Source organism: Bombina bombina, chromosome 2 (assembly GCF_027579735.1).
Source record: "Bombina bombina isolate aBomBom1 chromosome 2, aBomBom1.pri, whole genome shotgun sequence".
Classification (NCBI taxonomy): Eukaryota; Metazoa; Chordata; class Amphibia; order Anura; family Bombinatoridae; genus Bombina; species Bombina bombina.
The window spans coordinates 1,351,534,816-1,351,606,904 of record NC_069500.1 but is presented as its reverse complement, the minus strand read 5'-3'; positions in this window follow the sequence as shown (position 1 = coordinate 1,351,606,904).

The following is a 72,089-nucleotide window of genomic DNA, read 5'->3' as shown; positions in this document are numbered from 1 at the left end:
CCACACAACCAACCCAACTCTAAAACCCACCCAATCCCCCTTAAAAAAACCTAACACTAACCCCCTGAAGATCAACTTACCAGGAGACGTCTTCACCCAACCGGGCCGAAGTTCTCCACGAAGCCGGGAGAAGTGTTCATCCAAGCCGGGCGAAGTAGTCCTCCAGACGGACAGAAGTCTTCATCCAGACGGCATCTTCTATCTTCATCCATCCGGCGCGGGTCCATCTTCAAGACTTCCGACGAGGAGCATCCTCTTCAAACGACGGCTAAACACAGAATGAAGGTTCCTTTAAATGACGTCATCCAAGATGGCGTCCCTTCAATTCCGATTGGCTGATAGAATTCTATCAGTCAATCGGAATTAAGGTAGAAAAAATCCTATTTAATTTAGGTAATTAATTTAATTGTAGTGTAGTGTTAGGTGTAATTGTAACTTAGGTTAGGTTTTATTTTACAAGTAAATTTGTCTTTATTTAAACTAGGTAGTTATTAAATAGTTAATAACTATTTAATAACTATTGTACCTAGTCAAAATAAATACAAAGTTGCCTGTAAAATAAAAATAAACCCTAAGATAGCTACAATGTAACTATTAGTTATATTGTAGCTAGCTTAGGGTTTATTTTATAGGTAAGTATTTAGTTTTAAATAGGAATTATTTAGTTAATTGTAATAATTTTATTTAGATTTATTTAAATTATATTTAAGTTAGGGGGGTTAGTGTTGGAATTCGGTTTAGGGGTTAATAACTTTATTATAGTGGTGGCGATGTTGTGGGTGGCAGATTAGGGGTTAATACATGTAGTTAGGTTGCGGCGACATTGGGGGCGGCAGATTAGGGGTTAATAAATATAATGTAGGTGTCAGCGATGTTGGGGGCAGCAGATTAGGGGTTCATAAGTATAATGTATGTGGCGGCGGTGTCCGGAGCGGCAAATAAGGGGTTAATAAATGTAGTTAGGTTGCAGAGACATTGGGGGCGGCAGATTAGGGGTTAATAATTATAATGTAGGTGTCGGCGATGTCAGGGGTGGCAGATTAGGGGTTAATAAGTGTAAGATTAGGGGTGTTTAGACTCGGGGTTCATGTTAGGGTGTTAGGTGTAAACATAACTTTTATTTCCCCATAGGAATCAATGGGGCTGTGTTAGGAGCTTTACACTGCTTTTTTGCAGGTTTTTTCATCCTGCTCTCCCCCATTGATCCCTATGGGGAAATCATGTACGAGCACGTTCAGCCAGCTCACCGCTAATGTAAGCAGCGCTGGTATTGAGGTGAGATGTGGAGCAAAATTTTGCTCTTCGCTCACTTTTTTTTGCGGTTAACGCCGTGTTTGTGAGCGGTGAGCATAAACTGTTCGTTAGCACCGCACAACGCAAAACTCGTAATCTAGGCGTAAGGTATGAGTGAGGTAGGAGAGGTTTTATAGGCTTTTGGGGTTTGGGAAACTTTGGCCTAGATTTAGAGTTGGGCGGTAGCCGTCAAAACCAGCGTTAGAGGCTCCTAACGCTGGTTTTGGGCTACCGCCAGTATTTAGAGTCAGTCATTAAAGGGTCTAACGCTCACTTTCCAGCTGCGACTTTTCCATACCGCAGATCCCCTTACGTCAATTGCGTATCCTATCTTTTCAATGGGATCTTTCTAACGCCGGTATTTAGAGTCGTGTCTGAAGTGAGCGTTAGAATTCTAACGACAAAACTCCAGCCGCAGAAAAAAGTCAGTAGTTAAGAGCTTTATGGGCTAACGCCGGTTTATAAAGCTCTTAACTACTGTGCTCTAAAGTACACTAACACCCATAAACTACCTATGTACCCCAAAACCGAGGTCCCCCCACATCGCCGCCGCTCGATAATTTTTTTTTAACTCATAATCTGCCGACCGCCACCTACGTTATACTTATGTACCCCTAAAGCTAAGTCTAACCCTAACACTAACACCCCCTAACTTAAATATAATTTAAATCTAATGAAATAAATTAACTCTTATTAAATAAATTATTCCTATTTAAAGCTAAATACTTACCTGTAAAATAAACCCTAATATAGCTACAATATAAATTATAATTATATTATAGCTATTTTAGCATTTATATTTATTTTACAGGTAACTTTGTATTTATTTTAACCAGGTACAATAGCTATTAAATAGTTAAGAACTATTTAATAGCTAAAAAAGTTAAAATAATTACAAAATTACCTGTAAAATAAATCCTAACCTAAGTTACAAATACACCTAAAACTACACTATCAATAAATTAATTAAATAAAATACCTACAATTACCTACAATTAAACCTAACACTACACTATCAATAAATAAATTAAATACAATTCCTACAAATAAATACAATGAAATAAACTAACTAAAGTACAAAAAATTAAAAAGAACTAAGTTACAAAAAATAAAAAAATATTTGCAAACATTAGAAAAATACTACAACAATTTTAAACTAATTACACCTACTCTAAGCCCCCTAATAAAATAACAAAGCCCCCCAAAATAAAAAAAATGCCCTACCCTATTCTAAATTAAAAAAGTTCAAAGCTCTTTTATCTTACCAGCCCTGAACAGGGCCCTTTGCGGGGCATGCCCCAAAGAATTCAGCTCTTTTGCCTGTAAAAAAAAACCATACAATACCCCCCCACCAACATTACAACCCACCACCCACATACCCCTAATCTAACCCAAACCCCCCTTAAATAAACCTAACACTAAGCCCCTGAAGATCTTCCTACCTTATCTTCACCCTGCCAGATTCACCGATCCGTCCTCGGAAGTCTTGATCCAAGCCTCGGAAGTGTTGATCCAAGCCCAAGCGGGGGGCTGAAGAGTGACGTCCATCCTCGGGCTGAAGTCTGGATCCAAGCGGCGACTGAAGAAATCCATCATCGGGCTGAAGTCGGAAGTCCATCATCGGGATGAAGAGTCTTCTATCAAGCAGCATCTTCAATCTTCTTTCTTCCGGAGCGGAGCCATCTTGTTCCCAGCCGACGCGGATCCATCCTCTTCTAACGACGCCTACTAGCCGAATGACGGTTCCTTTAAATGACGTCATCCAAGATGGCATCCGTCGAATTCCGATTGGCTGATAGGATTCTATCAGCCAATCGGAATTAAGGTAGGAAAATTCTGATTGGCTGATGGAATCAGCCAATCAGATTCAAGTTCAATCCGATTGGCTGATCCGATCAGCCAATCAGATTGAGCTCTCATTCTATTGGCTGTTCCGATCAGCCAATAGAACGCGAGCTCAATCTGATTGGCTGATTCCATCAGCCAATCAGAATTTTCCTACCTTAATTCCGATTGGCTGATAGAATCCTATTAGCCAATCAGAATTTGACGTACGCCATCTTGGATGACGTCATTTAAAGGAACCGTCATTCGGCTAGTAGGCGTCGTTAGAAGAGGATGGATCCGCGTCGGTTGGAAAGAAGATGGCTCCGCTCCGCTCCAGAAGAAAGAAGATTGAAGATGCGGCTTGATAGAAGACTTCATCCCGATGATGGACTTACGACTTCAGCCCAATGATGGAGTTCTTCACCCGCCGCTTGGATCCAGACTTCAGTCCGAGGATGGACGTCACTCTTCAGCCCCCCGCTTGGGCTTGGATCAACACTTCCGAGGCTTGGATCAAGACTTCCGAGGACGGATCGGTGAACCTGGCAGGGTAAAGAATAACTTTATTATAATAGCGGTGCGGTCCGCTCGGCATATTAGGGGTTAATAAGTGTAGGTAACTAGAAAAAGAGAGAACACAGAGGCGCCAAACATGGCCTAGTACAGCCAAAAAACAAAAAATGTATCCACACAAGTAACAATTGAATACTCACAAAGGAGACGCACCCATTGGTGCTATTGGGGCAGACTGGAGCCTCTCAGTGGTCCAGCTCACTGGTGCACATCAGGAGTCAATTGTAGTCCTTGGTTGTAGTAGTTAAAAGATTCCTGAGTGAACACAAAATATGCAAACCATAGCCCAGTAACGTTTTGACAAGTAATTGGTGAACTGAGCAATCTTACTTACAAGATCCAGAGCACCTGCAGGTGCATAAACAGCAGACTGGAACCAAACAGTCGCCCAGTAGACTGATACCTCCAGGTGAAAGCAGGATAACTCTCAGGTGCCAATATAAGTGTTAGCAGCATTCAAATGGTAATAAAGAACTCCATTGAAGAAAGCAAGTGTACATCTAAAAAATCTTTATTTAAAATGCGACGCGTTTCTCAGCTATATCTAGCTAAAAAATATTATAAAACACATTCAGAGTACACTTGCTTTATACCAAATCTATACCTACTCCTTAGCCAATCAGATTGCTCTAACCTTAATGACTATCAAGTGTTAGCACCTGTCTGCAACCAGGTTGGTATGGCAACCATCAGCCCAAAAATAGTTCAGTGCAATAACCAAACCTCAGCAGACCATAATATTGGCAAAATAATCATCTGTATACATATTAATGCAAAAGGTGTAATGCAATATGCCAGACAATCATTGTATATTGTTAATGATAAACATAAACATATCTCTGTTATGAATAAAACAAACATTTCCTATAAAATTGTACTAACAAAAAGTACATGAGCAAGTGAGAACAAATACATATAATAAAATTCATCCCCATACATATTCAATCTACATTAATCATACTATATATGTTTGTCTTAAACTTCTTAAAAGGCGATTTGAGCCTGTCCAAAAAAAAAATGAACCAGATACGATACTTTATAACAGTGTCAGGACGGGGTAAACCATAGTATCAAACTAGTGTCGAACTAATGTTGCTAACCCAAATGTTCATTAGTTACAATTCTTACTACCCAATGTCAAATTGCACGATAGCTTCTTATCCCAAGATCAGTGAAGGTAGAAATTGTTTGCCGAAGGTCTTATAAGACCATAGACCAGGTGCGTGTTTCACACTTACTCGGTATGACCCTTAGGAATACGATCCTTGTATATCAGTGTATTCCACACTGGTCCGGTAGCTTACCGATGTTTGGCCGAGTTTAATAATCATGTGCGGTATTGTCCCGACATTGGGTGTAAACTATTTGTGTGACGTAAATTATTAGACCAATGGTTGCATTGGCATATGTGGATGGGAAGGGCTAACCTAAAAACGTTAGTGAACTGTGTGTCATGCATAAGACAACGATCTTGTAAACAGAGGTGTTAGCCTAAATACACCGATAACCGTTAATGCCCAAAGTAATGCTCTTATCTGGTTGGCAAAGACCAAGCAATCCTATATATGTCCAGAACGCCTGCACTTATGAACTAAACGTTTAATCGCAACTCAAAGCATAAACTATATAAAAATGTATTGGGCAACTTAAAAACGGTCAACATAGACCAATACGTGTAATATTAAAAAAAAAAAATTATTAGTCTATTAATCATAATATACTCAGATAATTAAATATCATGTTATATTTGTCCATGATACAATGATTATATGAAAGTGGTAATCTAGAAAAGGGTGATGTGCAAGTTTGTGCCGTGGTAATCTATCACATAATTATTATAAGTGAGATGTGTATGATGTTGATGTGTAATCAACTGTGTATAATGTGAGAACAATACATTAGAGAGAAAGTGAATGTTATGCAGTGTGCGTATGTGTGAGCGATAGGCCCAATATAGTGGGCACTAGTGATAGATATAAACATGAAACAATGTGAGATAGCTCGCTTCTGTTCTGAAGCTGGAATTGTGGTGCCTATATCAGCTAACCTAAATGGTCCAAATGGATATTAATACCATATCTATGAAGTGGTGACAATCAATATATATTAAACGCTGAAAATAAGTTTGAGCAACAGTGAGGTAGCTCACTTCTAATAGTGAGACCATCTCACTGATATAGAGGCATACGATCTTGGAGTGATAGAAAATTAATATAGCATGAATCTGTTTACTAGATCCATACATGAGCACAATCATGGGGGCCAATAATACCTAAACTAACTAGCCAATCATTGGGAACAGATGATGTTGAACCCTATATGATATATAGTATGAGGGAGCAGATAACCTTTGCAGGCCACCCTATGGAAAGGGGGGGGGGGAAAGTTTGATGGAATAAAAGCCAGAACTCTTCCTATACCGAAAGAAGTTGGACAAAGGCAAGAGTAATCCTTAAAAATTCTAAATGACCATAACTTATTGTATATGCCCTAGAAGTAAATGAACTGATATTAGATCAAAAAGATGCCATATCTAAGTTTTCATTCAAGCCAAAAGGCTGTAATGTGACTAATTTTTTGATCCAAAAGGATTCTCTTCTCCTAAGAGTTGTAAAAGCATCCTTATTTGATCTAGAGATCATCTCTATAGGTGTTATCCTCATAGGATCTTTATCTGTCTTGTGAAAATTCAGACAGTGTCTTGAGACACTGTGAGATTTAGATTTTTTGATGTTATAGGAGTGTTCACCCCATCTTTTTTTGACCCTGCGGCAGGTGCGGCCCACATATTGCACCCCACATTTGCAACTAAGCAAATATATTACAAAAGATGTTTCACATGTCATATGGTTCTGAATCACAAATGATTCCCCTGTGGCAAAAGATGTAAATGAGGAAACTCTGTGTGATATAAAACAACACATACCACAACGTTTCCTAAAACATTTGGATACCATAGACTTCTGTTTGTTAGTGCCCAATAAAGTGCATGGAGGTAAATTATTGCTAGTGGATTTGTCCCTAACAATTTTACTCGGGGCTAGAGCTGTCTTCAAAGTTGGTGCCCTCCTGTATACTACTTTGGGTTTATCGCCCAAAAGTTGCTTAAGGGTTGGATCATTGGTAAGAATAGACCAGTGTTTATTGAGAATTTTATTTACTGCAAGATGGTTAGAATTATATCTGGTAATAAAGAGGGGAGGATTAGTATCCTTAAAAACAGTATGTTTTTTGGCCTTATTGATGAAATAACTCGACCTATCTTCTTTCCTAACTCTATCCATCTCCCTGAATATCAGGTCTGGTGGATAGCCTTTTTCAAGGAATCTCTCGCCAATAATTTGGGCCTGTGCATCATAATCATCAATCGATGAGCAATTTCTCCTAATTCGTCTAAATTGTCCATAAGGGACATTCGTTTTCCAACATTTGTAGTGATTGCTCTCAAAGTGGAGAAAACTGTTGCAATCAACTGTCTTGAAAAAGGTTTTAGATGATACTTGTCCATCTGGAGATCTGCCCAGGACCAAATCAAGGAATTCAATTTGTTCTTTTTGAATATTATATGTGAAGGATATCCCAAAATTATTACTGTTCAAGTGTGTGACAAAATTATGGATATTTTCCTCAGTGCCTTTAAAAATGAAAAGGAGATCATCAATATAACGGCCATAGAACACCAGGTTCGCTCCAAACTGTGAGTTGTAGATATACAGATGTTCAAAGCTACCCATAAAAAGGTTAGCAAAGCTTGGAGCGAACCTGGTGCCCATGGCCGTCCCCTTCACTTGAAGGTAATATTTGCTCTGGTAAAGAAAATAATTATGTTTCAATATGAAACTAATCAGTGTAATCAGAAAATCTACTTGTTCACCAGGCATATACTGGTCCTCTTCCAGATAGGATCGCACAGCTCTAATACCTAACTCATGTTGGATGTTGGAGTATAAAGCTCCAACATCACATGTGATCCACCAACATTGTTCATCAAAAATATGATCTTTTAGTTTCATCAGTAAATCAGACGAGTCCCTTATATAGGAGGGCAGGGATACAACACATTTCTGTAGAAACTGGTCAATGTATGCTGATAGGGAATCTGTAAGACTTCCTATTCCAGCAATGATGGGTCTCCCTTGCGGTTTAAGGGGGTCCTTATGGACCTTTGGCAGATGGTAATAGAAGGCCGTACATGGGTATTTGGGGAGACAAAAATCTCTTTCCAATTTATTAATAATGCCCATGTCAAAGCCTTTTTGTAGGATTCCCTGAAGTTGGTTATAGAACTTAGATGTGGGATCCCCACATAGAACCTCATAATACTCCTTATCATTAAGAATCCGGTCGGCTTCAGTCAGATAGTCCTGCATAGCCTGCAGGACTATCGCCCCACCCTTATCCGCCTGTCTAATCACAAGGTCAGATCTTTTCATAAGTCTGGTCAGAGCTTTCTGTTCATTATAATTAAGATTATTTTTATATCTTAATTTTTTCTGCTTTTTGGCCAGTTTCTCTAGATCTTCCAACACTAAGTTGGCATATATCTCTATGTGGTTGCCACTACTCTTAGGTGGAACAAAAGAGGATTTGGTCCTCAAATTGGTATGAATATACCCATCATATAAATCTTCTATAAGCATGCTGGGTTCATATACCAAGCAACCATCACTTAGATGGGCATCCATTAAGTCTGTAGTGATAGGTCTCAAAGTGTCATCTTTGAGCTTTTTTTCGGCAAAATATTTCTGTAATGAGAGTTTTCTTACATAGCTGTTGATGTCTACAAACATCTCATACATACTAAATTGATTGGACGGGCTGAAAGATAGACCCCTCCCCAGAACTCTAATCTCATCATCCGAAAGTGGGTAGGATGATAGATTAAAGATACCCTTCTTAAATTTTTCTATTTTTTCCTTTTTGCGGGTGATGGATTTGCCTCTAGATCCTCGTTTCCGAAGGGTCTTTTTTGCCTTTGGGGCAAACAAGGACCCCCCTGGCCTTGCCAAACTGGAGGATCCTGATGTTGGTGACCTAGCCCTAAAAAAGAAGAAGATACTTGTGGGGTATTGGTGTTCCCATTATCACCATTTTTATTCTCCATATTATGTAAGGCTTGATATCTGTTAGGATGTGCGAAGCTATGTTCTTGTGATCTTTGATCAGTGTCACTAGATCCCATCGTGTTACGATGTGATTGTTGCCTATAAGTATTGTGATGGCTGGGTCCTGGGCTATTAAAAGCTCCCTCAGTATGTTGTTGGTACATATTAGATGTAGATGGATGCATATTGGAGGTGGATGGATATTCCCTATTTCTGTGATAATGTTGGTTTGGATTATGTGCCCTTGGTTTAACAAAATTGTTATGTGATTGGTAACTCGGTGTAGATGTCTTGTGATATGACATATTAGAGTTATATGTGTTAGGAGTGGCATTGGTGTTAGTCCAAGGGGGATTCATGTCCCTATAAGGGGGACCAAGGGGTCTCCTAACTCCAATCTGTGTTCCTCCCCTATTGTTTTGATCTTCATTATAACTCTCTTAGTTGTGCAAATATTTGTTATGGCCATTATGTCTTGGAGTCCTATTGACACGATTATAAGTGTAAACTAGGCCCTTGGAGTAATCATCATCATCTCTCTCCATTTTCTTATTTTTATTGTTAATGATTTGCTGTTGATATTCATCGGCTTTATCATATGTATTCTTCATAAGATTTTCAAATTGGGGTGATGATTTGTGTGTGTCTATTTCTTTTTGAAGGTTATCAATTTCAAGGCCTACTTCATCTACCAACACCTGTCTGTGTTTAATCAAGATATCCATAAGGGTCATAGAGCAGGTGTTTAAAGCACTCTCCCACTCTTTAAGCACACCTTCATTGTTCTTAAAGGAGCAATTTTTAAACATTCTAAGTCCCCTAGGGATCTGGTTTTTGTTCTTATATTTTTTGAGTGTATCCAGATCCCACCAATGTCTATGTTCTGTTTTAAGCAACGCCTCTAGTTTATTAAACGAGGACTGTAGAGACAGTGGTGGGTTAGATCCTACAGGACCTGACTGTTCTATGCATGCCCTCGTGTTAGCTCTTTCAGAAGATGACAACATTTTGATAGAAAGTGACCAAATATTGCTAATATAAATTGTAATAACACCAATTGGATAAAAGATATATATGAATTAATAAAGGTAGTGTGAAAATAAAATTCAGAAAACTAGAATGGGTTACTGTGCATTCAAAATTAAATACTCTAATATTAAGGTGATGTATAATACTAAAAAAACTTTAACACCACTGTAGTGGAGTGCAGCTCCCCTATTGGTGACCTAATTAATGTATAATAGAAAAAGAGAGGGTGTAATACACGCCAATGTGTATTCCCACCCTTAGGGGGCGCCTCCTATAACCTATCAAACAAAAACACAAATATAAAACTGAACTAATACCTAGAAAATATATAATTATAATAGTGCACCAATAGAAAATGTCCAATATGGTAATGATATAGTCCCAATCAGTAGTGAGTCCAAAAAACAGTAGGCAGCTCTCAGTCTTAGGATGGTCTTCCTGATAGATGGGTAACTAGAAAAAGAGAGAACACAGAGGCGCCAAACATGGCCTAGTACAGCCAAAAAATGTATCCACACAAGTAACAATTGAATACTCACAAAGGAGACGCACCCATTGGTGCTATTGGGGCAGACTGGAGCCTCTCAGTGGTCCAGCTCACTGGTGCACATCAGGAGTCAATTGTAGTCCTTGGTTGTAGTAGTTAAAAGATTCCTGAGTGAACACAAAATATGCAAACCATAGCCCAGTAACGTTTTGACGAGTAATTGGTGAACTGAGCAATCTTACTTACAAGATCCAGAGCACCTGCAGGTGCATAAACAGAAGACTGGAACCAAACAGTCGCCCAGTAGACTGATACCTCCAGGTGAAAGCAGGATAACTCTCAGGTGCCAATATAAGTGTTAGCAGCATTCAAATGGTAATAAAGAACTCCATTGAAGAAAGCAAGTGTACATCTAAAAAATCTTTATTTAAATGCGACGTGTTTCTCAGCTATATCTAGCTGTTTCATCAGGCTAAAAAATATTATAAAACACATTCAGAGTACACTTGCTTTATACCAAATCTATACCTACTCCTTAGCCAATCAGATTGCTCTAACCTTAATGACTATCAAGTGTTAGCACCTGTCTGCAACCAGGTTGGTATGGCAACCATCAGCCCAAAAATAGTTCAGTGCAATAACCAAACCTCAGCAGACCATAATATTGGCAAAATAATCATCTGTATACATATTAATGCAAAAGGTGTAATGCAATATGCCAGACAATCATTGTATATTGTTAATGATAAACATAAACATATCTCTGTTATGAATAATACAAACATTTCCTATAAAATTGTACTAACAAAAAGTACATGAGCAAGTGAGAAGAAATACATATAATAAAATTCATCCCCATACATATTCAATCTTCATTAATCATACTATATATGTTTGTCACCCAATGTCGGGACAATACCGCACATGATTATTAAACCCGGCCAAACATCGGTAAGCTACCGGACCAGTGTGGAATACACTGATATACAAGGATCGTATTCCTAAGGGTCATACCGAGTAAGTGTGAAACACGCACCCGGTCTATGGTCTTATAAGACCTTCGGCAAACAATTTCTACCTTCACTGATCTTGGGATAAGAAGCTATCGTGCAATTTGACATTGGGTAGTAAGAATTGTAACTAATGAACATTTGGGTTAGCAACATTAGTTCGACACTAGTTTGATACTATGGTTTACCCCGTCCTGACACTGTTATAAAGTATCGTATCTGGTTAATTTTTTTTTGGAAAGGCTCAAATCGCCTTTTAAGAAGTTTAAGACAAACATATATAGTATGATTAATGTAGATTGAATATGTATGGGGATGAATTTTATTATATGTATTTGTTCTCACTTGCTCATGTACTTTTTGTTAGTACAATTTTATAGGAAATGTTTGTTTTATTCATAACAGAGATATGTTTATGTTTATCATTAACAATATACAATGATTGTCTGGCATATTGCATTACACCTTTTGCATTAATATGTATACAGATGATTATTTTGCCAATATTATGGTCTGCTGAGGTTTGGTTATTGCACTGAACTATTTTTGGGCTGATGGTTGCCATACCAACCTGGTTGCAGACAGGTGCTAACACTTGATAGTCATTAAGGTTAGAGCAATCTGATTGGCTAAGGAGTAGGTATAGATTTGGTATAAAGCAAGTGTACTCTGAATGTGTTTTATAATATTTTTTAGCCTGATGAAACAGCTAGATATAGCTGAGAAACGCGTCACATTTTAAATAAAGATTTTTTAGATGTACACTTGCTTTCTTCAATGGAGTTCTTTATTACCATTTGAATGCTGCTAACACTTATATTGGCACCTGAGAGTTATCCTGCTTTCACCTGGAGGTATCAGTCTATTGGGCGACTGTTTGGTTCCAGTCTGCTGTTTATGCACCTGCAGGTGCTCTGGATCTTGTAAGTAAGATTGCTCAGTTCACCAATTACTTGTCAAAACGTTACTGGGCTATGGTTTGCATATTTTGTGTTCACTCAGGAATCTTTTAACTACTACAACCAAGGACTACAATTGACTCCTGATGTGCACCAGTGAGCTGGACCACTGAGAGGCTCCAGTCTGCCCCAATAGCACCAATGGGTGCGTCTCCTTTGTGAGTATTCAATTGTTACTTGTGTGGATACATTTTTTGTTTTTTGGCTGTACTAGGCCATGTTTGGCGCCTCTGTGTTCTCTCCTTTTCTAGTTACCCATCTATCAGGAAGACCATCCTAAGACTGAGAGCTGCCTACTGTTTTTTGGACTCACTACTGATTGGGACTATAGCATTATCATATTGGACATTTTCTATTGGTACACTATTATAATTATATATTTTCTAGGTATTAGTTCAGTTTTATATTTGTGTTTTTGTTTGATAGGTTATAGGAGGCGCCCCCTAAGGGTGGGAATACACATTGGCGTGTATTACACCCTCTCTTTTTCTAATAAGTGTAGGTAGCTGGCGGCAACGCTGTGGGGGGCAGATTAGGGGTTAATAAATATAATATAGGGATCGGCGGTGTTAGGGGCAGCAGATTAGGGGTACATAGATATAATGTAGGTGGTGGTGGTGTACGGAGCGGCAGATTAGGGGTTAATAATAATATGCAGGGGTCAGCGATAGCGGGGGCGGCAGAATAGGGGTTAATAAGTGTAAGGTTAGGGGTGTTTAGACTCGGGGTACATGTTAGAGTGTTAGGTGCAGATGTAGGAAGTGTTACCCCATAGAAAACAATGGGGCTGCGTTAGGAGCTGAACGCGGCTTTTTTGCAGGTGTTAGTTTTTTTTTCAGCTCAAACAGCCCCATTGTTTTCTATGGGGATATCGTGCACGAGCACGTTTTTTAAGCTGGCCGCTTCCGTAAGCACCGCTGGTATCTAGAGTTGCAGTGGCGTTAAATTATGCTCTACGATCCCTTTTTGGAGCCTAACGCACTGAAAACCCAGCCATTCTGTGAACTCTAAATACCAGCGGTATTTAAAAGGTGCGGGGGAAAAAAGCACGAGTAGCTAACGCACCCCTTTGGCCGCAGAACTCTAAATCTAGGCGGTAGTCTCCTCCTTGTAGGAATGAATATCCCATAAGTAACCGGTTGTGGACTCTCACCACCTATATGAAAGAAATTTATAATTTAATGATACTGACTACTATAACATAAATATATATATCTTAATAAAATATATATATGTTAATAAGCTTAAAGAAACACATTTTAATTTATATGCAATATACATGCATACCTGTTTAAATAGTGAACACACAAAAGTATAGCGGAGCACCAGTCCAATTAGTATAAGATAAAAGGAAACTTTATTTATGTGGTAGCATAAAAGAACAACAACAGGGTGCCATTCACCTAATAGGAGTCAGCTCCTACAGCTGCTGACATGTTTCGGCTATTGCCGTTATCAAAGTAGCTTGTTTTTGCAGGTGAAGCCCTGCCCTTTAAAAAAGTGAACATAGACTCCTATTGGACAATGGTTTAACAGCAATCATTTGTATATTAAGCCATTCCTTTCCTCTGGGTCATAATTAAATACAGTTAAACCTGGTATCTAGAACATGAATAGTTAAATACAAAAAATTAATTAATGCTGCCCAAAAATATATATCACTGAACAGTAATTATAGAAAGAGATTCTCATGCATTCTCAATGTAAAGGTAAAAATAACAATCCAAAATCTATAATATTGTTAACCTCACTGGTAAAACTGAGAGAGCACATAGGGTTAAACACAAGAACATACAAATCAAAAAGTCAATTTTGTTTAGAAACGTTACTAAACATTATCCCTTAAGCATAAATTTAGATTGAATCTAGAGTAAATCTAAGGATAGTTAATTGTGTTGCACCTATTGTATAATGGAAAACAGTGGTTGTCAGAAAATATTTAATTCAATGCAGAAAGGGGCTAGTTTATATCAAGTGTGTGCACCTATTGGTGGTGTGATGGTAGCTAAAAAGCTATATCAGGGAAAGTTGTAATCAGAACTGTGATAAACAAGGTCTCACAGTCCCACTGTGGTAGTCAGAGGTCCAGATGTTGCAGGTCTCACACATCACTCCCAATGATTAATCAAGTCATACATGGAATTGAGACCTGAGGGGTATCTTGTTTGCAGTGTGAATATCCAAAAGATCTCACGTTTGGAAAGTATTTTGTCCCTATCCCCCCCCCCCCCCCTCTAGGCAATTTCATGATTTTTTCAATGCATGTCCAAGAAAAGTATCTGAACTTTTCTCATGCAAATTGGTGAAATGTTGGACCAAAGGGGTGCTGGCCGTGCCCGACCTGATACTTGAGAGATGCTCTCTAATTCTTGACCTGACCTCGCGGGTCTTGAGACCTACGTACTGTTTTGCACACGATGTGCATGTGGCCAGGTAAATAGTGTATGTAGACCTGCAGTTAAGACACATGTTTTTTGTGAACACCTGTCCCGTTACCGTGGAACTAAAAGTGCTCCCTGTCTCCACCTTTTCACAAGCAACACAATCCCTATAGTGACATTTAAACATGCCTATCTGAGTCAACCAGGAAGACTCCTGTTTCCTTTTGGTGATGATTTTAGTAGGGGACACTGTATTGCCTATGATTTTGCTCCGCCGATATGTGAAATGGCATGATTTGACTGATAAGTTTGCTAGGTCCTCATCTGCCTTCAGCATATCAAAATGTTTTTTGATAATTTCACAGACCTGTGGAAATTGTTCCGAGTGGTCAGTAACAAAGAAGAGATCATCTTTGGTTGCTCCTGTTTTTTGGTTTTTATGTTTGGGGTTCAATAGACTTTTCCTGTCTATAGTCCTGACCTCTTCAAGTGCTGCGGCTATCGAGTCTTTGCCATAACCCCTGCATAGCAGTCTCTGGGAAAGTTGACCAGCTTCTCTTTCAAAGTCAGCAGACTCTGAACAGTTTTGTTTTAAACGGATAAACTGGCCTTTTATGATGCCCTTGAACACAGCTCTAGGGTGGCAACTGTTGGCGTGTTGCCCGAAATGGGCTTCCTGTACACTGTGGTACGTATCCTCTCTCCTGCAACTCCTAGAAGAGTGACATCAAGGTAGTTGATACTGGTACAATTTGATTCTGAGGTAAAACTCAGCCCAAGGTCATTGGTGTTAAGAAACACCAAAAAATCAGATAGTTTGCTTGCAGTTCTCTTTTGAATCAGATCCAACTGTGCTTTTCAAGAAAAAGCTAACTAGCCTGGTAGATGATTGTATTAAGGGAGGATTCATTGATGAGGATACTGCCAATTACCTTTTAGTAACAAATCCCATCACACCAGTTTTCAACTTACTGCCTAAGGTCCACAAGTCCTTAGACAATGTGGCCAGTAGACCCATTGTCAGCGGCATAGGTTCGCTCCTAGAACATACATCGGAGTGGCTAGATAAGATCTTACAACCGATGGTATTAGAGCTTTGGATCTGTGTAAGGGACACGATGCACATTTTAAAGTTGCTGGAAGGTTTGGAGTGGAGAGAGGAATATATGTGGCTCACGGTAGACGTGAAATCCTCGTATTCCTCCATACCCCACACCACAGGTTTACAAGCAATAACGTACTATTTACACAAGTACTATGGCGATGATCCGGATTACTGTGGATTTGTGGCCCAAGTGGCTGAATTTTTGCTTTCCCATAACTACTTCGAGTTTGAGGGGGTGTTCTACCTCCAGATTTGTGGGACTGCAATGGGGGCCAAGTTTGCCCCCTCTCACGCCAACCTTTACATGGGTTGGTGGGAGCAGGACCACATTTTTGGAGGTGGGAACCACCTCTGCTCGAATATAGTTTTCTACAGGAGGTTCATTGATGACCTCCTGTTTATCTGGAAGGGAACTGCAAGCAAACTATCGGATTTTTTGGTGTTTCTTAACACCAATGACCTTGGGCTGAGTTTTACCTCAGAATCAAATTGTACAAGTATCAACTACCTTGATGTCACCCTTCTAGGAGTTGCAGGAGAGAGGGTACGTACCACAGTTTACAGGAAGCCCATTTCGGGCAACACTCTGTTACACGCCAATAGTTGCCACCCTAGAGCTGTGTTCACGGGCATCATAAAAGGCCAGTTTATTAGTTTAAAACGAAACTGTTCAGAGTCTGCTGACTTTGAAAGAGAAGCTGGTCAACTTTCCCAGAGACTGCTATGCAGGGGTTATGGCAAAGACTCGATAGCCACAGCACTTGAAGAGGTCAGGACTATAGACAGGAAAAGTCTATTGAACCCCAAACATAAAAAACAAAAAACAGGGGCAACCAAAGATGATCTCTTCTTTGTTACTGACCACTCGGAACAATTTCCACAGGTCTGTGAAATTATCAAAAACATTTTGATATGCTGAAGGCAGATGAGGACCTAGCAAACTTATCAGTCAAATCATGCCATTTCACATATCGGCGGAGCAAAACCATAGGCAATACAGTGTCCCCTACTAAAATCATCACCAAAAGGAAACAGGAGTCTTCCTGGTTGACTCAGATAGGCATGTTTAAATGTCACTATAGGGATTGTGTTGCTTGTGAAAAGGTGGAGACAGGGAGCACTTTTAGTTCCACGGTAACGGGACAGGTGTTCACGAAAAACATGTGTCTTAACTGCAGGTCTACATACACTATTTACCTGGCCACATGCACATCGTGTGCAAAACAGTACGTAGGTCTTGCGACCCGCAAGGTCAGGTCAAGAATTAGAGAGCATCTCTCAAGTATCAGGTCGGGCACGGCCAGCACCCCTTTGGTCCAACATTTCACCAATTTGCATGAGAAAAAGTTCAGATACTTTTCGTTGGACGTGCATTGAAAAAATCATGAAATTGCCTAGAGGGGGGGGGGGGGGGGGGGATAGGGACAAAATACTTTCCAAACGTGAGATCTTTTGGATATTCACACTGCAAACAAGATACCCCTCAGGTCTCAATTCCATGTATGACTTGATTAATCATTGGGAGTGATGTGTGAGACCTGCAACATCTGGACCTCTGACTACCACAGTGGGACATGAGGCCTTGTTTATCCACAGTTCTGATTACAACTTTCCCTGATATAGCTTTTTAGCTACCATCACACCACCAATAGGTGCACACACTTGATATAAACTAGCCCCTTTCTGCATTGAATTAAATATTTTTGTTTTCCATTATACAATAGGTGCAACACAATTAACCCCTTAATGACCGAGGACGTGCAGGGTACGTCCTCAAAAAAAAAGGCAGTAAACGCCTGAGCACGTACCCTGCACGTCCTCGGTGTGGAAAGCAGCTGGAAGCGATCCTGATCGCTTCCAGCTGCTTTCCGGTTATTGGAGTGATGCCTTGATATGGAGGCATCCTGCAATAACCTTACATGGCCATCTGATGCAGAGAGAGCCACTCTGTGGCCCTCTCTGCACCGGACATCGATGGCCGGTATCGTTGGGTGGGAGCCGACTTGGGAGGCGGGTGGGCGGCAATCGGTGAGCTGTTTAAGGTGGAGGGGGCGGGATCGGGGGCGGAGCCGACGGGGGGCGCGCGCACGTGCACGGGGGGCGGCGGGCACGTGCACGGGGCGGGAACCGCTATACTACAGAAAAGTTCAAAAATACATATAATGTGGGGCAAAAGGCCACTAATATATTAATAAAATAATAAAGGGATTTTGGAGTGGTGGAGGGTTGGTCTTGGGTGGGGGGAGAAGCTACACTACAGAAAAAGGGATTTTTTCTAAAAAAAAACACAACACTTTTTTCTTAACTGGGTATGGCAGACAGCTGCCAGTACCCAAGATGGCGCCCATTAAGGCAGAGGGGGAGGGTTAGACAGCTGTTTGGTGGGGATCAGTGAGATTGGGGGCTAAGGGGGAATCCTACACAGCAGCATATGTAAATATGCTAAAAAAAACACACTAAAAAGCCCAAATATACCTTTTATTTTAGTACTGGCAGAGTTTCTGCAGTACTTAATATGGTGGGGACAATTGTGGGGTGGGGGAGGGAAGAGAGCTGTTTGGGAGGGATCAGGGGGTCTAAAGCTAAAATTAACCATGCAAGCTCTCTACAAGCTACCTAATTAACCCTTTCAATGCTGGGCATAATTCACGTGTTGTGCGCAGTGGCATTTTGCGGCCTTCTAATTACCAAAAAGCAACACCAAAGCCATATATGTCTGCTATTTCTGAACAAAGGGGATCCCAGAGAAGATTTTTCAACCATTTATGCCATAATTGCACAAGCTGTTTGTAAATAATTTCAGTGAGAAACGAAAAGTTTGTGAAAAAATTTGTGAAAAAGTGAACGATTTTTTGTATTTGATCGCATTTGGCGGTGAAATGGTGTCATGAAATATACCAAAATGGGCCTAGATCAATACTTTGGGATGTCTACTAAAAAAATTATATACATGTCAATTGATATTCAGGGATTCCTGAAAGATATCAGTGTCCCAATGTAACTAGCGCTAATTTTGAAAAAAAATGGTTTGGAAATAGCAAAGTGCTACTTATATTTATGGCTCTATAACTTGCAAAAAAAGCAAAGAACAAGTAAACATTGGGTATTTCTAAACTCAGGACAAAATTTAGAAACTATTTAGCATGGGTATTTTTTGGTGGTTGTAGATGTGCAACAGATTTTGGGGGTCAAAGTTAGAAAAAGTGTGTTTTTTTTCCATTTTTTTCCTCATATTTTATAATTTTTTATAGTAAATTATAAGATATGATGAAAATAATGGTATCTTTAGAAAGTCCATTTAATGGCGAGAAAAACGGTATATAAAATGTGTGGGTAGAGTTAATGAGTAAGATGAAAATTACAGCTAAACACAAACACTGCAGAAATGTAAAAATAGCCTTGGTCCCAAACGGACAGAAAATGGAAAAGTGCTGTGGTCATTAAGGGGTTAACTATCCTTAGATTTACTCTAGATTCAATCTAAATTTATGCTTAACGGATAATGTTTAGTAACGTTTCTAAACAAAATTGACTTTTTGATTTGTATGTTCTTGGGTTTAACCCTATGTGCTCTCTCAGTTTTACCAGTGAGGTTAACAATATTATAGATTTAGGATTAAGTTATTTTTACCTTTACATTGAGAATGCATGAGAATATCTTTCTATAATTACTGTTCAGTGATATATATTTTTGGGCAGCATTCATTTTTTGTATTTCACTATTCATGTTCTAGATACCAGGTTTAACTGTATTTAATTATGACCCAGAGGAAAGGAATGGGTTAATATTCAAATGATTGCTGTTAAACCATTGTCCAATAGGAGTCTATGTTCACTTTTTTAAAGGGAAGGGCTTCACCTGCAAAAACAAGCAGCTTTGATAACGGCAATAGCCGAAACATGTCAGCAGCTGCAGGAGCTGACTCCTATTAGGAGAATGGCACCCAAATTAATTATACTAATTGAACTGGTGCTCCGCTATACTTTTGTGTGTTCACTACTATTTGACCTAACCAGTGTGTCAGCACATCTAGAGGAGACTACTCCTCACATTTCCTTGTTTGGTCGCTGCAACACGGGCTCCCCGAAGCTACAATCAAGACATCCAATCACGGAGGACGTTCACATGGACCACGCCCCCCTCACCCCTGATGACGTCTGAGGAGGGTTTGTCAGGGACTAGCAGCTCCATGCCACGACCGGAAGGAATTTTCAACAGACCAAGGTTGTAACCGCTTATCCGGCTAAGAGTTGAGAGGCTCCAAGATCCCCATTCCCCAGGACTGGACGAAACGGAAGTGAGTGAGGGGGAGGCGTTTACCTTCATTTGGTGGAGCATCTGACAGCGCAGAGGAGCGGGTGAGTCCGTTATATTCAGTGCTTGGACACTTAATACAGCAATTTCAACTGGCACAGCATGCAGTGGGTTTAAGGGGAAAGTACTTTTGCAACATTTACCTGTTTAAATATAAATGCAAGGCCTGACTATATTATATCTACAATCTTTGAAATAAAGTGCATGGTCATGTATAATGAATATAAAGTATTGCATAAATAAATTAAATTGTTAATATTCTTGCTTGATGCTTTTATTTTTGTAAATAAAAAAATATATTTTTTAAAATAGATATTTATGTTATAAAAGACAGTTGTATTATAATTATAGTATCACATAACTGCATGCATGTTATGCAATAAAACTACTGTAACACCAATACCTTTTGTAACATGAATATACATTTTAAAATATCCTATAATATAAAAGGCCAAGTGTGTTTGTCTGAAGCTGTCATGCGCAGTAGAGACTGCGCGAGGACAAACACACCTGGCCTTAGAGTCTACCTGATCTGCAGTCCGTGGCGTGACAACGGTGGGCGGGAGTGGCTGGGCGTGAGCGAGACCAGGTGTGGTGTGGGTGGGACCGAGCATGGCAGGTGTGACAGGGCGGGGCCATACAGTGCGAGAAAGACAGCTCAAAAGAGAGGGGGGAGGGGAGTGAAAAAGGGAGAGAACAAAATAGAGGGGAAAGAGCAAAAGAGAGGGGAAAGAGCAAAAGAGAGAGGAGAGAGAGCAAAATAGAGGGGAAAGAGCAAAACAGAGGGGGAGAGAGAGCAAAAGAGAGGGGGGAGAGAGAGCAAAAGAGAGGGGGGGAGAGAGAGAGCAAAAGAGAGGGGGGGGAGAGAGAGAGCAAAAGAGAGTGGGAGAGAGAAAAATAGAGGGGGGAGAGAGAGAGCAAAAGAGAGGGAGAGAGACAGAGAGCAAAAGAGAGGGAGAGAGACAGAGCAAAAGAGAGGGGGGAGAGAGAGCAAAAGAGGGGGAGAGAGCAAAAGAGAGGGAGAGAGAGAGTAAAAGAGAGGGAGAGAGACAGAGCAAAAGAGAAGGGAGAGAGAGAGAGCAAAAGATGGGGAGAGAGAGAGAGCGCAAAAGAGAGGGGGGAAAGAGCTCAAAAGAAAGGGGGAGAGGGAGCAAAAGAGAGGGGGGAGAGAGGAGGGGGAGAGAGGGGGAGAAAGAGGGATGAGAAAGAGGGGGGAGAGAGAGCAAAAGAGAGGGCAAGAGAGAAAGAGCAAAAGAGAAGGAGAGAGAGAGAGCAAAAGAGGGAGGGAGAGAGAGCAAAAGCGAGGGGGGAGAGAACAAAAGAGAGGGGGGGAGAGAGCAAAAGAGAGGGGGAGAGAGAGCAATAGAGAGGGGGGGGAGAAAGAGCAAAAGAGAGGGGAGAGAGAGAAAGTAAAAGATAGGGGGAGAGAGAGAGCGCAAAAGAGAGGGGCAGAGGGAGAGCGCAAAAGAGAGGGGCAGAGGGAGAGCGCAAAAGAGAGGGGCAGAGGGAGAGCGCAAAAGAGAGGGGGAGAGAGAACGCAAAAGAGAGGAGGTGAGAGAGCGTGCAAAAGAGAGGGGGGGGAGAGAGAGCAAAAGAGAGGGGGGAGAGAAAGCAAAAGAGGGGGGGAGAGAAAGCAAAAGAGAGGGGAGAGAGAGCAAAAGAGGGGAGAGAGAGCAAAAAAAGGGGGGAGAGAGAGCAAAAGAGAGGGGGAGAGAGAGAAAAAGAGATGGGGAGAAAGAGAGCAAAAGGGAGGGGGAGAGCAAAAGAGAAGAGAGGTGGAGCAAGAGAGAGCGCAAAAGAGAGGGGGAGAGAGAAAGCAAAAGAGAGGGGGAGAGAGCAAGGGGTGGGACCGCTGTAATGCAAAAAATGGTCCATCTGAAGGGGCTTTAGGACTAGTATATTTATATTTCAAATACAAAACACAAAAAAAAAAAATTGTAAATTTATTTACAATAGTTAAATGAATATGCATCATACATAAGAATGCAGAATATTTTAAAAATGGTAGATAAATGCTCTTTTAACACCTAAGCTGCCTTAACCTAATGAACCCTCATACAGGTATGTGGGGTTGTTAGTTAAGGTTTAATATATTTTTAACCATCAATAATCACCCAATCAACCCCCAAACAGGTATGGGGGTGGTTAGTTGATTAAGGCCTAATAAATGGTAACCATCAAATATCACCAAATCAACCCCCAAACATGTATGGGGGGTGGTTAGTTAATTAAGGTCTAATAAATGGTAACCATCAATAATCACCCAATCAACCCCCAAACATGTATGGGGGGTGGTTAGTTGATTAAGGCCTAATAAATGGTAAACATCAATAATCACCTACTTAACCCCCATACAGGTATGGGGGGTGGTTAGATGATTAAGGCCTAATAAAGGGTAACTATCAATTATTCACCTAATCAACCACCATACAGGTGCGGGGGGTAGTTAGTTGATTAAAGCCTAAAAAAAATATCTAACAATAATCACCCAATTAACCCCCATACAGGTATGGGGGGTGTTTAGAAGATTAAAGCCTACAAAATACTTACTAACAATAATCACCCAATCAACACCCATACAGGTATGGGGGTGGTTAGGAGATTAAAGCCTACTAAATACTAACAATAATCACCCAATCAACCCCCATACAGGTATGGGGTTGGTTAGGAGATTAAAGCCTAAACCGCCACCTCCCAACGTAAACTAGAACTACACTAACACCTAAACCCCCTCTAAACTAACTCCCACCCTAAACTAACCCCCCCTTTAAACTAAAACCACTGAGTTACAAAAAAAGCTACAAAAAATTAATAAATAAATATGTTACAAAATAAAAATATTATTCATAATATAATTATACCTAAGAATAAACTACATGCCCTATAAAATAAAAAAACAAAAACTAAATAAAAAAAATCCTAAACCCTAACTACAATAGCCCTTAAAATTGCCTTTTTGGGGGATTGCCCTAAAGTGATCAAAGCTCTTTTGCAGCCTCCGCAAAGATGGGCCCCCCGGCGCCTGGATGAAGATGGGCCCAACTTTGGATCAAGAGGAGCCGGAGTCCCCATCAGATGTGAGTAACACTTTTGGGGTTAGATAGGGATTTTTGGGTGGGTTTTTTATTTTTTAAGAATAGGCTTTGTTATTTCTAATTGTATTTCTTAAGCTAGGTTTTTACAGTTAGATTTTGTTATTTTGGGGGATGGGGGGTTTGGTAAGTTTTTTATTTTTTATGCAAAAGAGCTTTGATCTCTACAAAAGGCCCTTTAAAGGCTATTATAATTTATTTTAGAGTTAGGGTTTAGTTTTTTTTTTTATTTATGGGGAATGTAGTTTAGTGTTAGGCATAATTATTTTTTTAATTTGTATAATGTAGTTTATTATTTTCTTAAGTTTTTTTTTTTTTAAACAGCATTTTTTTTTATTTTTGGTAACTTAGTGTGGTTAGTTTAGTTGGGTATGTGGCGGCATAGGGGGTTGATAGTTAGGACTTGCGTTGGGTATGTGGCAGCATAGGGGATCAATAGTTAGGACTTGCAGTGGGTATGTAGCAGCATAAGGGTTAATAGTTATATAGTAGCGATGGGTATGTGGCGGTTTATTAGTGTAGTGTTAGATTGCGATTGTGGGGTATGCATTGCCAATATAGTCGGTGATGCTGGGTGTTGTCTAAGCCAGCATCGCCGACCAATGGTTAACAATGACCAGAGGAAGGCTGAGGTACTATACCATTTATTTTCTTCAGTATACACAAGAGATGAACCAGTGTCTGAGACATTGAAACAAACTAGAAAATCCATACTCATATCAATAAAGAGGTTATCTCTAGATGATATCAGGAAAAAAAAGGATAATATTAAGCTAAATAAAACTCCAGGTAAAAAATGGAATACACTCAAGGGTTCTAAGGAAACTTAAAACTGTTATAGCCAAACCTCTACTCTTATTTCTTCAAGATTAGTTATCCTCAGGCCGAGTACCCCTGGACTGCATATAACTTATGTGTTGAGTTCCCCAGGAATGGGTACTGGGCCCTGTTCTTTAAAATATATTTACTAATGACTTGGAGAAAGGATTAAAAATAAACATCTCTATTTTTGCAGATGATACAAAGTTGTGTAAGGTGATTAGATCAGGGCAGGACGTAATTACTTTGCAAGGGGATTTACGAAAATGGAAAAAAAGGGGAGTATAGTAAGGGCGCTATCAGCTAAAGATACCTTTACGTATAACAATTCTGTAAAAACAAACCTTTGTGATAAGTGTTTATTTAATATCTATGTAGGCTGATGAATTGGTGCAAAAAATAAATTGGACGAAATAATCGTATGTAAAAACTAGTGGAAACACTAATGTTAAAAAATAGAAAATTCTCTAGGTATAAAACACTGTAGTGAGCAGATATAAAGTGGATATATGTGCAGTATATTTACTAAATGATTACACTAGGGATAAAGCTTTTTTCTAAGCTGTCTTTGTAGGATTGCAATGTATGGCAGACTGATGCTAATGCCTACATAAATAATACTTATGAGGGATGCAAGAAATCTATGTCAACTATTAAATTGCAAAAAATATTTATTGGCATAATTAAATACTGATGTAGACACTGATATAAAATAATAGAGTGGATAGTAGATTTTTAAGCATAAAACACTGTAGTTAGGTAAGGTCAGATAATGATTACGTACCAGAAAAAATATATATGGAACTGATGTCAATGCTAATAATGTCTACTTATTGGTTACAATTAAGATAAACTATGTTTCTATACTGTCTTTGTTAAAATACAATGTTTACCAGAATTATGCAAATAAAAACATATACCATTAAAAGTTTTTTTTTACCAATTGGTTAACATCAATCTCTAAAATTTGTTAAGACAATAAAAAGTTCACTTGAAAAAGAGTCCATTACGGTTTACTGAGAATTTTAAAGTAGTGAAGTGGTGCAATCGTAGTTTTAAAGAGCGTACCTTTTAAGGCTGTTAGGTAATGGCTTTCAAGGATCGTACCTTTATATACTATTTAGACTGTAGGGTATCCAAATTCATCCTGCGTCTAATAAGTTATAAGTTACAGTTAGCCGCTGCTGTGTGTATACTATTTGGACTGCAGGGTATCCAAATTCGTCCTGCGTCTAATAAGTTGTAAGTTACAGTTACCCGCTGTTGTTGTATGATATCGTACCTTTCAGCTTGGTTATTCAGAGCCGTGGATATCAGCGGCTTCCTGCAGTGTGTGTCTCGTGCTTTCAGCGTCTTACGTCACACCAGGCAATCTTGGGGGCTCGATCCGCATCCACCAATCCTTGCTTAGAGGCTTTTCTGTGCTATTAGCAACTGATTTTATAATGATAACACTTGTAGAAATATATGTTGAGAAAATATAAATTCCTTGTAGTATTACTGGTATCTGCCCTTAGTGCTGAGGCACGGAGGTTTTATTTCTGGAAACATGAAATCAAAGCATATGATATGAGGTCAACCCGGGTTGTTCTAATTCTTGTTCAAATATATATTTTGCAACAAAGGTGCACAGTCCCACAATTCAATTCGACGCATTTCGCTCTCTCCAAGAGCTTTATCAAGAATGATTTGGGACCATAAAGCACCTCTCTTCTTATAGATCCAACTTTCTCCTTATTGGTTAATTTTTAATAGGTTAGTGAGCCTTTAATTTAAGGTGGAATTTTCTATTGCTTGCCAACTTCACTACTTCTATGCCCATTGTTTTTGGGCTTAGTCGTTTTGTTTTGTATATAAATAATTGCATCCCAACTTCACTACTGTAATGTCCATATTTTACTATTAATGTTCTTTTAATAAAAAATTAGTTTCATTGCTATCTATCTACAATTGCTTTAAAAATACAATAAATACAATAAATAAGAAAAGTCAAGGTATATATTTTAAAAAATAATATTAAAAAAGGTGAAAAAAAGAAACTTAATTATGATGCTATATGGAGTGCAATTGTAAATATTGTGTTTTGTGCATATCGTTTAGTGTTTTGGGATCTTTTTATAAAATCTTTTAAATTAGAAAGTGACATCAATAAAAATAAAATGCAATCAGTCTATAAAAAAGGTGTTCTGGACTATTTTGTTATGTGCTGGGGTGTGTAGTCTTTAATCCAGGAGGAATGGTGATATGTCCAGCTCTGAATTTAAGCCTTTAGGGATTTACGAAAATGGGAAGAATGGGCTGGTAAATGGAAAATTAGATTTCACCCTTTAAGTGCGCATGATAACACGTGGTAATTATCCGCACAACACATTTACTGCCATGACATCCCCACTCTTGCATACAGAAAGAGAAGTGCTCTACCAGGAACATACAACAGCTTAGTAGCTTGTTTTATTGCAAGGTCACAGACGATTGTATCGGCCTTCTGTAGGCTTCGTCCGTGAGGTGCAGCCATATCCCTCTAAGCACATTGGGTAAGGAGTCCACATCTGGTTTCCCCCATCACTGGTTATTGATCTACCGACTAAGAGCCCCTGGAAGAGTTATTTCATCACTTTGACTGTATTTGGTATACTGGGGAGAGTGGCCGGCTCCCCAGACTGTCAGTTGGACTTACTGCATGTATTTATGACGTGGCTTGCCTTTCTAAAATAGGCATTGGTTAGAGTTATGTTTTCATGTGAACATGAGGTCTGCTTTGTTTTATCCTAGCTCTGTCATTGGTTCATTTACAGATGTTAAACTAATGTTCTGGGGACTCAAAAGTGACATTTTCCTGTCTGTGTAATTTTGAATCTAATTGTTACTATGAATTTATTTCTCTAACAATCTGAAAATACACTTGTATATAATTTGTATATAGAGCTGCTAAATTGTTTTTTTGCAAGGTGAATGTGTATGCCTGCAAGACTATTTACTTTTCAATGTGATGATTTGACTTGAGCTTCTTGTCTCTAAAGGTGTAGTATTCCTTATTTTGTATTTGTTGTTGTTACTTACCTAGGTATGTACACTCTATTCAATTTAACCCCTTAATGACCACAATGTACCCTGTATGTCACTGGTCGTTAAGGTTTTTTTCAGGACATAATAGCACAAGTCTAGCAAGAACACGCTATTAATGCCCTCCCTCCAGCAAGCTTTGTGGAATAGAGCAGTCTCAACGCTGGTGGCAAGACCGCGCTATAAAACGATCAAGTCCCAAAAAACGGCCAGTGGCATACAGGGTACGTCGCTGGTCCTTAAGGGGTTAAAGGGGATTAGTATTTACATACTTACGGAGTCAGTCATATAGTAGATATATGAGTTGTGCCTAAAAGCTGATGTATATGTATATCTTTATTTAAAAAAAACATAATTTATGCTTACCTGATAAATTTATTTCTCTTGTAGTGTGTTCAGTCAACGGGTCATCCATTACTTATGGGATATATTCTCCTTCCCAACAGGAAGTTGCAAGAGGATCACCCAAGCAGAGCTGCTATATAGCTCCTCCCCTCACATGTCATATCCAGTCATTCGACCGAAACAAGACGAGAAAGGAGAAACTATAAGGTGCAGTGGTGACTGGAGTTATAATTTTAAAATTTAGAACCTGCCTTAAAAAGACAGGGCGGGCCGTGGACTGAACACACTACAAGAGAAATAAATTTATCAGGTAAGCATAAATTATGTTTTCTCTTGTTAAGTGTGTTCAGTCCACGGGTCATCCATTACTTATGGGATACCCATACCAAAGCTAAGTACACGGATGAAGGGAGGGACAAGGCAGGAAAATTAAACAGAAGGAACCACTGCCTGTAGAACCTTTCTCCCAAAACCAGCCTCCGAAGAAGCGAAAGTGTCAAATTTGTAAAATTTGGAAAAAGTATGAAGTGAAGACCAAGTTGCAGCCTTGCAAATCTGTTCAACAGAGGCCTCATTCTTAAAGGCCCAGGTGGAAGCCACAGCTCTAGTGGAATGAGCTGTAATTCTTTCAGGAGGCTGCTGTCCAGCAGTCTCATAGGCTAAACGTATTATGCTACGAAGCCAAAAAGAGAGAGAGGTAGCCGAAGCCTTTTGACCTCTCCTCTGTCCAGAGTAAACGACAAACAGAGAAGACGTTTGTCTAAAATCTTTAGTTGCCTGTAAGTAGAACTTCAGAACACGGACCACGTCTAGATTATGCAAAAGACGTTCCTTCTTTGAAGAAGGATTAGGACATAATGATGGAACAACAATCTCTTGATTAATATTCCTGTTAGAAACAACCTTAGGTAAAAACCCAGGTTTAGTACGCAGTACTACCTTGTCTGAATGAAAGATCAGATAAGGAGAATCACAATGTAAGGCAGATAACTCAGAAACTCTTCGAGCCGAGGAAATAGCCATCAAAAACAAAACTTTCCAAGATAAAAGCTTAATATCAATGGAATGAAGGGGTTCAAACGGAACACCCTGAAGAACTTTAAGAACCAAGTTTAAGCTCCATGGAGGAGCAACAGCTTTAAACACAGGCTTAATTCTAGCCAAAGCCTGACAAAAGGCCTGGACGTCTGGATTCTCTGCCAGACGTTTGTGTAAAAGAATAGACAGAGCTGAAATCTGTCCCTTTAGCGAACTAGCGGACAAACCTTTTTCTAAACCCTCTTGTAGAAAAGCCAATATCCTAGGAATCCTAACCTTACTCCATGAGTAACTCTTGGATTCGCACCAATATAAATATTTACGCCATATCTTATGGTAAATCTTTCTGGTCACAGGTTTCCGAGCCTGTATTAATGTATCAATAACCGAATCCGAAAACCCCCGCTTAGATAGAATCAAGCGTTCAATTTCCAGGCAGTCAGCCTCAGAGAAATTAGGTTTGGATGGTTGAAAGGACCCTGAATTAGAAGGTCCTGCCTCAGAGGAAGAGACCATGGTGGACAGGACGACATGTCCACTAGGTCTGCATACCAGGTCCTGCGTGGCCACGCAGGCGCTATCAGAATTACCGATGCCCTCTCCTGTTTGATCCTGGCAATCAGTCGAGGTAGCAACGGAAATGGTGGAAACACATAAGCTATGTTGAAAACCCAAGGGGCTGCTAATGCATCTACCAGCACCGCTCCCGGGTCCCTGGACCTGGATCCGTAACAAGGAAGCTTCGCGTTCTGGCGAGATGCCATGAGATCCAGATCCGGTTTGCCCCAACGACGAATCAGTTGAGCAAATACCTCCGGGTGAAGTTCCCACTCTCCCGGATGAAAAGTCTGGCGACTTAGGAAATCCGCCTCCCAGTTCTCTACGCCTGGGATGTAAATCGCTGACAGGTGGCAAGAGTGAGACTCTGCCCAGCGAATTATCTTCGAGACTTCCAACATCGCTAGGGAACTCCTGGTTCCCCCTTGATGATTGATGTAAGCCACAGTCGTGATATTGTCCGACTGAAATCTGATGAACCTCAGTCTTGCTAACTGAGGCCAAGCTAGAAGAGCATTGAATATTGCTCTTAATTCCAGAATGTTTATTGGAAGGAGTTTCTCCTCCTGAGTCCACGAACCCTGAGCCTTCAGGGAATTCCAGACTGCTCCCCAGCCTAGAAGGCTGGCATCCGTTGTTACAATCGTCCAATCTGGTCTGCGAAAGGTCATTCCTTTGGACAGATGAACCGGTGACAACCACCAGAGAAGAGAATCTCTGGTCTCCTGGTCCAGATTTAGCAAAGGGGACAGAACTGAGTAATCCCCGTTCCATTGACTGAGCATGCATAGTTGCAGCGGTCTGAGATGCAGGCGCGCAAATGGCACTATGTCCATTGCCGCGACCATTAAGCCGATTACCTCCATGCACTGAGCTACTGATGGGCTTGGAATGGAGTGAAGGACAGGGCAAGCATTGAGAATCTTTGAAACCTGGACTCCGTCAGGTAAAGCTTCATCTCTACAGAATCTATAAGAGTCCCTAGAAAAGGAACCCTTGTGAGCGGTAACAGAGAACTCTTTTCCACGTTCACTTTCCACCCATGCGACCTCAGAAATGCAAGAACTATCTCTGTATGAGACTTTGCATTCTGAAAACTTGACGCTTGTATCAGAATGTCGTCTAGGTACGGAGCCACCGCTATGCCTCGTGGTCTTAGTACCGCCAGAAGTGAGCCCAGAACCTTCGTAAAAATTCTCGGGGCCGTGGCTAACCCGAAGGGAAGAGCCACAAACTGGTAATGCCTGTCTAGAAAGGCAAACCTTAGGTACCGATAATGATCTTTGTGAATCGGTATGTGAAGGTAAGCATCCTTTAAGTCCACTGTGGTCATATATTGACCCTCTTGGATCATGGGTAGGATGGTTCGAATGGTTTCCATCTTGAACGATGGTACCCTTAGGAATTTGTTTAAGATCTTTAAGTCCAAGATTGGTCTGAAGGTTCCCTCTTTTTTGGGAACCACAAATAGATTTGAGTAAAATCCTTGTCCCTGTTCCGATCGCGGAACTGAGTGGATCACTCCCATGATTAAGAGGTCTTGTACACATTGTAGAAATGCCTCTCTCTTTACTAGGTTTGTTGATAACCTCGAAAGATGGAACCTCCCTTGTGGTGGAGAGGTTTTGAAATCCAGAAGGTATCCCTGAGATATAATCTTCAACGTCCAGGGATCCTGCACATCTCTTGCCCAAGCCTGGGCGAAGAGAGAAAGTCTGCCCCCCACTAAATCCGTCTCCGGATAGGGGGCCCTGTCTTCATGCTGTCTTAGGGGCGGAAGTAGGCTTTCTGGCCTGCTTGCCCTTGTTCCATGACTGGTTGCCTTTCCAACCCTGTCTGTAACGAGCAGTTGTTCCTTCCTGTTTTGGAGCGGAGGAAGTTGATGCTGCTCCTGCCTTGAAGTTACGAAAGGCACGAAAATTAGACTGTTTGGCCTTCGGTTTGGCCCTGTCCTGAGGAAGGGCGTGGCCCTTACCTCCCGTAATGTCAGCAATAATTTCCTTCAAGCCGGGCCCGAATAAGGTCTGCCCTTTGAAAGGAATGTTAAGTAGCTTAGACTTGGAAGTTACATCCGCTGACCAGGATTTAAGCCAGAGCGCTCTGCGCGCCTGTATGGCGAATCCGGAATTTTTAGCCGTAAGTTTGGTTAGATGTACTACGGCATCTGAAACAAACGCATTAGCTTGCTTAAGGGTTCTAACTTTGCTCAAAGCCTCATCCAATGGCTCTGTGCGAATCGCCTCTTCCAGAGACTCAAACCAGAATGCCGCTGCAGCCGTGACAGGCGCAATGCATGCAAGAGGCTGCAAAATAAAACCCTGTTGAACAAACATTTTCTTAAGATAACCCTCTAATTTTTTATCCATTGGATCTGAGAAAGCAAAGCTATCCTCCACCGGGATAGTGGTACGCTTGGCTAAAGTAGAAACTGCTCCCTCCACCTTAGGGACCGTCTGCCATAAGTCTCGTGTGGTGGCGTCTATAGGAAACATTTTTCTGAATATCGGGGGAGGGGAAAAAGGCACACCGGGTCTATCCCACTTCTTACTAATAATTTCTGTAAGTCTTTTTGGTATAGGAAAGACGTCAGTACACACCGGTACCGCATAGTATCTATCCAACCTACACAATTTCTCTGGGATTGCCACCGTGTCGCAATCATTCAGAGCCGCTAATACCTCCCCTAGTAACACACGGAGGTTCTCAAGCTTAAATTTAAAATTTGAAATTTCTGAATCCGGTCTCCCCGGATCAGAACCGTCACCGACAGAATGAAGCTCACCGTCCTCATGTTCTGCAAATTGTGACGCAGTATCAGACATGGCTCTCGTGTCATCAGCGCGCTCTGTCCTTAACCCAGAGCTATCGCGCTTGCCCCTCAATTCGGGCATATTATATAATACTTCTTTCATAACATTAGCCATATCATGTAAAGTGATTTGTAAGGGCCTAGATGTACTTGGCGTCTCAATCCTACGCATCTCCCGAGCGGGAGACGCAGGTACTGACACGTGAGGAGAGTTAGCCGGCATAACTTCCCCCTCGTTGTCTGGTGATAGTTTCTCTATCGGTACAGATTGACTTTTATTCAAAGCAATATCAATACAATTGGTACACATCGTTCTATTGGGCTCCACATTGGCTTTTGAACATGATGAACAAACAGTTTCCTCTGAATCAGACATGTTTAAACAGACGTAGCAATGAAACTAGCAAGCTTGGAAATCACTTTCAATAAGTTTACAAGCAATATAAAAAACGCTGCAGCGCTTCAAAAATACAGATATAATTAACAATTCTTAACAAGAAGTGTAATATTAGCAGAGGATTGCACCCATTAGCAAAAGGATGATTAACCCCTCAATACCCAAAACGGATAAAACGGATATCAATTAAGATTTAACGCTTTTAATCACAGTCAAGCACACTGTCACAGATCTGCTGTGACTGATTACCTCCCTCAAAAATGAATTTTGCAGACCCCTGAGCTCTCTAGAGACGTCCTGGATCAAGGAGGAAGAAGCAGGAAGACTGTGCTTGAATTATAACTGCGCAACAAGGCGCTAAAACAAGGTCCCTCCCACTCCTATCACAACAGTGGGAGCCCTGATATAACGGTTTCTATGCAGAAAATATATGTCAGCCATGTGGAAAAAAATCATGCCCAAAGAGATTTATCACCAAGTACCTCACAAAAACGAATAACATGCCAGTAAACATTTTATTAAAAAATAACATTTTCCAATGTCATGCAAAGTTATCACTAAGCCTGCTACCAGTCGCTACCACTGCAGATAAGGCTTAAGTATTATTTCAGTTTTAACAGTATTTTCTCAGTCAAATTCTAGTCCCTAGAAAATAACTTGACTGCGCATACATTTATCAGCCTGATACCAGTTACCACTCCTGCATTTAAGACTGTACTTACATCATACGGTAACAGCAGTATTTTCTTAGTCAATTCCATTCCCAGAAAATAATGTACCGCACATACCTCATTTGCGGAGGACCCCGCATGCTATTCCCATTTTCTGAAGTTACCCCACTCCTCAGAATGTCGAGAACAGCCAGTGGATCTTAGTTACGCCCGCTAAGATCATAGAAAAAAAACGCAGGCAGTTTCTTCTTCCAAATACTGCCTGAGATAGAAAAACAGCACACTCCGGTGCCATTTAAAATAACAAACTTTTGATTGAAGAATAGTTAAGTAAAAACTCCAGCTCCTCTCGCGACCTCCTTCTTTGTTGAGGGTTGCAAGAGAATGACTGGATATGACATGTGAGGGGAGGAGCTGTATAGCAGCTCTGCTTGGGTGATCCTCTTGCAACTTCCTGTTGGGAAGGAGAACTAATAAGATACTAGCATGTGTCAAAGGCTAATAAGATACTAGCATGTATTAAAAGAGGTATTGATTCAAGGGAGGAAAGCATAATTCTGTCATTATATAAAGCCCTGGTAAGACCTCACCTTGAGTTTGGAGTGCAGTTCTGGGGACCAATTGCTAAAAAAGATATTGCAGAACTAGAAAAAGTTCAGAGAAGGGCCACAAAGCTAATAAGGGGATTGGAGAAATTAACCTATGAGGAGAGGCTAGCCAAACTGGGTCTGTTTTCTTTAGAAAAAAGGCGCTTGAGAGGTGACATGATTACTTTATATAAATATATTCAAGGCCCATATACAGAGATGGCAGAAGCTCTGTTTATTCCAAGAAAATTGTTTCTGACAAGAGGTCATAATTTAAGGTTGGAGGAAAGGAGATTTAATCTCCTGCAACGGAAACGTTTTTTCACTGTGAGAGCAATAAAATTGTGGAACTCATTACCAAAGGAGGTAGTGAATGCCAATACCATAGATACATTTAAAAATAGTCTGGATAAGTTTCTGTATACTAACAAAATTCATGGATATGATTGCTAGTATTAAATGGGTCACATTTTAATGGGGTTATTTAAGCTTAACTGGAGCTTTTTGTAAGTATTTTAGATTTGTATAGGTTGAACTCGATGGACTTCAGTCTTTTTTTCAACCTTATCTACTATGTTACTATGTTACTATGTAGAATATATCCCATAAGTAATGTATGACCCGTGGACTGAACACACTTAACAAGAGAAATACATTTAAAATATTCTCAAAATCAGTATTTTACTATAGCAAAATCCTCATAAAAAAAAAAAAAAAGTTATCACAGACTGCCAAGCTCATAACCAGGACCACTTAATTCCACTTTAGTGTTAAACTTTCTGACATAAATGAGGGAAATGTTTAATCTAATCAGGGCAATCTGCCATTTGCTATTCATAATATGTAATATTTTCTCATATTATGAAAGCAAATGGTAGATTAGACTGATGTTGTTGAAATGGGCACGTTATGGAGCAAATCCTTACGTGAGCCATATTCTCAACACTGCAGCAGCCCACTGCATGTGAGCCGCTACTGCTATTTACATCACTTGTATGATATGTGGGAATGTTTGTATGATATGTTAGGAATGTAATAAAATACCCAGTCTTCTTTTAAACCCTGACCAATGTCTTGGAAGGACAGGAACACACTCCATTTGATATAATTTTAACTGCATACCACATATAACCAAATCGCTAAACAAATGCAATACTGTTGTAATAGAGTTTATAGCTTAGATAAGACTTACATACTGATTAAATAGGAAATTAGAAAATACTGAAATTACTAACGTACACACGCACTGCTCCATACCGGAGAAGAGTCTCCCAGCTGGGGCTTCTGCACTGTCCTGACCGTCAAGAAGCTGACAACTCCTACGGCCACACTGGATAAACCCAGCCCTATCTCCAGCAGCCTTCCAATGATCTGATGACTGGTGCACATGCTGACCCGGGTATCATTCCTTCTAGTGATGTGCAACAAGCTTCCCATCTTGCTGTCAGCTTGGCCAATAGGAGGTTAGGAGCCCTTATTGGAAGTCTGTGAGTAGACGACCTTATGGTAACTAAATAAAGGCCATCAAAAACATCTTATGGGGCAAACTGGGCATGTGGAAAGTGCTCTTAAAGAAGGCATATATCTAAAAAATAACCTTTAAAATATGACAGCAGTTTTTTTATATATATTTTTTTAATTATTATTTTAAGCCAACTCTTTACCCCCACACACCTAAAAAAAAAATGTAACCTGACTGCCCCAACTTAGAATAAAAAAAATAAATAAAAAAACATAATTTATGTAAGAATTTACCTGATAAATTCATTTCTTTCATATTGGCAAGAGTCCATGAGCTAGTGACGTATGGGATATACAATCCTACCAGGAGGGGCAAAGTTTCCCAAACCTCAAAATGTCTATAAATACAACCCTCACCACACCCACAATTCAGTTTAACAAATAGCTAAGAAGTGGGGTGATAAAGAAAGGAGTAAAAAGCATCAACAATGGATTTTGGAAATAATTGTGCTGTATACAACAAAATCATAACCACCATAAAAAGGGTGGGCCTCATGGACTCTTGCCAATATGAAAGAAATGAATTTATCAGGTAAATTCTTACATAAATTATGTTTTCTTTCATGTAATTGGCAAGAGTCCATAAACTAGTGACGTATGGAATATCAATACTCAAGATATGGAACTCCACGCAAGAGTCACTAGAGAGGGAGGGATAAAAATAACATTTTCCGCTGAAAAAATAATCCACAACCCAAAATAAAAGTTATTCTCATAATGAAAAGAAAATCTAAAAACATCAGCAGAAGAATCAAACTGAAACAGCTGCCTGAAGAACTTTTCTACCAAAGACTGCTTCAGAAGAAGCAAATACATCAAAATGGTAGAATTTAGTAAATGTATGCAAAGAGGACCAAGTAGCTGCTTTGCAAATCTGATCAACTGACGCTTCAATCTTAAAAGCCCACAAAGTGGGGACTGATCTAGTAGAATTAGTTGTAATTCTCTGAGGCGGGGCCTGACCCGACTCCAAATAAGCTTGAAGAATCAAAAGCTTTAACCAAGAAGCCAAGGAAATAGCAGAGGCCTTCTGACCTTTCCTAGGTGCAGATAATATAACAAATAGACTAGAAGTCTTCCTGAAATCTTTAGTAGCTTCAACATAATATTGAAGCTACTAGAAGTCTTCCTGAAATCTTTAGTAGCTTCAACATAATATTTCAAAGCTCTCACCACATCCAAAGAATGTAAGGATCTTTCCAAAGAATTCTTAGGATTAGCACACAAGGAAGGGACAACAATTTCTCTACTAATGTTGTTTGTGAATTCACAACTTTAGGTAAAAATTTAAATGAAGTCCGCAAAAACGCCTTATCTTGATAAAAAATCAGAAAAGGAGATTCACAAGAAAGAGCAGATAGCTCAGAAACTCTTCTAGCAGAAGAGATGGCCAAAAGGAACAACACTTTCCAAGAAAGTAGTTTAATGTCCAAAGAATGCATAGGCTCAAACGGAGGAGCCTGTAACGCCTTCAAAACCAAATTAAGACTCCAAGGAGGAGAAATTGATTTAATGACGGGCTTAATACGAACTAAAGCCTGTACAAAACAGTGAATATAAAACTGAAAGAGCAGAGATTTGTCCCTTCAAGGAACTTGCAGACAAACCCTTATCTAAACCATCCTGAAGAAACTAGGAATTCTAGGAATTCTAAAAGAATGCCAAGAGAATTTATGAAAAGAACACCATGAAATGTAGATCTTCCAAACTCTATAATAAATCTTTCTAGAGACAGATTTACGAGTTTGTAACACAGTATTAATCACTGAGTCAGAGAAACCTCTATGACTTAGTACTAAGCGTTCAATTTCCATACCTTCAAATTTAATGATTTGAGATCCTGATGGAAAACGGACCTTGAGACAGTAGGTCCGGCCTTAACGGAAGTGGCCAAGGTTGGCAACTGGACATCCGAACAAGATCCGCATACCAAAACCTGTGTGGCCATGCTGGAGCCACCAGCAACACAAACGATTGTTCATGATGATTTTGGATATCACTCTTGGAAGAAGAACTAGAGGCAGGAAAATGTAAGCAGGATGACAACACCAAGGAAGTGTCAGCACATCCACTGCTTCCGCCTGAACATCCCTGGACCTGGACAGGTATCTGGGAAGTTTCTTGTTTAGATGAGAGGCCATGAGATCTATCTCTGGAAGACCCCACATCTGAACAATCTGAGAAAACACATCTGGATGGAGAGACCACTCCCCTGGATGTAAAGTCTGACGGCTGAGATAATCCGCCTCCCAATTCTCTACACCTGGGATATGCACCGCAGAGATTAGACAGGAGCTGGATTCCGCCCAAGCAAGTATCAGAGATACTTCTTTCATAGCTTGGGGACTGTGAGTCCCACCCTGATGATTGACATATGCCACAGTTGTGATATTGTCTGTGTGAAAGCAAATGAATGGTTCTCTCTTCAACAGAGGCCAAAACTTAAGAGCTCAGAGAATTGCACGGAGTTCTAAAATATTGATTGGTAATCTCGCCTCTTGAGATTTCCAAACTCCTTGTGCTGTCAGAGATCCCCAAACAGCTCCCCAACCTGAAAGACTTGCGTCTGCAGTGATCACAGTCCAGGTTGGCTGAACAAAGGAAGCCCCTTGAACTTAACGCTGGTGATTTAACCACCACGTCAGAGAGTGTCGAACATTGGGATTTAAGGATATTAACTGTGATATCTTTGTATAATCCCTGCACCATTGATTCAGCATACAAAGCTGGAGAGGTCTCATGTGAAAACGAGCAAAAGGAATCGCGTCTGATGCTGCAGTCATGAGGCCTAAAACTTCCATGCACATAGCCACTGAAGGGAATGACTCAGACTGAAGGTGCGGACAAGCTGCAACCAATTTCAAATGTCTCTTGTCTGTTAGAGACCGAGTCATGGATACTGAATCTATCTGGAAACCTAAAAAGGTGACCCTTGTCTGAGGAATCAAGAAACTTTTTGGTAAATTGATCCTCCAACCATGTTTTTGAAGAAACAACACTAGTTGATTCGTGTGAGATTCTGCAGAACGTAAAGATTGAGCTAGTACCAAGATATCGTCCAAATAAGGAAACACCGCAATACCCTGCTCTCTGATTACAGAGAGTAGGGCACCTAGAACCTTTGAAAAGATGCTTGGAGCTGTTGCTAGGCCAAATGGAAGAGCAACAAATTGGTAATGCTTGTCTAGAAAAGAGAATCTCAGGAACTGATAATGTTCTGGATGAATCGGAATATGAAGGTATGCATCCTGCAAGTCTATTGTAGACATATAATGTCCTTTCTGAACAAAAGGCAGAATAGTCCTTATAGTCACCATCTTGAAAGTGGGTACTCTTACATAATGATTCAAAATTTTCAGATCCAGAACTGGTCTGAATGAATTCTCCTTCTTTGGGACAATGAATAGATTTGAATATAACCCCAGACCTTGTTCCTGAAAAGGAACCGGCATGATTACCCCTGAAGACTCCAGGTCTGAAACACACTTCAGGAAAGCCTGAGCTTTTACTGGATTTGCTGGGATACGTGAGAGAAAAAATCTTCTCACAGGAGGTCTTACTCTGAATCCTATTCGATACCCTTGAGAGACAATGCTCTGAATCCATTGATTTTGGACAGAATTTATACAAAAATCCTTGAAAAACCTTAATCTGCCCCCTACTAGCTGAGCTGGAATGAGGGCCACACCTTCATGCGGACTTAGGGGCTGACTTTGGTTTTTTAAAAGGCTTGGATTTATTCCAATTTGAGGAAGGTTTCCAATTGGAAACAGATTCCTTGGGGGAAGGATTAGATTTTTGTTCCTTATTTTGACGAAAGGAACGGAAACGGTTAGAAGCCTTAGATTTACCCTTAGGTTTTTTTTCCTGAAGCAGAAAAATCCCCTTTCCTCCAGTAACAGTTGAAATAATAGAATCAAACTGAGAACCAAATAAATTATTACCTTGGAAAGAGATATTAATCTAGACTTAGATGTCATATCAGCATTCCAAGATTTAAGCCATGAAGCTTTTCTAGCTAAAATAGCTAAAGACATGGATCTAACATCAATTTTGATAATATCAAAAATGGCATCACAAATAAAATGATTAGCATGTTGCAGTAAGCGAACAATGCTAGATATGTCAGAATCCAATTCTTGTTGCGCTAAACTCTCCAACCAAAAAGTTGATGCAGCCGCAACATCAGCCAAAGAAATTGCAGGCCTGAGAAGATGACCTGAATATAAATAGGCTTTCCATAGATAGAATTCAAGTTTCCTATCTAAAGGCTCTTTAAAAGAAGTACTATCTTCCATAGGAATAGTGGTACTTTTAGAAAGAGTAGAAATAGCCCCATCAACTTTGGGGATCTTTTCCCAAAACTCTATAGAAATTGCTAGTAAAGGATACAATTTTTTAAACCTTGAAGAAGGAATAAAAGGAGTACCTGGCTTATTCCATTCCTTAGAAATCATATCAGAAATAGCATCAGAAATAGGAAAAACCTCTGGAGTAACCACAGGAGGTTTAAAAACAGCATTTAAATGTTTACTAGTCTTAATGTCAAGAGGACTAGCTCCCTCAATATCCAAAGTAATTAACACTTCTTTTAACAAAGAACGAATATACTCTATTTTAAACAAATAAGTAGATTTATCAGTGTCAATATCTGAGGAGGGATCTTCTGAATCAGATAGATCCTCATCAGAGGAGGATAAATCATCATGTTGTCGTTCATTTGAAATTTCATCAACTTTATGAGAAGTTTTAAAAGACCTTTTACGTTTATTAGAAAGTGGAAATGCAGACAAAGCCTTCTGAATAGAATCAGTAACAAATTCTTTAAAATTCATAGGTATATCATGTACATAAGAAGTTGAAGGAACTGCAACTGGCAATGCACTATTACTAATGGATACATTCTCTGCATGTAAAAGTTTATCATGACAACTATTACAAATGACATTCAGAGATATAATTTCCACAATCTTACAACAAATGCACTTAGCTTTGGTAGAACCGATGTCAGGCAGCAAAGTTCTGGGGAAAAATGCAAACAGCATAGCCCTCTGACATAGAAAAAGGCAAGAGGCAAACAGCAATGGGGTATAAAACTAATGAACAATATCCGGAAATGACACACTTGCGTCACTAACGACGCAACCGTGTGTTAGGCTTCCGCGTCAACTACGACGCCTGAAATGACAAACTTGCGTCAACAGACGTACTCTTCGCGCCAAAAAAAATCTTGCGCCAAGAATGACGCAATAAAGTCTAGCATTTGGCACACCCGCGGGCCTAATGCTGCCCGCAATTTGTAAGAAAAAAGTAGTCAATTTGAAAAAAAGACTAAACCCCAGGTAAGAAAAAAATATTTCTTAATATGTTTATTTCCCAAATATGAAACTGACCGTCTGCACAAGGAAATACATGAACCTGACTCATGGCAAATATAAGTACAATACATATATTTAGAACTTTATATAAATGCATAAAGTGCCAGACCATAGCTGGGGTGTCTTAAGTAATAAAAAACATACTTACCAAAAAAGACACGCATCCACTTATAGCAGATAGCCAAACCAGTACTGAAATGGTTATCAGTAGAAGTAATGGTATATGAGAGTCCCTCTGACATTCGCTGTACTCAGAGGAATCGGGCTTCAAAAAAGCTTAGAAGCGCATGTTAACGTAGAAATCTTAGCACAAACTTACTTCACCACCTCCATAGGAGGCAAAGTTTGTAAAACTGAATTGTGGGTGTGGTGAGGGGTGTATTTATAGGCATTTTGAGGTTTGGGAAACTTTGCCCCGCCTGGTAGGATTGTATATCCCATACGTCACTAGCTCATGGACTCTTGCCAATTACATGAAATAAAACAGAATTTATGCTTACCTGATAAATTACTTTCTCCAACGGTGTGTCCGGTCCACGGCGTCATCCTTACTTGTGGGAAATATCTCTTCCCCAACAGGAAATGGCAAAGAGCCCAGCAAAAGCTGTCCATATAGTCCCTCCTAGGCTCCGCCCACCCCAGTCATTCGACAGACGGACAGGAGGAAAAAAACAGGAGAAACTATAGGGTGCCGTGGTGACTGTAGTTAGAGAAAATAATTCATCAAACCTGATTAAAAAAAACCAGGGCGGGCCGTGGACCGGACACACCGTTGGAGAAAGTAATTTATCAGGTAAGCATAAATTCTGTTTTCTCCAACATTGGTGTGTCCGGTCCACGGCGTCATCCTTACTTGTGGGAACCAATACCAAAGCTTTAGGACACGGATGAAGGGAGGGAGCAAATCAGGTTACCTAAACAGAAGGCACCACGGCTTGCAAAACCTTTCTCCCAAAAATAGCCTCCGAAGAAGCAAAAGTGTGCAGGGAAGACCAAGTCACTGCCTTACATATCTGATCAACAGAAGCTCGTTCTTGAAGGCCCATGTGGAAGCCACAGCTCTAGTAGAGTGAGCTGTGATTCTCTCAGGAGGCTGCCGTCCGGCAGTCTCGTAAGCCAATCGGATGATGCTTTTAAGCCAAAAGGAAAGAGAGGTAGAAGTCGCTTTTTGACCTCTCCTTTTACCAGAATAGACGACAAACAGAGAAGATGTTTGTCTGAACTCTTTTGTAGCTTCTAAATAGAATTTTAGAGCACGGACTACATCTAAATTGTGTAACAAACGTTCCTTCTTTGAAACTGGATTCGGACACAAAGAAGGTACAACTATCTCCTGGTTAATATTTTTGTTGGAAACAACCTTTGGAAGAAAACCAGGCTTAGTACGCAAAACAACCTTATCTGAATGGAACACCAGATAGGGCGGAGTACACTGCAGAGCAGATAACAGTGAAGACCAAGTCGCTGCCTTACAGATCTGTTCAACAGAAGCCTCATTCTTGAAAGCCCATGTGGATGCCACAGCTCTAGTGGAATGAGCTGTAATACGTTCGGGAGGCTGCCTACCAGCAGTCTCATAAGCCAACCGGATGATGCTTTTCAGCCAGAAAGACAGAGAGGTAGCAGTTGCTTTTTGACCTCTCCTCTTGCCAGAATAGACGACAAACAAGGACGATGTTTGTCTGAAGTCTTTAGTTGCTTTTAGATAAAACTTTAAAGCACGAACTACATCAAGATTGTGTAACAGACGTTCCTTGTTAGAAACTGGATTAGGACATAGAGAAGGAACCACTATTTCCTGGTTAATATTCTTATTGGAAACCACTTTTGGAAGAAAACCAGGTTTGGTATGTAAAACGACCTTATCTGTATGGAACACCAGATAGGGTGAATTACACTGCAAAGCAGACAATTCAGAAACTCTTCTAGCAGAAGAAATCGCAACCAAAAACAAAACTTTCCAAGATAACAACTTAATATCTATGGAATGTAAAGGTTCAAACGGAACCCCTTGGAGAACTGAAAGAACTAGATTTAGACTCCAGGGAGGAGTCAAAGGTCTGTAAACAGGCTTGATCCTAACCAGAGCCTGAACAAATGCTTGAACATCTGGCACAGCTGCCAGTCATTTGTGTAACAAGACAGATAAAGCAGAAATCTGTCCCTTTAGAGAACTCGCTGATAATCCCTTATCCAAACCTTCTTGGAGAAAAGAAAGGATCCTAGGAATTTTGATCTTACTCCATGAGAATCCCTTGGATTCACACCAACAGATATATCTTTTCCATATCTTATGGTAAATTTTTCTAGTTACAGGTTTTCTGGCTTGTACCAGAGTATCTATTACAGAATCCGAAAACCCACGCTTAGATAGAATCAAGCGTTCAATTTCCAAGCCGTCAGCTGGAGGGAAACTAGATTTGGATGTTCGAATGGACCTTGTACTAGAAGATCCTGTCTCAAAGGTAGCTTCCATGGTGGAGCCGATGACATATTCACCAGGTCTGCATACCAAGTCCTGCGTGGCCACGCAGGAGCTATCAAGATCACCGAGGCCCTCTCCTGCTTGATCCTGGCTACCAGCCTGGGAATGAGAGGAAACGGTGGAAACACATAAGCTAGGTTGAAGGTCCAAGGCGCTACTAATGCATCCACTAGAGTCGCCTTGGGATCCCTGGATCTGGACCCGTAGCAAGGAACCTTGAAGTTCTGACGAGACGCCATCAGATCCATGTCTGGAATGCCCCATAATTGATCTTCATACATATAGAACATAGCTTATCTGAAGGTGCAGACATGTTAAACAGGCTTAAACTTGTCAAGAAAGTACAAAAAACGTTTTAAAACAAAAACGTTACTGTCTCTTTAAATTTTAAACAGGGCACACTTTATTACTGAATATGTGAAAAAGTATGAAGGAATTGTTCAAAATTTACCAAATTTTCACCCTAGTGTCTTAAAGCCTTAAAAGTATTGCACACCAAATTTCAGAGCATTAACCCTTAAAATAAAGAAACCGGAGCCAGTTACAGTTTTAGCCCCTCTACAGTCCCAGCTACAGCCTTTGCTGCGACTTTACCAAACCCAGGGGGAAATACGATACCAAATGAAGCCTTCTAGGAGCTTTTCCAACCACTTTCAGATCCACACACATGCATCTGCATGTCTTGCTCTCAAAAGTAACTGCGCAGTAATGGCGCGAAAATGAGGCTCAGCCTACAACTGGGAAGGCCCTTCCTGACTGGAAAGGTGTCTAACTCAGTGCCTGACGTTAAAAAAAAACGTTCCCCAAGTTTGCAAGTGTGAATTTCAAACATAAAGATGTATAAAATGCCCAAATAAAGCAATCGATTTTGCCCATAAAAGTGTCTACCAGTTTTATAGCCCATATTAAGCCCTTTATTCTGTTTGAGACTAAGAAAATGGCTTACCGGTCCCCATGAGGGGAAATGACAGCCTTCCAGCATTACACAGTCTTGTTAGAAATATGGCTAGTCATACCTTAAGCAGAAAAGTCTGCTAACTGTTTCCCCCAACTGAAGTTACTTCATCTCAACAGTCCTATGTGGAAACAGCAACCAATTTTAGTTACTGCTGCTAAAATCATCTTCCTCTCACAAACAGAATTCTTCATCTTTTTCTGTTTCAGAGTAAATAGTACATACCAGCACTATTTTAAAATAACAAACTCTTGATAGTAGACTAAAAAACTACAACTAAACACCACATACTCTTAACCATCTCCGTGGAGATGTTGCCTGTGCAACGGCAAAGAGAATGACTGGGGTGGGCGGAGCCTAGGAGGGACAATATGGACAGCTTTTGCTGGGCTCTTTGCCATTTCCTGTTGGGGAAGAGATATTTCCCACAAGTAAGGATGACGCCGTGGACCGGACACACCAATGTTGGAGAAATAGAATACAATTATTTTATCTATTTTATTTAATTTTATTTTTTATTTTGTCCCAAAAACTGGTTCCCCCTCATTTAAAAGATTCACTAAATGTACTAACATCATCTCCCCCAACACACCTGCACCAAAATCCTTCAGGTATATTACTATGTTTATTTACAAGGTTCTAATACTTTCTATAAATATTTAAACGGACATAAAAAAAAATTTCACTATACAGATAGAGCATGTAGTTTTAAACAACTTTCTAATTGACTTCTATTATCACATTTTCTTCGTTCATTTGGTATATTTTGTTAAAAGGCAGGGATGGAAGCTCAGGAGTGTGCACATGTCTGCATCACCATTTCCTGCTCCAGACACCTACCTAAGTATCTTTTCAACAATACAGTGGAAATTAAGCAAATTTTATAACAGAAATAAATTGGAAATCTTTTTAAAATTTCATATCCCTTTAAACTCACTGATAAAGGACAAGAAATTAACGTAAAACATGTCTTGAAGCACTATATAAACCAGCTTTGGAGAAGCAGTACAAAAGTAAGTACAGATTGCACTTTCAGTTAGCTTCCTTGGTATAATCAAAAATGGAAAATAAACAATGAATACTTATGTGAACTAAAAAGATAAAAATAAACATTACAAAATAACAATGTATAGCTACAAAAACATATTTATTGCTTCTAGAGATTACACATTCATTATGACTACTTGTACAAATGCATTACTGCTTTTAGCTGTCACTAACTGCAAATACGTAGTCAAACTCAATGAGAAGGACCAAACATAAATTATACATTCAATTGACCCTTGGGATAGGTTCTAGTGCCACTCTTTTCTTTTCATTAATTATAGAGTATGTGCAGCTTGTTTTAAATTTTAATGCCTTCCTATTATCAATTTTTCTTTGTTTACTTGGTATCCATTATTAGGGGAGCAGCAATGCACTACTGGGAGCTAGCTGAACACATCAAGGAAGACATTGTCAAGAAGCATATATGTGCAACCACTACTCAGCAGCTAGCTCCCTGTAGTGCTTTGCTGCTCCTGAGCCTACATACTTGTTAGCAAAGAGCTTCAATGTACTGCTATACAGTGCCCTCCACTAATATTGGCACCCTTGGTAAATATGAGTAAAGAAGGCTGTGAAAAATTGTCTTTATTGTTTAACCTTTTGATCTTTTGTTCAAAAAATACACAAAAATACTCTGCTCTCATGGATATCAAATATAAAACAGATTTACCCCCCCCCCCAAAAAAAAATCTTTGTTAAAGGGCCAGCTCTGGTCTGGTAGTGGGAGCGCGCTAGATTGAGTTTAATGGCACGATCAGGCCGGCTGTGAATAGTCAGCGTGCCACAATGCACTTATGAAAAAAACAGACCCGCTCAGTAGAGCAAGGAGCGGTGTTCTGTAAAAGTAATTTTCTTAGGTAAATATCTATGCAGCCCTTTGTATTATAAAGCTAGTGCTAAGCTAATATTATATAATTCTGCACTATGTGCAATAGGAATCTGGAGCCTTATATATGTTGAAATATATTTACACTAGAGCTGCAACAACTAATCGTCATATTCGATAATAATCTATTATGAAAATAGTTGTCAACGAATCTCATAATCGATTAATTGGTTTGCAATTAGTTGGTCTGTGCACAACACCAGCTGCTTCACTCCAATGAGCTCCTGCACATGGTATTGTGTTTTATGGTTATGTCCTTAGCCTTTTCACTTTTTCAGGACAGTATACGTTTACAACTACCCCTGGCTTATGTGCAACCCAGATATAATAGTCATCATTTGGATTGTTTATATTAAATCAGGTGATTTGGAACTATGCTTTTCATGATATAGTACCGAGCTTGTTATTTACACCTAGCCCTAGATTGATGGGAGTTATTTAAATTGATGTGCACTATTATCTGTTTGCACAATTATTACCGTATTGCTTGTTAATGCTGATTATATGTACAGTACTGTAAAAATAAATGTGTAAGGCTTTGTCCTGTTATTGATATACAGTCCTTAGCGTGTTTGATTTGTTTTTTATTGTTTTTTTATATTTTTAATATATTGTGATAATATGTACCAGATTCAACCTATAAGTATATATCTGTTATTTTTAGAGCGGACTAGATATTCAAGATATTTTTTATGTAAGAATGAAGTCAAGGGTTACTTTATTGAGAGGCCCCTTGCCAAGGTGAAAACCCCTTTGCATTGGTGAAGAGCTAACAAAGATAATTATCCCACTTTGGTGAAATTGGCAAAACCCTACTTATACATCTCAAGCACCTCAACACCATCTTAGTGCCTTTTCTCTGCTGCAGGAAATATAGCTGCAAAAAGAGAACCAGCCTTAGCCAGAAGCATGTGGACATGTTGAGATTTTTGCATTTCAATGCAAAGTTTCTGAAAGAGTGAATAACAATGTTATTAACAGTGATAGTCTCTTTCTAGTTCTATCTCTTTTCAAACAGGTTTTGTTTTTGTTTTGTTTAATTATAAAACTGTTCTCTGCTGCTTAAAAAATGGACAAACAGTTGTGTTAATGTAAAGTTTTAGTCTGAAGTTTATATTTGTAACACTCAGTATGTGGATTTTATTTAAAATATAGGAAACAATTATTGATTCTTTTTTTATACGATTAGTCAATTAATCGAAAAAATAATCGGACGATTAATCGATTATGAAAATAAATGTTAGTTGCAGCCCTAATTTACACTTTGAGATCATTGTGAAGGGCATAGCGACAGTGAGTCAAGGAGATACTTATACACTTTTAGAAACCTGCCAACAAAGCATTAAAACCTTCTAATTGAGCCACTCATTCCCTTTATAAAAAATTGTACCGCACAAGGTATTATTTAATCCTACACCACGAATAATTACTTTAATCAAGCTCTATACCTGCTTATCACAATTGTTGTACACCTACAACCATATACAATAGGAGGACTCTATATGCTAATAAGCTACCAAATATATACCCTTTGGGGAGAAAAACAATTTAATCATATTGGATTTCTAAACACACTATAATCACTACTACTACTACTATAACAGTGCACCTTTTTGAAGATTGACAAAAATTGCTTGAATTCTTGGTTGTAGATCAGGGGTGTCAAACTTGCGGCCCTCAACCTAATTTTGTGCGGCCCACGCCACCTCCATGAAAAATATTAATTATAATATGCTTATTACTTAAAGAGTGAGTGCACTTACTGTTAGGGATGCACATACATTAAAACATACGTTATTAAAAAGAAAAAGACAGATAAGTGCATAATGATTTCTTTAACACATGCAGTTCATTACTATGGTAGCACTGATTTCCCACATAATTTCTGTCCATTCCTTTCCATCATTTTCTCTTTAACTAAAATCACATACTTTATATATATTTCTATGTATTTATTCTTTTATATTATGTACAACAGGTATGTCTATCACTATTATAAACAGTGGGTCGCACGTGGAGTGTGTGTCTCACCTTCTTAAAAGCATTAGAGCACATTTCCTCAAGCTAGAGTAAGTTAATTAGGAGTTACAGAACACAATCTTTTGAAATGTATACAGTTATAGCAAATGCCACGGCACTGTTTAGCAATGACAAGATATGTAGGTAGTGTGCGGCCCACGTGAGTTGTACTTGTATGGAAAATGGCCCGCGACTAAAATGAGTTTGACACCCCTGTTGTAGATTAACTACTGAAATATATATAGTATATAAACTAGTTGCAGCTGATTTAAATGGCCATAAATATAGGAAAATATTGACATAGATAACATGAGGCATACTCCCACTTTTGCTTAGACCGGTATATATAAGAAATAGTTCTTCACGATTATTATTTCCCGAGAACTAACAGAGACCCAACTGTAGTACCCTAGACTTTGCAATAAACTTTTCATAATTGATCTGAGCCTCTATTCATGCCCACTTTATACTTCAATAACAACACAACATCAGAGATGGCCACTAAAAACTCAATTAAACCTACAAAACTTACTAAACCTACTACAATGAAAAAAATGTCAGTAAGTTATTTTTTCGCTGCAAATACCCAAAAGTTCCCTAGTTCAGATTTAGAACTACCTGCCTCCCCAGTGGGTGATACCTTTTCTTCAAACAGTGCATTTTTCCCCAGAGAACCACTCACACAGTTACCAACTTCCCTGCCGCCATCATTAGCATATAAACAAGACATTGCCGAGATTATCAGAGCGTCCATGAAAGAGGAACTGGCAGAACTCAATCGGGTTATGAAGATTTAGAAGACCACTCCGACAGTATTATGAAGATATCAATCAACTGCAAGAACAAACTAAACAACAGACAAATCCCCTTGACACTTTACAAGACAAAATAAAGAATCTCGAAAAAACATCATTTATGCTTACCTGATAAATTTATTTCTCTTGTGGTGTATCCAGTCCACGGATCATCCATTACTTGTGGGATATTCTCCTTCCCAACAGGAAGTTGCAAGAGGATCACCCACAGCAGAGCTGTCTATATAGCTCCTCCCCTAACTGCCATATCTAGTCATTCGACCGAAGACAAGCAAGAGAAAGGAGAAACTATAGGGTGCAGTGGTGACTGTAGTTTAGAGTTAAAAAATACCTGCCTTAAAATGACAGGGCGGGCCGTGAACTGGATATACCACAAGAGAAATAAATTTATCAGGTAAGCATAAATTATGTTTTCTCTTGTAAGGTGTATCCAGTCCACGGATCATCCATTACTTGTGGGATACCAATACCAAAGCTAAAGTACACGGATGAAGGGAGGGACAAGGCAGGAACTTTAAACGGAAGGAACCACTGCCTGTAAAACCTTTCTCCCAAAAATAGCCTCAGAAGAAGCAAAAGTATCAAATTTATAGAACTTTGAAAAAGTATGAAGCGAAGACCAAGTCGCCGTCTTGCAAATCTGTTCAACAGAATCCTCATTTTTAAAGGCCCATGTGAAAGCCACAGCTCTAGTAGAATGAGCTGTAATCCTTTCAGGAGGCTGCTGGCCAGTAGTCTCATAAGCTAAGCGTATTATACTTCTTAGCCAAAGCGAAAGAGAAGTTGCCGAAGCCTTTTGGCCTTTCCTCTGTCCAGAGTAGACAACAAACAAAGCAGATGTTTGACGAAAATCTTTAGTAGCTTGTAAATAATACTTTAAAGCACGAACCACGTCAAGATTGTGTAATAGACGTTCCTTCTTTGAAGAAGGATTAGGACACAATGACGGAACAACAATCTCCTGATTGATATTCTTATTAGATACCACCTTAGGTAAAAACCCAGGTTTGGTACGCAAAACTACCTTATCTGCATGGAAGATCAGATAAGGGGAATCACATTGTAAGGCAGATAACTCGGAAACTCTACGAGCCGAGGAAATAGCTACCAAAAATAGAACTTTCCAAGATAAAAGTTTGATATCTATGGAATGAAGAGGTTCAAACGGAACCCCCTGAAGAACTTTAAGAACCAAATTTAAACTCCATGGTGGAGCAACAGGTTTAAACACAGGCTTGATTCTAACTAAAGCCTGACAAAATGCCTGAATGTCTGGAACATCCGCCAGACGCTTGTGCAAAAGGATAGACAGAGCAGAAATCTGTCCCTTTAAGGAACTAGCTGACAATCCTTTCTCCAATCCTTCTTGGAGAAAAGATAATATCCTGGGAATCCTGACTTTACTCCATGAGTAACCCTTGGATTCACACCAATAAAGATATTTACGCCATATCTTATGATAGATTTTCCTGGTGACAGGCTTTCGTGCCTGAATTAAGGTATCAATAACTGACTCGGAGAAGCCACGCTTTGATAAAATCAAGCGTTCAATCTCCAGGCAGTCAGTCTCAGAGAAATTAGATTTGGATGGTTGAAAGGACCCTGAAGTAGAAGGTCCTGTCTCAGAAGCAGAGTCCATGGTGGAAAGGATGACATGTCCACCAGATCTGAATACCAAGTCCTGCGTGGCCACGCAGGCGCTATCAAGATCACCGATGCTCTCTCCTGCTTGATTTTGGCAATCAGACGAGGGAGCAGAGGAAACGGTGGAAACACATAAGCCAGGTTGAAGGACCAAGGCGCTGCTAGAGCATCTATCAGCGTTGCCTTGGGGTCCCTGGACCTGGATCCGTAACAAGGAATTTTGGCGTTCTGGCGAGACGCCATGAGATCCAGTTCTGGTTTGCCCCAACGTTGAACCAATTGTGCAAATACCTCCGGATGGAGTTCCCACTCCCCCGGATGAAAAGTCTGTCGACTTAGAAAATCCGCCTCCCAGTTCTCTACACCTGGGATATGGATAGCTGATAGGTGGCAAGAGTGAATCTCTGCCCAGCGAATTATCTTTGAGACTTCTAACATCGCTAGGGAACTCCTTGTTCCCCCTTGATGGTGGATGTAAGCCACAGTCGTGATGTTGTCCGACTGAAATCTGATGAACCTCATTGTCACTAGCTGAGGCCAAGCCTGAAGAGCAATGAATATCGCTCTTAGTTCCAGAATGTTTATTGGAGGAGTGTCTCCTCCTGAGTCCACGATCCCTGAGCCTTCAGGGAGTTCCAGATTGCCCCCCGGTCTAGAAGGCTGGCATCTGTCGTTACAATTGTCCAATCTGGCCCGCGAAAGGTCATACCTTTGTACAGATGGACCCGAGATAGCCACCAGAGAAGAGAATCCCTGGTCTCTTGATCCAGATTTAGTAGAGTGGACAAATCTGTGTAATCCCCATTCCACTGACTGAGCATGCAGAGTTGCAGCGGTCTGAGATGTAGGCGTGCAAACGGCACTATGTCCATTGCCGCTACCATTAAGCCGATTACTTCCATACACTGAACCACTGAAGGGCGAGAAGTGGAATAAAGAACACGGCAGGAATTTAGAAGTTTTGATAACCTGGACTCTGTCAGGTAAATCCTCATTTCTACAGAATCTATTAGAGTTCCCAGAAAGGAGACTCTTGTGAGAGGGGATAGAGAACTCTTTTCTTCATTCACCTTCCACCCATGCGACCTCAGAAATGCCAGAACTATGTCCGTATGAGACTTGGCAATTTGGAAATTTGACGCCTGTATCAGAATGTCGTCTAAATAAGGGGCCACTGCTATGCCCCGTGGTCTTAGGACCGCCAGAAGTGACCCCAGAACCTTCGTAAAGATTCTTGGGGCTGTAGCTAACCCAAAGGGAAGAGCTACAAACTGGTAATGCCTGTCTAGGAAGGCGAACCTGAGAAACCGATGATCTTTGTGTATCGGAATGTGAAGATAAGCATCCTTTAAATCCACTGTAGTCATGTATTGACCCTCCTGGATCATAGGTAGGATGGTACGAATAGTCTCCATCTTGAATGATGGGACTCTGAGGAATTTGTTTAATATCTTGAGATCTAAAATTGGTCTGAAGGTTCCCTCTTTTTTGGGAACCACAAACAGATTTGAGTAAAATCCCTGTCCCTGTTCCTCCTTTGGCACTGGATGGATCACTCCCATAACTAGGAGGTCTTGAACACAGTGTAAGAATGCCTCTCTCTTTATCTGGTTTGCAGATAATTGTGAAAGGTGAAATCTCCCTTTTGGAGGAGAAGCTCTGAAGTCCAGAAGATATCCCTGGGATACAATTTCCAACTCCCAGGGATCCTGGACATCTCTTGCCCAAGCCTGGGCGAAGAGCGAAAGTCTGCCCCCTACTAGATCCGTTACTGGATAGGGGGCCGATCCTTCATGCTGTCTTAGAGGCAGCAGCAGGCTTTTTGGCCTGCTTACCTTTGTTCCAGGTCTGGTTAGGTCTCCAGACCGACTTGGACTGGGCAAAAGTTCCCTCTTGTTTTGCATTAGAGGAAGTTGATGCCGCACTCGCCTTGAAGTTTCGAAAGGCACGAAAATTAGTCTGTTTGGCCCTTGATTTGGACCTATCCTGAGGAAGGGCATGACCTTTTCCTCCAGTGATATCAGAAATGATCTCCTTCAAACCAGGCCCGAATAGGGTTTGCCCCTTGAAGGGAATGTTAAGCAGCTTAGACGTTGAAGTAACGTCAGCTGACCATGATTTAAGCCATAGCGCCCTGCGCGCCTGAATAGCAAAACCAGAATTCTTAGCCGTTAGTTTAGTCAAATGAGCAATGGCATCAGAAACAAAAGAATTGGCTAGCTTAAGTGCTCTAAGCTTGTCAAGTATGTCATCCAATGGAGTCTCTACCTGTAAAGCCTCTTCCAGAGACTCAAACCAGAAAGCCGCAGCAGCAGTGACTGGGGCAATGCATGCAAGGGGCTGTAGAATAAAACCTTGTTGAATAAACATTTTCTTAAGGTAACCCTCTAACTTTTTATCCATTGGATCTAAGAAAGCACAACTGTCCTCGACAGGGATAGTAGTACGCTTAGCTAGGTTAGAAACTGCTCCCTCCACCTTAGGGACTGTCTGCCATAAGTCCCGTGTGGTGGCATCTATCGGAAACATTTTCTTAAAAATAGGAGGGGGAGAGAACGGCACACCTGGTCTATCCCATTCCTTAGTAATAATTTCTGTAAGCCTTTTAGGTATTGGAAAAAAATCAGTGCACACAGGCACTGCATAGTATTTATCCAATCTACACAATTTCTCTGGCACTGCAATTGTATCACAGTCATTCAGAGCAGCTAAAACCTCCCTGAGCAATACGCGGAGGTGTTCAAGCTTAAATTTAAATGTTGACATATCAGAATCAGGTTGAATCCTCTTCCCTGAGTCAGAAACATCACCCACAGAAAGAAGCTCTCCTTCCTCAGCTTCTGCATATTGTGAGGGAGTATCAGACATAGCTACTAAAGGGTCAGTATGCTCTGTATTTCTTCTAACTCCAGAGCTGTCTCGCTTTCCTCGTAACCCAGGTAGTCTGGATAATACCGCTGACAGTGTATTATCCATGACTGCCGCCATGTCTTGTAAAGTAAACGCCATGGGCGCACTCGATGTACTTGGCGCCATTTGAGCGTGAGTCCCTTGAGCGGGAGTCAAAGGGTCTGACACGTGGGGCGAGTTAGTCGGCATAACTTCCCCCTCGTCAGATTCCTCTGGTGATAAATTTTTTAAAGACAGAATATGGTCTTTATTACTTAAAGTGAAATCAGTACATTTGGTACACATTCTAAGAGGGGGTTCCCCCATGGCTTCTAAACATAATGAACAAGGAGTTTCCTCTATGTCAGACATGTTTAAACAGACTAGCAATGAGACCAGCAAGCTTGGAAAACACTTTAAAGCAAGTTAACAAGCAAAAAATAAAAACGGTACTGTGCCTTTAAGAAAAATAAAAAAGGTCAGAATTTGAAAAACAGTGAAAAAAAGCAGTAAATCAAACGAAATTTTTACAATGTGTATAATAAGCTAACAGAGCATTGCACCCACTTGCAAATGGATGATTAACCCCTTAGTTCAAAAAACGAATAAAAAAAACGATATAGACGTTTTTTAACAGTCACAACAAACTGCCACAGCTCTGCTGTGGCCCTACCTTCCCAAAAAACGACTTTGGAAAGCCTAAGAGCCCTTTAGAGAGGTCCTATAGCATTCAGGGGACTTCTGGAGGAAAGCTGGATGTAAAAGTTACTGCGCAATTAAGCGCTAAATTAGGCCCCTCCCACTCATGTCTAAACAGTGGAAAGCCTAAGAAAACTGTTTCTAGGCAAATTTAAGCCAGCCATGTGGAAAAAAACTAGGCCCCAATAAAGTTTTATCACCAAAGCATATATAAAAACGTTTAAAAACTTCCAGCAAACGTTTTATATGACAGGAATTGAAAATTTATAAGAGTATTGTTACAGAAGCATTAGTTATTTTGTTGTGAAGAGCTTATTTCCCAGCAGCAATGCCTGAACCAGCAAGCCAGCGCCTAAGAAGGGCTCCAAGAAAACCGTAACAAGTATCATTTCATAAAGAGTTAACTCTTTTTTTTTTCAGCTTTTAGAAACTATTGTCTAATCACCTCTGGAGCCAGACTGCTAATTGATAAGATGAACTTGTAAACTTGTTATCTTAAGTACTGTAATCCTATTGTGGCCTGTCAAAGGACAGTGCTCTCTATCTAAATGTGTGATGGGGGATTTTGTGCTTCCCCCCCCTCTCCCCCTGGGACTGCCCTGTGTGCATGTATCCTTAATAAAAAGCAGGCTGGGCATCCCAGTCCTGAGTTCTTGTTTGACCCTCAATCGCAGCGTTGACTCGTTTTTGTGGGCAGAAGGGTATCCTAGCTGTACTGCAGCTAAGGGAGATTATTCTATATTTGCGAGACTCATATAGAATACTATGGAAAGCAGTTTCTCCCCTCTTTAGCAATAGGGATCCAGGCTACTAAGCGGTCCATCTCTCAGCGAGACTAAGGGTAACCGTAACATTTGGCGGCAGCGGCGGGATTTTCCTGGATTTCCTAGGAGAGGTACAGAACGGATGGAGAGCGCTTACGAAAAATTGAAGCGTACAACCCTAAAAGATTTACTTGAAAGCAGAGGGGGGTACGCCAGCAACCGGCCGAGGAGAGAGCTGATTGCAGAATTGACCGAACTGGATCAGAGCTTCACAATGGCGGAAACACCGACCATGATTAGTGACGAAAAAACCAGGATTGTTCGGGAAAGGCTCTCATTATACGGGCCGAACCCCTCCATGGAATTGGTACAGCAGTTGATGGCGGAGGCGGACGAGGATATACGAGAGACTCGAGCCCACGAACTCAACCTAGCAAACGCACACCGCAATGCTGAAGCCCCGCAGGTAATCATCCCTGTCGAAAATGCTGGGAGGCCCAAGATACCCTATGCGGCATTTCGACCCTTCCTAGAGAGCGAGACAGGGATTGATGAATATTTGGCGGACTTCGAAAGGCAATGTGCCCTGCACCAGATTCCCAACAGAGAGTGGCCCACGATATTGTCTGGGAAACTATCCGGGCGAGCCCTGGAAGCCTTTCGTACTCTGGGTGCTGAGGAAGTGACACAGTATGAGCTAGTTAAGGAGACACTGTTGCGACGGTACGCTGTAACTCCGGACACGTATCGCCGACAGTTTCGGGGCACGGAAAAGAAGCCTAACGATACCCATATGGAATGGGCGCACCGAATGCGGAGAGCGGCAAATCACTGGCTGAGCGGAAGTAAAGCGGTGACTGGGGAGGAAATTTTACAATTGTTTCTCTTAGAACATTTTTATAATGGCATGGAACAGCAAGGGAAGGAATGGCTGCGAGACAGGCGGCCTTCTACCTTAGAAGAAGCAGCCAAATTGGCCGATGAACATTATGACTCCCGTCTTCACGAACCCATGAACTACCGAGCTCCAGCACGGGTCGAACCCAGAGAGGTTTACCGTGCACCCCCTCGTGCTGAATTCCGAGCCCCGGTGCCCACAGGGCCCGTCCGACACTCAGGACCACCCAATAACATCTCTGAGCGTCCCAGACCGACTTGCCACCGATGCAAGCAACCAGGGCATTTCATGGCTAGCTGCCCCCTTAATACGCACCAGACACCCAGGAATTACAATTACCCCTCTGGGTCCTATCGTCCGGCCCGGGCCCTCTGTGTTAACCAAGAGGCCCCTATGGAGGGATATGTGGGGCCGCTTCACGAGGCAGACCCTGTATATGCTGCCTCAGATAACCGCCAGCACCATCGGCAGAGGGTATGGCTCGAGGGGCGATCTACCGAGGGATTGCGAGACACAGGGGCTACTATCACGCTGGTACAGAGTCATTTGGTGCCAGAGCACAAGCGATCCGGACAGACTGTGGCCGTTAGAGTGGCGGGGGGGGATGTGTACAAAATTCCAACAGCTAAAGTGCATCTTGATTGGGGAGCGGGAAAGGGGGCTGTGAACGTGGGCCTAATGGATAATTTACCTGCCGAAGTACTACTGGGCAACGATTTGGGCCCCATGACTTCTGCCTATGCTCCAGTATGCAACAACGAGGCGGACCCAGTGACTACACGGGCCCAAGCCCGGACGGAGCGAGAGCTCTCACCAGTGCGGGAGACACAGGTAAGACCTACCCCGACCTTGCCTGACAGGTTAGGCCCCATACCCTGGGACACCCCAGATGCTTTCGAGGCAGAGTCTAAGACTGACCCGACCTTACAAAAGTACCGGGAACGAGCAGAGACCGGAGGGGGCGGGGCAGATAACGAAACATTCTTATGGGAAAAAGGGAAACTATACCGCTGGACAGAGAAAAGGGGACAGCGTAGGCGACAGCTGGTAGTGCCCCACAAATACCGTCAAGAAATCCTCAAAATAGGCCACGACATCCCCTTAGCAGGCCACCTAGCCGTTACCCGTACCCTACACCGCATTACTCACACGTTCTTTTGGCCAGGGGTGCACGCTGACGTTAGAACTTACTGTAACACCTGCGATGTGTGTCAACGGGTAGGAAGGCGAGGCGATCACCCTAAAGCCCAGCTAGTAAATATGCCCATTGTAGAGGAACCCTTCAGCCGGGTTGCTATTGACCTAGTGGGACCACTGGCTACCCCTAGTCCCTCCGGTAAGCGATACATTCTTACCGTAGTGGACTACGCTACCAGGTACCCAGAGGCTGTCGCCCTATCCAACATACAAGCGGATACGGTAGCGAATGCACTAGTACAGGTGTTCTCCCGGGTAGGATTTCCAAAAGAAATCCTATCCGACCGAGGCACCCAATTTACGGCTGAATTGACCCAACAACTCTGGCAGGTTTGCAAAATTAAGTCCCTCCTGAGCTCCCCATACCACCCCCAGACGAACGGGCTGTGTGAGAGGTTCAATGGGACCCTCAAGCAAATGCTCAAGACGTTCACTCAGGAATACCGAGACTGGGAACGCTTCCTGCCGCACCTCCTATTTGCTTATCGGGAGGTGCCCCAGGAAACGACAGGGTTCTCTCCCTTCGAGTTGCTCTACGGAAGAAAGGTACGGGGACCCCTAAACCTGATCCGGGAGCACTGGGAGGGAGAGATGGAGGCTGACGGTGTCCCAATTGTGCCATACGTGCTGGAACTCAGGGACCGAATGGAGCAATTAGCCAAATCCGTGCGGGCTAATCTCCAGTTGGCCCAGAGAAGACAGAAAGTATGGTACGATCGGGGGGCCCGAAAGAGAATCTTCACCATAGGACAAAAGGTGTTAGTACTTAAGCCGGTGAAGACAGACAAATTGCAGGCGTCCTGGCAGGGTCCCTACCAGATCGTAGAGAAAAGGGGAGACACCACTTATGTGATAGCTAGCTGCCACGACAACAATCTTAGAAAGACATTCCATGTAAACATGCTCAAGGAATATTTTGAGCGACCAGAGAACGTGACGGCCGTATGTTGTTCCCCTCAGGAAGACCCCGACAGTTTACCCATTCCAGACCTATTAGAAAAGAGCCTCCCCACAGGTATAGTGGCGCAGGTTCAGATAGGGGACCGACTTAGCCCCACTGAAAGGGAGCAGCTCAACCAACTCCTCCAGTCCAAACACCTCACCTTCTCCCCGAAGCCAGGGTACACTACTTTAACCACCCACCAGGTAGATACTCCGGGACAAGCTCCCTTGCGCCAGGCTCCGTACCGAATCCCTGAAGCAGTTAGGACAGGAATGAAGAAGGAGATCGATGAGATGCTCCAGCTCAGGGTAATTGAGCCCTCCGATAGTCCCTGGGCCTCCCCAGTTGTCTTGGTGCCCAAGAAAGATGGGACCACCCGGTTCTGCGTAGACTATCGGAGGCTCAATGAAAAGACCGTGACGGACGCTTACCCTATGCCCAGGGTAGACGAGCTACTCGATCGTATAGCCAGGGGAAATTACCTGACCACTATTGACCTCTGCAAAGGTTACTGGCAGATTCCCCTGGCCCCGGAGGCTATCCCCAAGTCGGCATTCGTCACTCCATTCGGCTTATATCAGTTTAGGGTAATGCCGTTTGGGATGAAGAATGCCCCAGCTACATTCCAGCGCTTGGTGGATAGGCTCCTGGATGGCTTCCAGAGTTTTGCTTGCGCCTACCTGGACGACATAGCGATCCACAGTGAGTCCTGGGAGGACCACTTAGCTCATGTGGGAATGGTTCTGGATCAGATCCGGGCTGCTGGCCTGACTCTGAAACCAGAAAAATGCCACTTTGGGATGGCCGAGGTACAGTACCTAGGTCACCGGGTGGGGTGTGGAAAGCAGCGACCAGAGCCGGCCAAAATAGAAGCTGTCGCCAATTGGCCCACCCCCATCACTAAGACTCAGGTCCTAGCCTTCCTGGGCACGGCAGGGTACTATAGACGGTTCGTACCAGACTACAGCACACTTGCCAAACCCCTGACTGACTTGACCAAGAAGAACTTACCTCGACAGGTCCTGTGGTCTCCCCACTGTGAAACGGCTTTCCAGGCTCTCAAAAATGCTCTAATTAACGCTCCTGTCTTGGCGGCCCCAGCCCTTAACAAACGTTTTATCGTCCATACAGATGCTTCCATGTTCGGGCTGGGAGCCGTCCTCAGCCAAGTAGGCGAAGATGGAGGGGAGCATCCAGTTGCCTACATCAGCCGGAAGCTCCTGCCCCGCGAAGTCAGCTATGCAGCGGTCGAAAAGGAGTGTTTGGCTTTGGTGTGGGCATTAAAGAAATTGACTCCCTATTTATATGGTCAGGAGTTCACTCTGGTCACCGACCATAACCCGTTGGTGTGGCTGAACCGGGTCTCTGGAGATAACGGCAGGCTATTACGTTGGAGCTTATCGTTGCAACCCTTCAATTTCACCATTACTTACAGACCTGGGAAACAGAATGGCAACGCCGACGGGTTGTCCAGACAAATCGACCTCAGCCCCGCATAACCAGCGGTCTGGACAGCCTTAGTCTGCCCCGAAAAGGGGTCAGACCGTGTCTGCCAGAGTGTTCCACAGAAAGGGAGCACTGTTACAGAAGCATTAGTTATTTTGTTGTGAAGAGCTTATTTCCCAGCAGCAATGCCTGAACCAGCAAGCCAGCGCCTAAGAAGGGCTCCAAGAAAACCGTAACAAGTATCATTTCATAAAGAGTTAACTCTTTTTTTTTTCAGCTTTTAGAAACTATTGTCTAATCACCTCTGGAGCCAGACTGCTAATTGATAAGATGAACTTGTAAACTTGTTATCTTAAGTACTGTAATCCTATTGTGGCCTGTCAAAGGACAGTGCTCTCTATCTAAATGTGTGATGGGGGATTTTGTGCTTCCCCCCCCTCTCCCCCTGGGACTGCCCTGTGTGCATGTATCCTTAATAAAAAGCAGGCTGGGCATCCCAGTCCTGAGTTCTTGTTTGACCCTCAATCGCAGCGTTGACTCGTTTTTGTGGGCAGAAGGGTATCCTAGCTGTACTGCAGCTAAGGGAGATTATTCTATATTTGCGAGACTCATATAGAATACTATGGAAAGCAGTTTCTCCCCTCTTTAGCAATAGGGATCCAGGCTACTAAGCGGTCCATCTCTCAGCGAGACTAAGGGTAACCGTAACAAGTATTACCTCTGACAGTAAGCATGATACCAGTCGCTATTAAATCACTGTAATCAGGCTTACCTTACATAAATCTGGTATCAGCAGCATTTTCTAGCATTTACATCTCTAGAAAAATGTTTTAACTGCACATACCTCATAGCAGGATAACCTGCACGCCATTCCCCAGCTGAAGTTACCTCTCTCTTCAGTTATGTGTGAGAACAGCAATGGATCTTAGTTACAACCTGCTAAGATCATTAGAGATCACAGGCAGATTCTTCTTCTATTTTCTGCCTGGGACAAAAATAGTACAACTCCGGTACCATTTAAAAATAACAAAATTTTGATTGAAGAAAAAAAACAACTACGTTTCACCACTTCTCTCTTACTACTTCCATGCTTGTCGAGAGTTGCAAGAGAATGACTGGATATGGCAGTTAGGGGAGGAGCTATATAGACAGCTCTGATGTGGGTGATCCTCTTGCAACTTCCTGTTGGGAAGGAGACTATCCCACAAGTAATGGATGATCCGTGGACTGGATACATCTTACAAGAGAAATGGAGCTGCAGAAAGAACATAATGATAAGGGGGAATCCCTGAATCGATCCTCCTGAAGGATTTAACTACTTATCTTCCAACACTTTCAAGGCACTTAATGTGGGATAGATCTCACAGGACATTGAGGTCTTGTCCTCTACACTGTGTGCAGAATTATTAGGCAAATGAGTATTTTGACCACATCATCCTCTTTATGCATGTTGTCTTACTCCAAGCTGTATAGGCTCGAAAGCCTACTACCAATTAAGCATATTAGGTGATGTGCATCTCTGTAATGAGAAGGGGTGTGGTCTAATGACATCAACACCCTATATCAGGTGTGCATAATTATTAGGCAACTTCCTTTCCTTTGGCAAAATGGGTCAAAAGAAGGACTTGACAGGCTCAGAAAAGTCAAAAATAGTGAGATATCTTGCAGAGGGATGCAGCACTCTTAAAATTGCAAAGCTTCTGAAGCGTGATCATCGAACAATCAAGCGTTTCATTCAAAATAGTCAACAGGGTCGCAAGAAGCGTGTGGAAAAACCAAGGCGCAAAATAACTGCCCATGAACTGAGAAAAGTCAAGCGTGCAGCTGCCAAGATGCCACTTGCCACCAGTTTGGCCATATTTCAGAGCTGCAACATCACTGGAGTGCCCAAAAGCACAAGGTGTGCAATACTCAGAGACATGGCCAAGGTAAGAAAGGCTGAAAACGACCACCACTGAACAAAACACACAAGCTGAAACGTCAAGACTGGGCCAAGAAATATCTCAAGACTGATTTTTCTAAGGTTTTATGGACTGATGAAATGAGAGTGAGTCTTGATGGGCCAGATGGATGGGCCCGTGGCTGGATTGGTAAAGGGCAGAGAGCTCCAGTCTGACTCAGACGCCAGCAAGGTGGAGGTGGAGTAGTGGTTTGGGCTGGTATCATCAAAGATGAGCTTGTGGGGCCTTTTCGGGTTGAGGATGGAGTCAAGCTCAACTCCCAGTCCTACTGCCAGTTTCTGGAAGACACCTTCTTCAAGCAGTGGTACAGGAAGAAGTCTGCATTCTTCAAGAAAAACATGATTTTCATGCAGGACAATGCTCCATCACACGCGTCCAAGTACTCCACAGCGTGGCTGGCAAGAAAGGGTATAAAAGAAGAAAATCTAATGACATGGCCTCCTTGTTCACCTGATCTGAACCCCATTGAGAACCTGTGGTCCATCATCAAATGTGAGATTTACAAGGAGGGAAAACAGTACACCTCTCTGAACAGTGTCTGGGAGGCTGTGGTTGTTGCTGCACGCAATGTTGATGGTGAACAGATCAAAACACTGACAGAATCCATGGATGGCAGGCTTTTGAGTGTCCTTGCAAAGAAAGGTGGCTATATTGGTCACTGATTTGTTTTTGTTTTGTTTTTGAATGTCAGAAATGTATATTTGTGAATGTTGAGATGTTATATTGGTTTCACTGGTAAAAATAAATAATTGAAATGGGTATATATTTGTTTTTTGTTAAGTTGCATAATAATTATGCACACTAATAGTCACCTGCACACACAGATATCCCCCTAAAATAGCTATAACTAAAAACAAACTAAAAACTACTTCCAAAACTATTCATCTTTGATATTAGTGAGTTTTTTGGGTTCATTGAGAACATGGTTGTTGTTCAATAATAAAATTAATCCTCAAAAATACAACTTGTCTAATAATTCTGCACTCCCTGTAGATGCAGCTCCCCTAGAGACATTAAATTCAGACTATACAGGGATAAAGAAGACATTCTAAATCTCTCAAGGAGGAATCAAGTGGTATGTTTTAGGATTAATGTACTCCAATTCTTTACAAATTTATCACCACGAACATTGCAAAGACGTCAAAAGCTGAATCCATTCACAACATTACTACAAAATAAAAAACGATTTTATACCTATGGGGATTCCCTTTTCAATTATATTTGTTACATGAAAATAAAAAAACTTACGTACTGAACACCATCAGATATACCAGAATTCTGCACTTTTCTGAGCTTGGACCCCCCCAGCCCTCCCCCCACACTTCCAAACGTTCTACCTCTACAGGAATGCCACAAATTCCCTATCACAATGAACAACAGCTTTCATCTGATCGCTGGCAAAAAGTTTGAAAAATGTTTAACTATTTAAAGTCATATTTATAGATTAAGGAGCTGGTTGCTACCTACAGCCACTTAAATAATTCATGGCTAAGAGAATTAACACGCATATTTTTTATGTAATGATTTCATTTCTTGTGGTGGCTAAAACTAGAAAGGGTTTATTCAGGTTCTATTTACTGTTTTTATGTTATGTATTTTCTTTTATAATGAGTTACAAGTTTCAAGACATTAGACAGGTATGTAGGCTTGTTGATGATCAATGTTCATATTTCACACGTCCACATGGCAAATACAGATAAGCAAATATCCATAATCACCCAGAATGTTAAGAGCCTAAAATCACCACAAAAGAGGTCAATAGCTTTATCAGACTTACACAAAAAGAAATAAGACATATTGCTTCTCCAAGAGACCCATTGCCAAAAATTAAAAGAACCAAAATATCTAGGTTCCACATATACCCACAGCTCATCAAGTCTTAAGATACAGATGGTAGATTTTTAGGCATATTTGGGTTATTATATGGCACCCTGTAACACTGATTAATCTCTATGCTCTTAATGTGAAACAACTCCCAATCTTTAAAAAATATTTTAATTGTATTTTAGATTTCTCGAAGGGAGTTGCCCTTATTGGAGGAGACTTAAATATCCCACTTCAACCAAAACTAGATTGCTCAAATCCAAATCTTACCACTTCCAAGAGCACTGTTAAGCACCTTTGGAAAATCTTAAGAGATCTTAACTTATATGACTACTGGAGATTTATACATCCTGATAAAAGGGATTACACCCTTTTCTCCTCACCACATAGATCATACAGTAGGATTGACTATATTCTAACAAATCAATATGGTTTTGCACATATAACAAAATCAAAAATCTCTCATACAACATCGTCAGACCACTCTGCTGTAATAGTACAATGTAAATGGCCACATCCCCCACTACCCCGTATATTTGGAAATTTAACGATTACATGTTAAAATTCCCCTGAATTGGCAGAACAAACTGAAAAACATAATTTATGTAAGAACTTACCTGATAAATTCATTTCTTTCATATTAGCAAGAGTCCATGAGCTAGTGACGTATGGGATATACATTCCTACCAGGAGGGGCAAAGTTTCCCAAACCTTAAAATGCCTATAAATACACCCCTCACCACACCCACAATTCAGTTTAACGAATAGCCAAGAAGTGGGGTGATAATAAAAAAGTGCGAAAGCATATAAAATAAGGAATTGGAATAATTGTGCTTTATACAAAAAAATCAAAACCACCACAAAAAAGGGCGGGCCTCATGGACTCTTGCTAATATGAAAGAAATGAATTTATCAGGTAAGTTCTTACATAAATTATGTTTTCTTTCATGTAATTAGCAAGAGTCCATGAGCTAGTGACGTATGGGATAATGATTACCCAAGATGTGGATCTTTCCACACAAGAGTCACTAGAGAGGGAGGGATAAAATAAAGACAGCCAATTCCTGCTGAAAATAATCCACACCCAGAATAAAATTTTAATGAAAAAACATAAGCAGAAGATTCAAACTGAAACCACTGCCTGAAGTACGTTTCTACCAAAAACTGCTTCAGAAGAAGAAAACACATCAAAATGGTAGAATTTAGTAAAAGTATGCAAAGAGGACCAAGTTGCTGTTTTGCAAATCTGATCAACCGAAGCTTCATTCTTAAACGCCCAGGAAGTAGAAACTGACCTAGTAGAATGAGCTGTAATCCTTTGAGGCGGAGTGTTACCCGACTCAACATAGGCATGATGAAATAAAGATTTCAACCAAGATGCCAAAGAAATGGCAGAAGCTTTCTGGTCTTTTCTAGAACCGGAAAAGATGACAAATAGACTTCTCAAAAAAGAGAAGATAATTCAGAGACTCTTCTGGCAGAAGAGATGGCCAAAAGAAACAAAACTTTCCAAGAAAGTAATATAACGACCAAAGAATGCATGGGTTCAAAAGGAGGAGCTTGAAGAGCCCCCAGAACCAAATTCAAACTCCATGGAGGAGAAATTGACTTAATGACAAGTTTTATACGAACCAAAGGTTGTACAAAACAATGAATATCAGGAAGATTAGCAATCCTTCTGTGAAAAAGAACAGAAAGAGCAGAGATTTGTCTTTCAAGAAACTTGCGGACAAACCTTTATCTAAACCATCCTGAAGAAATATAAGTCTTCCAGACTCTATAATATATCTCTCTAGATACAGATTTACGAGCCTGTCACATAGTATCAATCACAGAGTCAGAGAAACCTCTTTGACCAAGAATCAAGCGTTCAAACTCCACACCTTAAAATTAAGGTTTTGAGATCCTGATGGAAAAAAGAACCTTGAGACAGAAAGACTGGTCTTAACGGAAGAGTCCACAGCTGGCAAGAGGCCATCCGGACAAGATCCGCATACCAAAACCTGTGAGGCCATGCTGGAGCTACCAGCAGGACAAACGAGCATTCCTTTAGAATATTGGAGAATACCCTTGGAAGAAGAACTAGAGGCGGAAAGATATAGGCAGGATGACACTTGTAAGGAAGAGATAATGCATCCACTGCCTCCGCCCGAGGATCCCGGGATCCGGACAGATACCAGGGAAGTTTCTTGATTAGATGAGAAGCCATCAGATCTATTTCTGGGAGTTCCCACATTTGAACAATCTGAGGAAATACCTCTGGGTGAAGACCATTCGCCCAGGTGCAACGTTTGGCGACTGAGATAATCCGCTTTCCAATTGTCCATACCTGGGATATGAACCGCAGAGATTAGACAGGAGCTGGATTCCGCCCAAACCAAAATTCGAAATACTTCTTTCATAGCCAGAGGACTGTGAGTCCCTCCTTGATGATTGATGTATGCCACAGTTGTGACATTGTCTATCTGAAAACAAATGAACAACTCTCTCTTCAGAAGAGGCCAAGACTGAAGAGCTCTGAAAATTGCACGGAGTTCCAAAATATTGATCGGAAATCTCACCTCCTGAGATTCCCAAACTCCTTGTGCCGTCAGATACCCCCACACAGCTCCCCAACCTGTAAGACTTGCATCTGTTGAGATTATAGTCCAGGTCGGAAGAACAAAGAAGCCCCCTGAACTAAACGATGGTGATCTGTCCACCATGTCAGAGAGTGTCGTATAATCGGTTTAAAGATATTAATTGAGATATCTTTGAGTAATCCCTGCACCATTGGTTCAGCATACAGAGCTGAAGAGGTCGCATGTGAAAACGAGCAAAGGAGATCACATCTGATGCGGCAGTCCTAAGACCTAAAATTTCCATGCATAAGGCTACCAAAGGGAATGATTGTGACTGAAGGTTTTGACAAGCTGATATCAATGTTAAACTTCTCTTGTCTGACAAGGACAGAGTCATAGACACTGAATCTATCTAGAAACCTAAAAAGGTTACCCTTGTCTGAGGAATCAATGAACTGATTGGTAAATTGATCCTCCAACCATGAACTTGAAGAAACAACACAAGTCGATTTGTATGAGATTCTTCGAAAATGAGAAGACTGAGCAAGTACCCAGATATCGTCCAATAAGGAAATACCAAAACCCTGTTCTCTGATTACAGAAAGAAGGGCACCGAGAACCTTTGAAAAAAATTCTTGGAACTGAGGCTAGGCCAAACGGTAGAGCCACAAAACTGGTAATGCTTGTCTAAAAAGAGAATCTCAGACACTAAAAGTGATCTGGATGAATCGGAATATGCAGATACACATCCTGTAAATCTATTGTAGACATATAATACCCTTGCTAAACAAAAGGCAGGATAGTCCTACAGTAACCATCTTGAATGTTGGTATCCTTACATAACGATTCAATATTGATAGATCCGGAACTGGTCTGAAGGAATTGAACCTTCTTTGGTACAATGAAGAGATAAAATAAAACCCCAGCCCCTGTTCCAGAACTGGAACTGGCATAATTACTCCAGCCAACTCTAGATCTGAAACACATTTCAGAAATGCTGAGCCTTTGCTGTGTTAACTGGGACACGGGAAAGAAAAAAATCTCTTAGCAGGAGGCCTTAACTGAAGCCAATTCTGTACCTTTCTGAAACAATGTTCTGAAACCAGAGATTGAGAACGGAATTAATCAAAATTGAAGAAAACATAATCTGCCCCATACCAGCTGAGCTGGAATAAGGTCCGCACCTTCATGGGTACTTAGGAGCTGGCTATAGGTTTTCTATAAGGCTTGGATATATTCCAAACTGGAAATAGTTTCCAAACTGATACCGCTCCTGAGGATGAAGGATCAGGCTTTTGTTCCTTATTGTGAGGAAAGGAACGAAAATGATTATTAGACCTAAATTTACCTTAGATTTTTTATCCTTTGGTAAAAAAGTTCCCTTCCTTCCAGAAACAGTTGAGATAATAATTGATTACCCTGGAAAGAAAGGGAAAGCAAAGTTGACTTAGAAGACATATCAGCATTCCAAGTTTAATCCATAAAGCTTTTCTAGCTAAAATAGCTAGAGACATATACCTGACATCAACTCTAATGATATCAAAAGATGGTATCACCAATAAAATTATTAGCATGTTATAGAATAATAATAATGCTATAAAATTATGATCTGTTACTTGTTGCGCTAAAGCTTCTAACCAAAAAGTTGAAGCTGCAGCAACATCCGCTAAAAATATAGCAGGTCTAAGAAGATTACCTGAACATAAGTAAGCTTTTCTTAGAAAGGATTCCATTTTCCTATCTAAAGGATCCTTAAATGGTGTACTATCTGCCGTAGGAATAGTAGCACATTTAGCAGGAGTAGAGACAGCCCCATAACCTTAGGGATTTTGTCCCAAAAAACTCTAATCTGTCAGATGGCACAGGATATAATTGCTTAAACGTTTAGAAGAAGTAAAAGAATTACCCAAATTATTCCATTCCCTGGAAATTACTTCAGAAATAGCATCAGGGAGATTAAACACTTCTGGAATAACTACAGGAGATTTAAAAAACCTTATTTAAACGTTTAGATTTAGTATCAAGAGGACCAGAATCCTCTATTTCTAATGCAATTAATACTTCTTTAAATAAAGAACGAATAAATTCCATCTTGAACAAATACAAAGATTTATCAGCATCAACCTCTGAGACAGAAACCTCTGAACCAGAAGAACCATTATCAGTATTAGAATGATGATGTTCATTTAAAAATTCATCTGAGAAAAGAGAAGTTTTAAAAGACTTTTATGTAAACAAGAAGGAGAAATAACAGACATAGCCTTCTTAATGGATTTAAAAAATAAAATCTCTTATGTTTATCAGGAACACTCTGAAAAGTAGATGTTGACGGAACAGCAACAGGTAATGTAACAGTACTAAAGGAAATTTTATCTGCATTAATAAGTTTGTCATGACATGCAATACAAACAACAGCTGGAGAAACAGATACCAAAAATTATAGCAGATACACTTAGCTTGGTAGCTCCAGCACTAGACAGCGATTTTCCTGTAGTATCTTCTGACTCAGATGCAACGTGAGACATCTTGCAATATGTAAGAGAAAAAACAACATATAAAGCAAAATTGATCAAATTCCTTAAATGACAGTTTCAGGAATGGGAAAAAATGCCAAAGAACAAGCTTCTAGCAACCAGAAGCAATGAAAAAATAAGACTTAAATAATGTGGAGACAAAAGCGACGCCCTTATTTTTAGCGCCAAATAAGACGCCCACATTATTTGGCGCCTAAATGCTTTTGGCGCCAAAAATGACGCCACATCCGTAACGCCGGCATTTTTGGCGCAAAATAACGTCAAAAAATGACGCAACTTCCGGCGACACGTATGACGCCGGAAACGGAAAATAATTTTTGCGCCAAAAAAGTCTGCGCCAAGAATGACGCAATAAAATGAAGCATTTTCAGCCCCCGCGAGCCTAACAGCCCACAGGGAAAAAAGAGTCAAATTTTTGAAGGTAAGAAAAAATGAATAATTCAAATGCATTATCCCAAATATGAAACTGACTGTCTGAAAAATAAGGAAAGTTGAACATTCTGAGTCAAGGCAAATAAATGTTTGAATACATATATTTAGAACTTTATAAACAAAGTGCCCAACCATAGCTTAGAGTGTCACAGAAAATAAGATTTACTTACCCCAGGACACTCATCTACATGTTTGTAGAAAGCCAAACCAGTACTGAAACGAGAATCAGCAGAGGTAATGGTATATATAAGAGTATATCGTCGATCTGAAAAGGGAGGTAAGAGATGAATCTCTACGACCGATAACAGAGAACCTATGAAATAGACCCCGTAGAAGGAGATCACTGCATTCAAATAGGCAATACTCTCCTCACATCCCTCTGACATTCACTGCACGCTGAGAGGAAAACCGGGCTCCAACTTGCTGCGGAGCGCATATCAACGTAGAATCTAGCACAAACTTACTTCACCACCTCCATCGGAGGCAAAGTTTGTAAAAACTGAATTGTGGGTGTGGTGAGGGGTGTATTTATAGGCATTTTAAGGTTTGGGAAACTTTGCCCCTCCTGGTAGGAATGTATATCCCATACGTCACTAGCTCATGGACTCTTGCTAATTACATGAAAGAAAATAACTTTTGGAATATTTTATACTTAACTATCTTCCTGATAGTGACCCTAGGAGGCACATAAATACTACAGGAGGGAATAATTAATTTAATATAAATCACTAATGAAAAAAAGGCTAGACAGAGGTTAATGGAACTATCAGACGCCTAAAATTGTAATATCCATTCCCAGGATTAAACTTCAGCACTCATGATTTATTGTTCACTGTTGTCACAGCCTTTCCTGGATGGTATCAGTCCATTTAATTTCCTCTGCTGCAGCTTACTCCTTGACCAATAGATGGCTCAACCTTTTGCTGATTACTGGTTGCTTGAACCTGTCTGGCTACTCTCCTATAAATGGGCTGTTCCTTCCCCATTCAGGTGCTCTGGCATTATATGGATTTCTTTGTATCCAGTCTATCTGTTCTGGGAGCCTCTCCAAACCTGCAAAACTGCAATCCAAACCTGTGAGTCTTGTAAGCTGCAATCCAAACCTGTGCGTCTTGTAAGCTGCAATCCAAACCTGTGAGTCTTGTAAACTGCAATCCAAACCTGTGAGTCTTGTAAGCTGCAATCCAAACCTGTGAGTCTTGTAAACTGCAATCCAAACCTGTGCGTCTTGTAAGCTGCAATCCAAACCTGTGAGTCTTGTAAGCTGCAATCGAAACCTGTGAGTCTTGTAAGCTGCGATCCAAACTTGTGAGTCTTGTAAGCTGCAATCCAAACCTGTGAGTCTTGTAAGATGCGATCCAAACCTGTGAGTCTTGTAAGCTGCATTTCAAGTCTGTGAGTCTTGTAAGATGCGATCCAAACCTGTGAGTCTTGTAAGCTGCAATCCAAACCTGTGAGTCTTGTAAGCTGCAATCCAAACCTGCAAGACTTGTAAGCTGCATTTCAAGTCTGTGGACTCAGCAACTTGTTATACAAACCAATCAGTACTGTGAACTGCTATTTACAGTCTGTGTATCCTGCAAACTTCTTATATAAACCAATCAGTACTGTTATCTGCTTTTCCAAGTCTGTGTAACCTGTTAAAACACGCCAAATAGTACTGTGAACTCTGCTACCTGTTATACAAACCAATACTGTGCAGTACCTACAATTTGCTAATCTAAGTATCCCGTGGCATTGCTATTACAAGTACCTGAGTATCCTGTGGCATTGCTATAACAAGTACCTGAGTATCCTGTGGCATTGCTATTACAAGTACCTGAGTATCCTGTGGCATTGCTATTACAAGTACCTGAGTATCCTGTGGCATTGCTATAACAAGTACCTGAGTATCATGTGGCATTGCTATAACAAGTACCTGAGTATCCTGTGGCATTGCTATCACAAGTAGCTGAGTATACTGTGGCATTACTATCACAAGTAGCTGAGTATCCTGTGGCATTACTATCACAAGTAGCTGAGTATCCTGTGGCATTACTATCACAAGTAGCTGAGTATCCTGTGGCATTACTATCACAAGTAGCTGAGTATCCTGTGGCATTGCTATCCCAAGTACTTTTGTATCCTGTTGCATTGCTATCCCAAGCACCTGTGTATCCTGTTGCATTGCTAATCCAAGTACCTGAGTATCCTGTGGCTTTGCTATCCAAAGATCCTGATTATCCTGTTACATTGGTATCACAAGTACCTGAGTATCCTGTGACATTGCTATCCAAAGATCCTGATTATCCTGTTACATTGGTATCACAAGTACCTGAGTATCATGTTGCATTGCTATCCAAAGATCCTGATTATCCTGTTACATTGGTATCACAAGTACCTGAGTATCATGTTGCATTGCTATCCAAAGATCCTGATTATCCTGTTACATTGGTATCACAAGTACCTGAGTATCCTGTGGCATTGCTATCCAAAGATCCTTAGTATCCTGTTACATTGCTATCCCAAGTACCTGAGTATTCTGTTGCATTCCTTTCATGCGTTCCTGTTTATCCTGTGGCATTGCTATCCCAAGTACCTGAATATCCTGTTACATTTCATTCACAAATTTCTGTGTATCCTGTTGCATTTCTTTCACAAGTTTCAGTGTATCCTGTGGCATTGCTATAACAAGTACCTGAGTATCCTGTTGAATTGCTATTCCAAGTACTTGAAGTTTTGAACCTTGCCTTGGCATCAGTCTGTTCTTACTTTGTCTACAATAAAGGTTTTTGTTCTTCTGCAAAATTATGTTAAGGCGAAATTCTTCTAAGATAAAAGAGGCTATTTTGTTTCCTGAACCTAAAAGCACAAAACCCCCCAAACATGACAAAAATAGAGTTTGAACATAAACAAAGGCTACAAGATCAATAGTTGTATTTAAAACTGGAGGCAGCGAGGAAATCGGTACATGATTTACTCACACACGAATATAACTTAATGGCACTAAAATACTAGACAACATTTCTATTTTAAAAGCAACAGAGAGGGGGAAATTATTTTCAAGGTCCCTTAAAATTCAAAAGGCTTAAAACCTTTATACACAAGCTACAAACCCCATCAAATAAAGTGTACACCAAACCGGATATTCTGTCACAATATGAGAACTACTATACAAATTTATATAATATAAACAACACTGAACACTCGAATCACACAAGTACAGAGCCCACTTTATATCTAAGGGATCCCCCTCTGCCGCCACTAAGGATCAAGCGTAAGATCTAGAAACCCCAATCTCTTTTGAGGAAATTTATATGACCTTTAAGCAATTGATAGTGGGGGTAAGCCCTGGCCCAGATGGCTTCACTGTTCAGTATTATACAAAAACATAATTTATGCTTACCTGATAAATTCCTTTCTTCTGTAGTGTGATCAGTCCACGGGTCATCATTACTTCTGGGATATTAACTGCTCCCCTACAGGAAGTGCAAGAGGATTCACCCAGCAGAGCTGCATATAGCTCCTCCCCTCTACGTCACTCCCAGTCATTCGACCAAGGACCAACGAGAAAGGAAAAGCCAAGGGTGAAGTGGTGACTGGAGTATAAATTAAAAAATATTTACCTGCCTTAAAAACAGGGCGGGCCGTGGACTGATCACACTACAGAAGAAAGGAATTTATCAGGTAAGCATAAATTATGTTTTCTTCTGTTAAGTGTGATCAGTCCACGGGTCATCATTACTTCT